The following is a 72089-nucleotide window of genomic DNA, read 5'->3' as shown; positions in this document are numbered from 1 at the left end:
ACTTTAACTAGGTTTAAGTCACATTATTTAATAGAACAATAATGTAAACTATTAAATGAATAAAATAAATAAAATAAAATAAAAATGTATTACTTTAATCGAGAATATATAAAAACATAGAATAATGCAAACACTGGGGTAATAGTAAAAAAAACTTTCTAAATTATATTCCATCCCATCCCATCTCATCTCATCCCATCGTATCTCATATAATCCATGTCCATAGAGGTATGTTTTATCGCTATATCGAGGCTGGTAAGATCTCGTTTAACAAATGACTACTAATACTCTATGATCGCCTGGTATGAAAAATGAAATGAAATGAAAATGAAAACATTTATTTGCCTATTTGGTTTAGAAATGGGTTCCTGGCTCCCAAACTAGGATACCCTGTGCTATGGGTAGCCAGGCATCCTTCGTATACTCAGATGACGACAACAAGTAGTTAGGAACTATTTAAAATTTATAATTTACGTACATAATAAGTTAATATTTAAGAAAAAAAATATTCTGTAGGTAGTTAGCAAGTAGGTACGTACATAACACAAGTAAGTATAACTTGTTTATAGCAATCAGTTAACTAGTAGGTTTTACAAATTATATTTATAGTGAGTTACTTATGATTAAGTTTAAACAACAAAAAATTTAGGGTAGGTAGTGAAATACTTGAATATTACGATCGATATGATAAGTGTTCAAGCAGCTAATGAATAAGGAACATTTTATGTGTTCCGTATCCTCATTACAATAAAGACCATTATTGAAGCAAACATCGTATGACTGTGGGTTAGGGTCGTGAAGTATATTTGTTACAAGTGATCATGTCCAAGCTGTGAGAGTGTGCGTGATGGGTAAATGTATACAGTATATGTGGTGATTGCAGATTAATTTATGCTGTGATAGTTAGGTAAATTATGTTCTGATAGGAAAGCAGTGTATTTCAGTAAGTGTTATGATTTGGAGTTTAGATAGGTATTGATTGGTGTTTAGTGTTTGAGTTGTACTTTTTGTTTTTTTATTTGTTTGAAATTTAGGTAAGTTGTTAAATTTGGTATTTAATTATATATATTTTTATTTGGAATTTAGGTAAGCAGGTTTTAGTAGTTTAGTTGTAATTTTTATTTTATTTTTTAAATTTTGGTAAGTAAGTAGGGTAAAACTGCCAGTTATTGGCCATCGTTAGTTACTGGCCACTATAAACTTAAAAATCATAAAATAAGGAATGAGGCATCACCTGCCATCTGTGTTTTTCAATAGAACTTTGTTATCTAACTGACTTTGATTTTAGTACAATTTTTTGCCACTATGAAAAAAAGCGCCATACTATGCCGCCTTTTTCTGACAGTTGGCGGTTGGACTTCCGCGTGTACGCTTCAGAGTAACGTATTTCTTAATGAAACACATTTCTTCAAAATTGACATTATTGGTGATTGAACGCAATTTAAGTGATTTCTTTAGCATATTTATATCGTGTTAATGGTAAGTTTTATTAATATATTATAGTTTCATGCAATTACCTTTGGGAAGGTGAGTTTTTGGAGGTGGCCAATAATTGAATCAATATATTGAAAATTTTCTGTTACTGGCCGCCTATGCCAATAACTAAATAAAAATGCAGGTACTCTATTTAGATGAAAATCGACTGTTTTCACAATATTTATAAGTTGTAGTATCGTGTGGCAAAATATCACGCACTTTTATCAATTAAATTCAGTTACTGGCATAGGTGGCCAGTATTTAGTGGTGAAGTGGCCAATATCCGACCGATGTATTTTGTTACAGTGCGCAAACCATCATCAACGGGATGCCACCTAAACGAAGGCAGTATTTTTCAGATGGCTTAAATAAAGCCTTCAAATTCATAAAAGACAAGACAAGACATAAGACAATAGAAAATAGTTTTCAGAAATTCAACAATATTGTATTGAAGGATATCGATCGACGAACCGTCTTGCCTAAAAGCTCGACGAGTTTCAGCCCCCAGAGCAAGCTGGGTTTCGAAAAGACTTTAGTACAATAGATCTACACAGTAAGGCAGATTATACAGAAGACCGAAGAGTATAATAAGCCTCTGTTTCTAGCCTTTGAAGACTATGAGAAAGCCTTCGTCTCCAGCATCGAGACGGGCAGTTTTGGACTCCTTGGAGAGATGCTAAATCGACTGTCGCTATATCGGGGTGTTGAGGTGTCTATACAATGCTGCTACTATGACTGTCCAAGTACAGGACCACAAGAAAAGACATATCCAAAGGCAACGAGGAGTGAGACAGGGAGATGTGATATCTCAGAAACTGAAGACCGATGCATTAGAAGATGTCTTTAAGACGTTGGACTAGAACGGACACATGTCACACCTCCGCTGCGCAGACGACATCGTCAATATGGCAGAATGTCTGCCGGAACTCAGCTGGATGCTAAGTGGCCTAAATTCTGCTTCCCAACCTGTAGGCATCCCTCAAAGCCTGAAGACAAAAGTCTAGTCAACCACTGCACCCTGCACAGTGAATCGTATGGTGCAGACTGGTGCACCGATTTAAAGTGCACATGCTATGGAGAGAGCTATATGCTTGGGGTTGCTCTGATAGATCGTATCAGAAATAGGGTTATCTGTCAAAGAAGAAGGTTACCGACATATAGCTGACAAAATGTGTTTAGATAAAATGGCAGTCATATCTCCCGATTCTGCCGACGAACCGATAACCGTTGGGTTAGACGAGCTCTCGTATAGAGACCACGAACAGGCAAAAGCAACGTGGGACGCCCTCCTGCCCGCTGGACCGACGATCTTAGGTGGGTAGCTGGTAGTGGCTGGATGAAGAAGGCCGAGGACGAGGACCTATGTGCAGCAGTGGATGAGTATTGGCTGATGATGATTCTATGACGATGAATAAAATACGCACGTACAGCGTCGGTAGATCTTGATTTGCTTCATTGGTTGTATGTAAAGTACGCAAGAACGGTGTTTATTAAGTAATTATATAATTATGTATACAAAAAACATGTAATTGAAAATGTTATATTCCTAGTATTTTATTCTTAGAAAGTTGATTGTTTTTTAGGGTTCCGTAGCCAAAATGGCAAAAACGGAACCCTTATAGTTTCGTCATGTCCGTCTGTCCGTCTGTCCGTCTGTCCGTCTGTCACAGCCGATTTACTCGGAAACTATAAGTACTACAGTGATGAAATTTGATGGGAATATGTGTTGTATGAACCGCTACAAAAATATGACACTAAATAGTAAAAAAAAGAATTGGGGGTGGGGCCCCCCATACATGTAACTGAGGGATGAAATTTTTTTTTTCGATGTACATACCCGTGTGGGGTATCAATGGAAAGGTCTTTTAAAATGATATAAAGTTTTCTAAAAAACATTTTTCTTAAAGTGAACGGTTTTTGAGATATCAGCTCTCAAAGTCGTAAAAAGTATGTCCCCCCCCCTCTATTTTTATAACTACGGGGTATAAAATTCTAAAAAAAATAGAGGTGATGCATGCTAATTAACTCTTTCAACAATTTTTGGTTTGATCAAAGTATCTCTTATAGTTTTTGAGATAGGTTGATTTAACTGTAATATTATATTTGCTGCTACGGAACCCTTTGTGCGCGAGCCCGACTCGCACTTGGCTGGTTTTTTTTTTGTTTTTGAAGTTTAGCCGTGGTTAATATTACTCTGCAACTGATTTTAATAAAGTTTTTATTAAAGGAGACAACATTAATTTCTATTTTTTAGAGGTTTAAAGCTTTTTTATAAAATTATTTCCTGTGGCCAATAACCAGCCTATGGATGGCCGGTAAGTGATTTTTTTGGCCAATAACTGCAATTTTACACAGGTTTGCAATAACATATTTTTTTTTATCGGTTATAGTTTTCTAAATAAATTATTGATTTACTGCGAGGCAAAAGTAGCTTTTCTAGATTACATTCATACACCATCTGTAAATTTTGGTTTAATCTGTATGAAATAATTCAGCTTTGAAGTGGCCAATCCGCTTAGTTGGCCAATAACTGGCAGTTTTACCCTATTTGATAGTATTGTTTTAATTTTAAGTTTTATTTATTTAGTATTCCTTATAGAATGTCTTCGGTGTCATCGTAGTTCATTTGAAGTAGCCATTCAGTTAAGATTTTTTTACATTTATAGGAATTTAAGTTGACAAAGTTAAGTATTTTGTTAATTTTAGTATACAAGATGGGCCCTTTGAAATTGTAAAAATGACTTGCAAACTTTGTCTTAATTACAGGTACGTGCCAGCGGTCATACCTCGTGGGCCGAATAGGTACTATGCGGGTTACTACTGAGTTTTTATGGAATCTTAAGATAGTTTTTAGTATGTAAATTTGCCTAATTGTGAGTACCTTACTTTCTTGATAAAGTTCATTTGTAGAGAAACGATAGGGCTTGGAGTGAAGAACTTTTAGCGCTGCTCTCTGTGCGCGTTCGAGTTTGATTAGTGTCGTTTTGTGAGTTCCCCCCCACACCACAATGCAGTAGCTGATTATTGACTGACACAGAGCGTAGTATACCGATTTCAAAACATTTTTATTAGCCGCGTTACGGAGTCGTTTAAATATGTGAAGTAGCTTTCTGACTCTTGGCACTAATGCAGCTATTTGGTAAGACCAGTTTAATTTTTCATCAATAATGACACCCAGGTACCTTATATTTGATGTGCGTTCAATGTGACTGCATGAACAGAGTTGATTAGGGTGAGGGTTATTACAAGAGTGAATTTTGATCATGAAGTCTTCAGGTTTAGTTGCGTCAGTTATATGAAAACATAAAAATTTGGTTTTAGTGGTGTTTAATGTCAAAAGATTTAACTGTAGCCATTGTGAAACCTGCATTAGGCCTTCTTCAGCTTTAGCTTTGACATTTTCCCACGTGTCTCCCCTAAAGAGTAAGGCCGTGTCATCAGCAAAAGCCAGTACCTGAGCCGACACTGCTTCCATCCTACATATGTCGTTTATGTAAGCTAAAAACAGCGTCGGCCCAAGCACACTTCCCTGCGGGACTCCAAAAAGTGTATACATCGTGTCGCTTTTTGAGTTGTTTAGTTTAACATACTGTTGCCTTGTTGTCAGATAGCTAGTAAACCATGCGAGAGCAGTTCCAGTCACTCCAAGTGCCTCTAGCTTTTTTAGGAGAAGGGGAATTGACACTGTGTCAAATGCTTTTTTAATGCTTTTTTATGGTAGAAAGTAATCAAAGATTATAAAGATTCCAGTCTTTAGATCAAATTGTATGGGTAAAGAAAACCGGATGACTTTAATACGATACAAACATTTGTAATCAGTAATTTACGTTCATATTATACGGTATTAAGTGGAAGCTATTATAGGTTTATTGGTAATCTGGTTCACCTAGTTAGATTGAAGGAATGATATAAAACTTTTTAGTATGACAAGGTTTTCGTAGATAACATTAACCATTTGTATTAGCAATAAAATATTTGAAATATTCGCCATATACAAACGTTTATCTGCAAAAGTGTATATAGAATACATTCACGAATAAGGAAATAAGAAGAATGTGGTATGCCAGGACTTTCTCGCGGCCTTGGCCCACAGCCATACATGTAGCCATACACGTCATACAACATACAGCCACACACGGTACACACTTGTGCGAGCCGCGTTCCATTACACTCAGCGTTGTATGACTGGTGATGCCAGTTTGCATGAAGAAGCTGAATTTTGACAATATTCAGAATTTTTCTGTTAGGTCTGTTACCCGGAGTGTAAGTAGAGATAATTGAAAATTAAAAAATTAAAACATGTTTTATTTAACCAAAAAATTAACACAGGTTATCTTATTTGTTCAAATGGAAGTTTTAGACTGTTCTACTGTCTGTAACTAGCCCCGCTGCTATATAGAGTGTTACCCCCCGTTTCGGCTTATGCCACTATTGAAACACCTGTAGGTACTTTACTTATATTATTATTATTATTATTATTCAAGTTACTTCCGTCATCACATTAGTAAAAATATATTAACTTTCTTTGTAATAAATACAACGATACGTTTGTTACTAATAGGCAATCTCTTGGTCTTTGATTAATGATATCATGATCACATAATTAACACCCTATTTATAGGCACATTCATTGTATGAGCTCTGGCAACACTGTCATGTAGATGTATGTGCTATGTATGGGTGCGCCGGAATGTCGAGAGGATGACAGGGAAAGAGAAAACGTTCTTGATGTGATTTTTGAGTATAGATTAGTGTTCCGGGGCGGCTCTTGTAAATCGTGTGTCCGGGAAGCTAAAGTCCGTCACGGTCCACTGCTGAATAAAGGCAGCTTGGAAGATATTACTCTTAGTAATAAGTTCGCCCATTGTACCGTCTATGTTGTGCATTTCTGTTCATAATTTCTGTTTTGTGTGCAATGATGTTATCGTATCCGGAACGAAGTAATCCGACAGAGAATTAAAGTCACCGACATAGCTCACCGAATTAGTAAGCTTAAGTGGCAGTGGGCAGGTCACATTTGTCGAAGAACCGATGACCGATGGGGTAAACGTGTTCTGAAGTGGAGGCCGCGACTAGGCAAACGTAGTGTGGGACGCCCTCCGGCTAGATGGGGTGACGACTTGCGAAAGGCGGCTGGTTATGATTGGATGCGGAAAGCTAAAGATCGCATCGCATCGCAGTGGACTGCTATAGGCTGATGATGATGATGATGATGATGTTATCTATATATCTATATAGGCATCACAACACTCTGTCCTCGGCATTCCACATCGTGCCACTGTCTGTCTTAGGTCACTAGTTGGTCATCCTATTCAAGAACTCTTCTAAACAGTATATGGACGGCCCACTGCCACTTCAGCTTGGACATTTTAATATCTATGTCGGTTTTTAGAGTTTACTTATGAAATTGCCTCATTTGTAAGATGGTCCTTCAGAGATACGTACCTACAACCTACACCAATATGTATCAAGTCAGATCGTGCCACACCTATGTACCTATGACTTCAAATACTTAAATAGTGAATGGTATATACACCATCAAATCAGTTTAGAAAGGATCACCCACTGCAACACACTGGTGTGTTGTAAACGTCAGTCTCTATAACATTTTACAACGTTTGATGGTGTTAAATGTTATATTGTAGACCATTGGTACTCAACCTTTTTTATATAGGGCCACAAACATGTTTAAGTCATGGTGTCGCGGGCATTTTTTTTTAAAAACTATTTTAAAGCGATGTAAAATATCGAATCGAACTCTGTGTAAAAAGTATCGGGATTAGATCAATAAAACCAAAAAATCATTTTTATTCATCCAAAATTTATTTTATCACCTTCAAAGTATGCTCCTTCAGAAACGATACACATACGCCAACGAATTATCCAATCATCACAACATTTTTATAAACGCTTTTTTCAGAGTTGTGTTTAGTACTCGCGGCGATTTTTCCTTATTTCCTTGTATCGATTGAAAACAGTGCCTCGAAATGGTAATTTTAGTTTAGGAAAAAAGAAGCTAGAGCCGTGAGCTGCAGCCATATCTGGTTAATATGGTGGATGCTCGATGGTATTTGTTGAGTGTTTGCTTAAAAATTCATTCACAATGATGATCCTTGTGCGAAAGGCGCGATATAATGGTGCAAAATCTTTTCTCGAACTTTTTCAACACATCTTCGTCGAATTTACTGTATAAATTCTACATAAGTATCCCCCAAATAATATTATTTTCCTACCGTTTGACTTTCTGGCAAGAATTCCGAGTGCACAACACCACGATAGTCAAAGAAAACAGTCAACATGACTTTAACTAACAATCGATAGAAGACAAACAACTAAAAAGTCCTGAAAATGGAAGTGGATTATAACTAATTGTTTAAGACCGTATTTAATCGATCCATTATATTTATTTAAGGACAAATCCGTTAAAAAGCCATTATGTAAATGTAAATAAATAACTGAAAATGATAAAAGGTCTTAGCAAAATCGCACTCTTTATTGTCAGGACTTTTTAGTTGCACTGTATGGGTATCGTTTCTGTAGGAGCAAACTTTGAAGGTGATAAAATAAATTTGGATGAATAACAATCATTTTTTGTTTTATGGATGTAATCCCGATACTTTTTACACAGAATGTATATTCTCTATTATCTCTCATGGCACGCGGGCCACTGATAAAGGCCCGGCGGGCCACATGCGGCCCGCGAGCTGCAGTTTGAGTATAGCTGTTGTAGACGAAACTAAAGTACTTAAAAGGATTCAGCTAGACCTGAGCGAAAGCTTTGTCACGGTAAAAATTGGATATGAATAGTAAATGAACTCTTTTACAATCAGTGGCTAAAATATTTTCACCATATTTTGTAAAGGGTTAACGCCTACACTGATAGGGATTTACCAGATACCCTATGTATAAGTTCCTGTTTCATAATGAATATCCATTAAAAGAACATCCACGACCGATATCATAATACACTCACGGGCAATGAAAAAGTTCCACTCAGAAAATGCCGACACCAAACGACCATAATTTTTACAAACATTTAATTTAAAATTTTAACAAAATATAACCGTTTTTAGTTGGTTATATCCTGATGCTCGTTTAAATGTACTCCAATGTTGCAGAAGGCCGTTTTAACCTAGGCTTTTGCGTTTAGGAGTAATTTGGTGTTTTTCTCAGTGGAACCTTTTCATTGCCCGTGAGTATATATTTGTGAATGCCTATATCTGCCATATGAAACCCTTCTAGTTAGAGAAGTACATACTTTACGTTATTACTTGATGAGGGTATACAAACTTTGTTTCACAAACTGGCCATAAAAGTAATCAAGATACGTCCGAAAACCAAGATGGAGACGTTCTAATTTAGATTTTGAAATATGTAATAGGTATGTTTAGCACGTCAATGGGCAGATGGTTAAAATGCAACCGTCCGGCGACTGTTGGACCAACGTTGCGCAACGTCGGATGCAATCCGCTCAGCTCCTCCTTTCACTAACATGTAGGTACTGCATAAGTACATACTGTATGTGTTTTTAGGCTTTGGGGGATTTAGTGATAATAATAGTACTTAATTTAATGTTTGGGTTGTACACTCAGATAATTTACAATACAATTATAAAAATATCTTCGCTATTATAAGAGCAAATAATTTCAATTTAGGGCTGATTTTCTAACGTGGGATTTCACCAAACGTAAACCAAATACGTTTTAAAAACCAAACTAAATACGTTTAGGTACTTAGTAAGTAGCCTGTCAAACGTCTGTTACAAAATGCATTTTAAATTTTTATTTAAATACTTACGTTTAGCGTTTGGTAAAACTGACCCTATAGTCAAATATACTGTAATGTTCCCTGAGGAATAAAATGATTGCTGTCACTGTCTAATACACACTTTTAGACGTGACAGCATAAGAATAATAACTATTCCCCAGATAGGTACATTTTATCTAACTATAGTAAAATCAGGCCTGAGATGATATGTTGCTAGTTTTTTATCCGCGAGTTTTACCCAATGATTTTTACAGCGCCAAATTCTGTATTTGAAGTACCTACTCATTTACCCTAAACTGGCAGGGAAGTTTACAAAATACGGTCATCATTTTGTTTACCGCAATTCAACTATGGCTGCGACTTTACAAAGGGATTGTGTTGAAGATGGCATCAGGTAAAGTTTATTTATGTGTTTGCTCTTTACACTGGTCTCCCGGACTGTACGCAACCTGTTTCACAATGCGACGCCGCCTCGACTCCGCCTCGACTCTACAGTGAGAGAAAATTATAATAATAATATTGCCGTGGGTTGCTCGCAAAAATTATTAGAGGTAAATACATCCTGTGTGAAATAGAATAAAAATATGGGATCAACAATGATTGACCAATTTGGTGACATACTTACAAGTCATATAAAATTGATGTGTTTGTATAATATTTTTGAAGCTACATACAACCTATGTAATATACCGCCTACCTAGAAACCGTGGTATCAACGTCGTGTTACTGCATTCTGATCCTTGCGTCACTCGAGTTTAGAGTTTCTACAGTGATAGTTTCTGTCCCTGATTGTACTCACATGATCGCGTTTCCATTGGAAGTAATATTATTACAAAATATCATAAATTGTCTGTTTCCTTCATTATTTCATAACAAGCTGAGATGTTCTGCCTTGCGATGTAACATACATTTTAAGATTATCAAATTATATAGATAGTTAGGCACATGACGTATTAAGTGCATTGAAGGTGAGTTCACTTTGCCTTGCTCTGTAACATGTCTGAAAATAGGCCACATTATTAAATATACTGGTATAAATAGAGATATATTTTATTAATAGTATTTGGTTAATCTTTTTTTATCGTGCAGACTGCATTAAGTTATTAGTAAGTCTGTATTACATTATTTATACGGAATTATCATACTGTATTATTACTTACTACATCTATGTACGGTGGCCTGCGCTTAAAAGTATACAGGCGGAGTTTTTAAAAAAGCGATCAAAAGCTCACATGCTGCTCAAGCACATCCACATAAACACCACTGCTACACACATCACACACAACACGTCCCCGGATTTATAACAGATGTAGCTGGTCCCTTCATCATCAGGGATCGCTATTTTAAAACTCCGCCTGTATACTTTTAGGCGCAGGCCACCGTACATGAAATCGTGTAAAAAAATATGTATTTCAAGATCTCCTGAAAGTTTAAGAAATTATTGTCAAGCAAATCGTTTACCATGTATAGCTTAAGTAATCACCTTTGTTATAATAACATCGTACATACCTACCTACACACTTCAACGGAAATCCGTTGACCAAAGTTTGCTCAAGTGAAACCAAATATAGTGAGCATTACTCATGTTTACTGAAGAAATTGAGAGTTTACGTAATTGGACGGGCGGAGACGTGTCACACAAAAGTGAAAATTAATGTACTATTGAGGAATCGGCCGATCTTCTTCTTAGTGTCTCGGTGACAATCACGTGACACTAGATCTTGTCTAGGGTTTGTCACTGTGGTGAAAGGTAAATAAAATATAGCTATAGCTATGATAGAAACATAATAATTATATTATCTATAAGATTTTTCTAAGGAAGCACTGACATGTCATCCTGAGGATGGAAGATAAAGACTCGGCAGACCACGAGATACATGGCAGCGCTCTGCCAGAAAGAAGATGGGCGGATGTCCTGTGCTAGCTCAAGATCATAAAGAATGGCGGCGCTTCACTTCGATCCTTCGCTCCCCATCGGAGTTTGGGAATAAGTAAGCATGTAACTACGTATAACAATAATAGTATATTAGTTAATGTATTTATCGTTATTAAAATTTAAAGATAAATTGAGGATAACACCTTAAAATTGCAAGACTTGCTACCTTCAGCGAGCCCCAATTTCCTTGACATATTTTTCATACTAAAGACATCAACGGGCGCACTGAACTTATTTTTTCAAAGTTATTCTTAAATTATGTTTTATCTGCATCATTGCTGATTAATTTATATGCTATGCCCTTTAAATAAAATTTACTTAAGTAGTTCTTGTCAGTTCAAATACTACTGATTATGGATTTTAACAGACTTTAATAAATACCTATAACAGATCGATTAAATACGATCTTAAACGATTAGTTAGGATCCACTTCCGTTTTCACGACTTTGTAGTTGGACTGTAAGTAATAATAAGTATTTAGAATTTTAAGTTCTCATTTTGAGTGAATGTTTTTTATAATGTTCTTATGAGAAATAAAGTACCTTAAACCTTTTAAGTATATTTTATTAATTACAGCTCTCAAAAGCTTTTACTTAAAAAAAAAAACACAAAAAAAAAACACGCACTCACGCCTTGTACTAATGTACTCCCTTGCGGGGTAGGCAGAGGTGCATTGCTGCACCCACTTTTCGCCAGAGTGTTATGTTAGTCCCAATGTAATAGGGGGCGGGCCTATTGCCATTTTACGGGCACATCCAAGACCCGAGAACAAATATCTGTGTTTAAACAAATATCTGCCCCAGCCGGGAATCGAACCCGGGACCATCGGCTCAGTAGTCAGGGTCACTAACCACTACGCCATTCGGTCGTCCACGTTTTACTTAAATGAAAGGCATATCGATATGAATAAAAGTGTGCCTTATGCCGTGAGAAGACAATCTTTTTCTAATTATTCAATTGGTTGGGCGGTACATCACTTGTACAATACGTAATATATTTTATATCACTATTTTACTTAGTGAAGTTTGATAAAACTATTATTACATAAAAAAATAATGATATTTAAGTAGTACTTATAGCGGTTAGTTATAGTAGTAATAATATTTAAGTAGTTATTGGAGCGGTGGCAGCTCAGTCGGGTAAGCGCCCGCTTCTCAGCCAAGAGGTGCGGGTTCGAATCCCGGCGCTGACATGTACCAATGAGTTCTTTTAACTTAAGTACAATGTATACCATCGCTCTTACGGTAAAGGAAAACATCGTGAGGAAACCTGCATATATCTAGATTTAGCACATCTAGATATGTGAACCCACCAACCCGCAGTGGACCAGCGTGGTGGGAAATGGTCCAAGCTTAGGAAGGCAGTTTAGACCTTGGGGACATGCACAAAGGTTCCACTCGAGAAAGCCAGGTGCAGGTACTTACACCCCCACAGAGAATAGAATAGAAAAGTAGTACTTATATTAAGTAGCTTCCTCGTAGGTTTCGCATACAGTAATTAATGAATAATCATTAACTTAATCAATTATTTTCTAAGTTAAAATAATAAAAAATGCGATAAGTATTATCAGGCAATAAACGGTGAACGTTTGTCTAGTCTAGAATAAATCTACCTATAAAATAATAATAATATAATATGTGGGGACCTTTGTCCATAGAAACTTTTTTACTATTATAGTAGGAAGCACATTTTTATTTTACACGAAATTCTTATTAGTCACAGAACTAAAGTTTTTCTGTATAATACTCTAGGTGCACACCCTGTATAAATAAAAAAATGTAAAAAGCTGTCTGAACTTGGATATTCCATTGTAAGTTCATTTACTAAAACAACATTACCCCATCACTAGCACAAGTAGAATGGACGACATTACAACGAGAAGAAGATTTGTTTCTTTTATTTATTATTACGTTTGAGTTACGTAACCAGAGTGATGGGTACAACTCTACTGAGTGATAGGTGTGAAGTTAAAAAGTACAAGACAACCGTTAAAGCTGGAGTTCCGTGGTTCATTTCTTTCGCTATTTCTTCTCCTCAGTGACTGAGCCTTTGTCAAATGGTAATAAACTTACCCTGTAATTCATAAAAAAGTTACTGAACGCTTTAGCTTTGGAACTGTTTTGTTACTCTCTGTTTTCAAACAAATTGTTCTTTGTTAACAGGGTTAAAATTTAACATACAAGCCCCATGGAATCCATCGGAATCGTACCTTAACTAGAATCATCTCAAAACCTCTTTCTATAAAAAGTTAAAAAGCTCATCATCATTTATTTTTTACCGAAACGTTTGTACTCTGATTGAGATATCACGCTACTTTGAAGCGTTTCGATATGGTTTTTCTTCATGAAATATTGTTTATTTGCTATTTTACTTTTTATACTTCCCTTTTACAGTATGAGTATGCTAAAAATAGTATTTTTTTAATCAACTTACGGTTTACTTAGATATACTAAAATTTACAATGGGTAGAATTTTGTCAATGACCCTAGGGTATGTTCGTATTAAAATTATCGAATCTTTTTGTTGCCTTTGTGATATTTGTGAAAATATAAATTTATGTAGGATATTGCAAAATTGGTATTGTTTAAGTTGTAAGCCGAAAGAGGGTGACTCAGGGACTCATTCTTAACAACGCAAGCATAATAATATTATTTCCTCACATTTATGAACTCATTCAATTCATTCTGAATGAGATTGAAAGTACGAGTATGTGGTCAGCAGGCCAGTACTAACTCCAAGCGTCTGATCCTAAAGTCACGCCTCCTTACTGAGTAAGTATTAGCTAGTTACTAGTTATTATTCTGTGGTATTAGGAACAATGCTCGTATAGATTATGTAAATAGATTGTTTGCGAGTGACCGGTTCTTCACGAGTTGTATGGAGTTGAGTTCTTTCACTGCTGGAGAAAGGCATTTACTCATAACAGTCCTGAGCTTCCTCATGAAACCACAAACCACTGGATACCAGGTACTTAATACTCAATCGTTTATTGCATCCATAAGTTTACAGATGTTAAATACATTAAATTACAGTCGTCGAAATATAACAGGCCCGTTTTGACATCTCGAAAATGTATGGGATGACAGCTGGTGTCAAATCTAAATCATAAAAAATCTAAACAATAAGTTCTTTTTTCTTTCAGCCGTTGTAAAATAAGCCAGATTATGTGTCATTTTATGTATTTCATCAAGTAAATCAAGAGTAAATAGCAAATTTGCGTAGCTGTCCAAACGGGCCTATTATATTTCGACGACTGTAGGAACACATGGTCACTGTCAGGCACAGCAAATTAGAACTAAATTAAATAAAAGGTTCAGTTACTCAAAAATTTCCTCAAAGGTATGTTACTTCATGATGAAGCTAGTTTCTAGGTATTTCTTTAGGTACACCAATAATGCGAGTAACAATTAGGTCATACTTAATTAACTCTATCTTCGTAAACACACGGCTTTATAAATCTATTGCCAATTCACCTTGCACTATTTCACTTCATTAGCAAAGTTTCAATTCTTGTAACGTTCACATAAAATCCTATTTTTAATTAACAAGCGGTTAAAGATAAAAGATATCTCGTTTAACAAATTATTATTTTCAAGTCCCACGCTATAGTTTGCACAACCGTTTTAATTTGTTATTTTTTTAATTGGATGTCTTGATCTAGTACTAAATGTATGTTGTTATCTACTTCCAAGATTTTATAAACAAGCGTGGAAAAGTCTCGTGGATTTTCTGTTTTTTCACATAGGGGTGCAGCCTCCCGAGTGACATCCAATCATCAATAATTATTAATGTAACTAGTAATAAGTACTTAATGTAGGTCCGGCACATCTTGGTCAATCAGCGGCTGTCTGGCTGATCTTTTTAACTCGTGTCGTGTGTCATCGACACGCTATGAGGATGTTTTCACAACCTTACATATTGTGTCTCATGTCATGTCTAAACTCAGTAGGTAGGTGCACCTATCAATGGTAAGGTGACCGAACAGAAAAAAGGAAAGACAGACAGGGTGTAAAACTTATAAAACCTCCATATGGTTAAATAGGAAAGTACATAGGTATAGGTAGAGACTCGAATGCATTTAATCTAAACCTAGAGCCTAGTGATGCAAATGATTTCAAAATGGAACTGCCCGCAACATTGTATTGTATTGTTCTGTTGAATTATTGTCTATGGAGCAGTCCATTGTAACTTGCATAAGTTAATTAATAGTTACCACCACTTAGCTCTAATACGGTGCATGATGCAGACTAGAAAATGTATGTGGGACCGGGCCAGCCGTTGAAACAAAGTAAACACAAAGAAATAGGTGCTTCACTGTATAATTTCCTTGTTTCGCAAAACTTTGTCAAAGGAGCGATTGTAAAAAAAGGAAGAGGCTTTAAAACGTTCCGTTGGAGTTTTTAATAATTTAGTTGAATACTTTACACAACCACATAAGACTATCAAAAGTTTTTTTTTGTTTTCCAGCAATGCAACTACTGATCTGAAATACCTAATGAAGGTTGAACTAACAGGTACCTTAAAAGATAAATAATAAGTTAGGGTTTTTATTGTTCAATGTTCAAAGTGGGCGGAGATTAAAGAATAACAGCTCTTTGAAAATTGCACTATAAAACAATATGGCAACAATATGAATTGTGTTACAAAATTCACCCGTATTTAGCAGTAGGCGTGCTTTGATTCGGCCTTTAGCTAAAATATGTATGGCCCAAAGTTAAATAACTACCTCAGATTCTGAGACTGTCATGGCCAAGAACCAAGCGTAAGACACTTAACTCCAGCCTGAGGCATCAACTGAATAGAAAATAAAAACTTTATTCGACACAAAAACATCAACATGATACTGGTTACTACAGAAATAGGCAGAGACTATGGATCTCCACGTGCCACGATCATACCTGACATACTTCTTTCGCTTCCTTCTCATTCATAATTCTCTTCATACATGCACGTCGGTTTCGGATACTCCTAGTTAGACTCTTCTTGAGTAAGTATATCGCCTATGGGATCCTATCCTACGTCCTGACTACCGATATTTCATGATCATGATCCCTCGCAACGCAACCGTTTTTAACTTGAACCACGCACGGACGATAATAAACGTCACTACTAATAAATAAAAGGATGGAGTAATCGGTAATGTGTGAAACATGGCGTTCTGTCGCTATATTTAGTTTAATTCATTTGTTTCATTGCACATTTACGGGTCCACGCTAAATGGAGATGTCGAAATTCAACTTGAACGGATCTTATTTGATTATCAGATTTACTTAGCATTGTTTGAATTATACAGTCTGGTAAATTCAAAAGATAAGAGTAACGACATTCAAGGTGCCGAATAAAATAAGGCGTTAGCGGAAACTATTAGTCAAAAACCTCCATCATCATCATCATCAGCCTTCTAGCCCACTGTTTGGTATAGGCCGCCTTATTTGTACGCCAATTCTTCCAAAACTCCCATAATCCCAATGAATACCTCAGAAGAAAGTAAGGAATATCATTATTTTTTGACGACGAGGCCGAGGTAAGTAAGGTAATATTCGAAGCGCAAACATGAGCGTTCTACTGGTAGGGTAAAAAAGGTACAACAGTTAACGTCAGTCAAGAAGGCTAATAGTTTTACATCTCGCTCACTTACATCGCGCAGCCTCAAAAGCGAGCGCGTCGGAGAACTTTTGCGACGTCTTAAATGCGCCACGTACTAGACTTCAGAAGGGCTAGTACGGAGCGCATTTAAGACGTGACAAGAGTTTTGCATCGCACAGCCTCAAGAGCGAGCGCGACGGAGAACTTTTGTCACGTCTTAAATGCGCCCCGTACTAGACTTCAGGAGGTGACTATAGCCTATGACAACTGAACGAACGGAAGTTGTTTCCCAATCGGTACGTTTCAGAGATCGTTCATGGTTAGTGCAGCGGCGCACGTAAACTTAGTTTTTCAAAAGCTTCCGATAGCTAGAACCAAGACTTTATCTCGTTGTAAAGCGTACCGATTGCACGAAAACTAGAAGACACTAACGCTTAACCTGATGCAAGTCTGATGAGATTCTTAGGTCTTAGGTATACAGAAATCTAGATCAAATGGACAACAAAATGTATTGTGGCAACTTGAATCTTAATCTTGCTTTTGTACCCTACGGTGAATGTAGTGTTATGTCATTGGTCCGATTTTGTATGTCATCATTATGTTATGGCTATTGTTCTTCAGTGAAGTCGTTTTCCGGGGTTTGTATTGATATTTTACAGGTTTATTTATTTAAATGTAGATACGTATAGATTATAAAACACCAAGGAAAGAGTTTTCTCTTTTTCTCGTGAAAAACTATTTTTTTACCCATGGTGCAAAAATATGGGTAAGAAGGTATTATTTGGTATATTACGATAAACTACCCTTTAAAGGAAACCTTTACCACAACACTAATTAAGATTTTGCTTAAAAAATAATTAAAGTCACGTGCCTAGGTACAGCAACTGCTGCTAATGAAATGTAACATTTTCAGTTAATTTGCGGTTTTTATCGTGAATAAGTTAATTTGTAAGCCGACTTCCGTCAAACACGTTGACTGTTGCAAAAACCTTTTAAATAAGTAATACAATATAAATCTAGATAACTATTTCCTCTGCCTTTTTGTATATCTTGTATGTATGTATTTAAGTATTTATTATAAAAATTGTGAATGTTTACTATATTTGTACACCTTCCCACCTTATTCTCCACCCAAAGGTTCATACTCATTCCTCCACCCAAAGGTTGCCTGGAAGAGATCGCTTTTAGCGATAAGGCCGCCTATTGCTTTAACTCCACTGTATAAATTGTTATTTGTGTTATTTTTAGTCAATAAAGCCTAGTATTCTATTCTATTCTACAATTTAATAGATAAATACAATAAATACCTTGACTCAAGGTCCTTGATTTATCCAGGCTGGCACGATGACGAGGGGCCGCCTTGTAGACAAATCTTCATGATCACTCGTTTTGTTCTTGAAATAGTTGTAGGTATAATAATATGCACAATTTTAATGCCTATAAGCTGGGTAGCGATTCATTACAAAACCTACAAACATGTACCTACATTGAACACGAACACAGTAGGTACATTATTACGAATTATCAATGAAAGCGTTTATGAGATAAATTAAGGTAACTCAAATGAAAAACTCATAAATATCACAATAAAAAATTTATTCTCTATAATCATAACGCCTGACCATAACAGTTGAAGGGAACGACTGTATAATACATTGTATAATAAGTATATAGGCTATACATTATATATGGCGATTGCCATAACTTGATACCTGATGTTTCATGGCATAAAACAACTACTAGATCAAGGGGCCAAGTTTATACACGGACATAATATTATGGTCAACACATAAACCTTTTAGGTATTAGGCACGCTCTAGTCTAGACTATAGATAGCACTTTTTCAAATCCGTATTTTGGCTATTAGTTTCATAGAAATTGGCCCCTAGTGCATTGAAACTTAAAACCTAAAGTCAAACAGTTTCGCGCCATCTGATCAATCAATTTTAAACATTTTGGTCGAATGAAATACGTGGGAAATACAATAACATCTAGCAGATATAGATTTGAAGAAGATAAGTACCTAAATATATTTATAGGATTACAGACATAACAAGAATAATCAGATGGCACGTTACCAAATAAACTAATAATTTAAGAGTTAAAATAACATGGGTTAGATTGTAAAACATACGGCCCACACATCACCTTCAAATCTTACCAAAATAAGCAATGACCGTTCATTGTGCGATGACATTCAATAATAAATGGACTCAACCACATGAGAAGTATACGAAAATATATTTATCTCACTACAAATTGTAGAAACAATAATATTATGGCGCAAAAGCCAAAGAGGACGTAACGATTAACAAGCAATTTTATATCGGGACAAATAATACCTACAATTGAACATACACAACTTTTGAAAGATTTATGTAGCATTTAAGATTCACCCTGGCGCTTCGCACCACGCATAATATGGACTCTATAACTATGTCGAAACAGTGATGTCTATCTAATGCAGTTAACTAAAATAAAACGTATTTATACCTAGCGTTTGAGTTAAATCAAGAAACTTTATGGTACATCTAATAACTAGCGACTAAAGCTTTGAGGATTAATCACTATTTTTTTAGTAAACCAATGTATCAGCTCTCAATTTGATACAGCTTTTACACTTTAGCGCCTATTACATAAGAATGTAGCGGTTTTCGGTCTTGTCATTTTACCAAATGGTCTAAAACAACCCTACTTAACTAAGTACAATGTGTTAAATAGAGTCATATTGAGCATTAGTGATTGAAAACCCCGCATTACTTAAAAAAACTAGTCAAAACATTCTAGAATAAGGTTTTAACTGTTTTGACGACAAAGGTTTTATTTTAATAAGCAAGGGAGGGTTATCTTAACAAAGTTGCAACGGTCTAATTTTAGTTGCGTTGCCTGTTTCACGTAAAAATGCATTAGAAACCAACCAATCAGTACATAATACGACAGCCAAAAATACGTACAGACGTATTGAGACCTCTTAATTTTTCCGAAGTTGGTTAAATGTTAACGTTATCACCGATTCCGATCATTTCCGCTAGAGGCGCTGGCTGGTTGGTTTTTGAAAACTTAATTTTTCTGTTGTTGTAATGTGCATTCTTACATAGAGCAGGGTATGTGAGAGCGGCCACGTCAGGTATCGGCCGGGTGCTTATGTACAATTGTACATAGGTACATAATGTACAAACATGGCGGAGTGATTACATAAAGTCGTCGTAGTCGTCGTGGGCGTACGCGTCGCCGTACGCGTCGTATTGGTTGATGGCCTGTAAACAAATATTTTGAGATATATAATTTTCAAGTACTGGCAAATAAAAATATAGCAGGATTCAGGAATGAGACTTTTCCAGGTAATAGCTTGTAACAGTCGCAAGTTTTTAGTCAAAAAATTTCAAATTTTAGGTCTAGAGTTGCCATAAGCAGCTTATAACAGTAGCTTTGCCGGCTTTGCGTGACTGATATATTGACGCGAAAATTAGTAAGCGTATTTTTTAATGGATATATCTACCTAAAATTTTATAATTAATGAATAACGAACATATCGCTGCTTTCAGTCAATCCATCTGCATGAATAAATCCAACGTGGCGTTTACGAAAGCATCCACTTTATTCGTATTTTTTTTGTTAATCTTCCGTGCATTCTTTCATTCTTGAGTATAATAATATCTTCATCTATTACATCAGTAATATACCGACATTTCTATGAACTATCAAGAATACAAAGTGTTCAACTTACATTGTCCCCCTCCACTTTTAATTTTGCCTTGCCCTTTCCTTTGTTGGGTTTCTTGGATTTGTCGTTCTTTTCAGCTTTCTGTTTCTCGATGTAGAGGTTGTCCACTGTCAGTTTGACTTTCTTTATGTCTGCAGAGTGCACTAGAAATACAAAAATACATGTTAGCGTATGCATTTATATAACGAACTGAATCGTAACGGCCCGTTAGATAGTGTGCGAATCACACATACAAATTCCAGTGACCCGCCTATCAAATTATATTGACTAAAGTCGACAATATTCGTGATACGCACAGTGTCTGGATAGTACATAATTATTAAAACAATGATTCAATAACGAATATCCGCAGCAAAGCAGTATGTGAGGCAATAATCATCCAATAAAATTGCACGAGCTCAGTTTTTACGCAATTTCATTGGACAGGCAGCCTAATTACTTTATTACTTATTTAAATTCAGAGAAAACATATGAAAGCAGCCTAATAAAGGAGACACTCACTCTGCACAAGGATATTCCGCACCAGGTCGTCCACGAAGCCGGGGAACTCCTCGCGTGACTTGAAGAAAGACAGCTTCTTGTTGAGAGCTTCCGCAAACTCCGTAAACTCCTCCTTGGTGGTCGGGTTGAAGCTGTCCAGTTTACCTGTCGCGTTGTCTGTGATGCCTGGAAGCGGGAGAAAGAGGAATTTTAAATTGTAGTTACTGTAACTTGCGAGGGGTCTTGACACTCTTGAGTGACTAAGCAGTTGTTTGGTGTGTGTTTGTGGCGTTTTAGGCACTCTCTCCCATCGTTGGGTTGCCTTCTTATTCAACTGGTCCGAAACTGTCCCAAATCTGCTCTAATATCCTCCTAATATTATAAAGGCGAAAGTTTGTGAGTGTGTGTGTATTTGTGTGTATGTTTGTTACTTCTTCACGTCAAAATGGCTCAACCGATTGAAATAAAATTTGGTATGGAGTTAGCCGACACCTGGATACTTTTTATCGCGGAATTCCCACGGGAAAACCTTTTAAGACGAAGCTCGCGTGAAAAGCAAGTAGAATGTAACTTTATTGAACACCACACAAATTACACATACAAAAACATACTTATAGACTAGAAAAAATGCACAATAGGCGTCCTTATGGCTGAGAGGGATCTGTTACAGTAATTAAGTCTGATAATGAATGGTATATACGAAGAGCCTTCAAAAGAGTGAGCCATACCACCCTGTGCTTAGGATGGATGACTGTGGGGAAATTGTTATTGGAACCTGGTGGCGTGTTTTGAAACTATACAAGGCCAGAACGCACCCATAGTGTACTAGCACTGTATAGTTTCAAGTGAAAAAAAATAAAATTTTACTTGAAAATATACACGATTTGTGCGTACTAATCGCGTATACTTTCAAGTTGGGATTTACTGAATCGTTCTTGAAAATATACATTGCAATTACGCACATTACTTGATTGGCGTACTTGTCGCATATAATTTATACCTACATGCTGATTTTGATTTACTTAACTATTTCGGTAAATGTACATGACTACAATTTACTTGTTCTGCCTGTCATACCTATAAAATGTTAATAAATAAAGATGAACAAGCTCTAATTTGATTGATAAATTGATATTTATAGCATATCATACTTGCAAGTAAGAATACTAAAATATACATATTATTATTTATATGAATTAAGAGTAATACCTACTACACTCACGAGCAATGAAAAAGTTCCAGTGACGATAGCTCCCGAACGGAAAAGAGTAGCTTAAAGGATGACGCCGTCGGCAATATTAAAGTACAAAACATTTAACAGCGCATCAAAATATTATTATAACCAACTAAAAACGTAAATTTTAAACAACTTTTAAATTAAATGTTTTAAAAAATTCGGGTAATTTGGTGTTGACTTTTTGCTACATGGACTTATTCATTCCTCGTGAGTGTAGTAATAAGTAGGTACTCCTATTACAGACATATTTTTCATCAAGTTTTGAATTCACCGTATTATTTTGTTATGAATTGTTCGACACCCTCTTCTGAGATATTCTATTCTATTCTATTCTCTGTGGGGGTGTAAGTACCTGCACCTGGCTCTCTCGAATGGAACCTTTGTGCATATCCCCAAGGTCTAAACTGCCTTCCTAAGCTTGGACCTTTCCTACCACACTGGTCCACGGGGGGTTGGTGGGTTGAAATTGTAGCTCATTTGCTTACCAAATGTTTCCATGGCGAGCCGCAAGTCTGACTCTTCCTGCAGTTTCTGCCTGCGCAGTTTCTCGGCCAGCTTCTCCTCGGGGGTCATGTCCTCCAGGGCTCGCTCTGCCGCCATCCTTTCAGCTTTTTCTCGTTGTAGCCGCTGTAAATATTATACCAGTATGTTTATTCTTTAGTTTAGTTTCAATACAGACTGTAGTTTGTACTCATTATATTACATGTTTAATCATACTGGACTGGCTTCAATAAATGACGATTTTACAAAAAATATAATATTTTAGGCTGTATATGGTAAAAAAAATACTTTCATGGGACTATTACCACATCAAGAAATTATGGTTGTGTTGGTTTTATCCTCCTGACCCCGAGAGGTATAAATGTAAATGTATACATTGTTAATAAATTTTTAAAAAATTAAAAAAAATACTACTGAACTGTTTTGTCGCTTTGTCAAAGAACAAATTGTTTTAGGGATAGGTACTTTATAAAACTTTAAAGGAATAACAGGGATACTCCATAAAACTTTTAATATAGGTATTTTTAAACTATATTTTATATTTTTTTTCAATGTCCTACTCATAGCAGCCAGGTGTCAGGAGGTTAGGATTCCAATAATATAATCAAATAAGTTTATAATAATGGGTTATTTTTATTGATTTATTCTATGGATCTAATGAAATGGGAACCACCATCCTAGACAATGGGCAAAATATTAATGCAAACAGAATGGTATAACATTTGAATGGAAAATATAATTTTAATTATGTATAAAAGGTATAAGTACTTTTCTTAGCTAGTCTCTAATGGTTTAAGAAGATTGCTATCTAGAACATTCCATTGCATTCACTGACCTACACAGATAATATTGTGTATATACTCAACACACTGGCCAAGACCTAGATAATCTAATTTAATTTCATTTGCAATGTCATTATCATTAACTGGTTATCAGAAAGGCCAAGACAACTGTCTCAAACTGACCAATATGTTACAACTGTATGCTAATGAGTTCAAAAATACAAACCTCTTTCTCAGCAATTTTGTCTTGGATCTTTTTCTTGGGCTTGGGCGCGGCAGGGGGCAGGTCTTTTTTCTCCTCATCTTTCTTTTCTTCTTCATCCTCCCAACTTTCCTGAAACAGATGTGTGACGTCAACACGTATGCAGAGTTGAGGTTATGTCAAGTGCACCAAAGTAACTCTGAAGGCCGCGATAGACACGTCCGTAACTAAAGTAATTTGGCAAACGCCCCGGCGGGTTACCTTCACTTCTTCTTCCTCATCTTCGCCGTCCCATTTGCTCGAGTTGGTCAACGTGGTCGGAAGTTTAGGCACGAAATCGTCCGCATCTACAAAAAGTTAACACTCACTTATTTAATTCTGTCGCAGTATTACTGATCAATACTTGGCAACAGCACAAATATGCACTTACCCCATGACTCGTCATCCATGGTTGCCAAACTTTTTAGCACCACTGATATTCACGTGAAAGACGAAAATTCGCACAGCGAGTGACTTCTTGACTGCGCGCAATATGCTTTTCTATCACAAGATGTCTCCAGGATCGACACCGTATTTATTATGAGCACAAACCTCAAGCGGATTTTGTCAAACGTCTGAGGATTTTATGGAATGAACACGGCGACATTGAAAAGCGTGAGACAACTGACATGTTTTTGGTAAAATTTTCACGGAGATATCAAAATAACACGATAAGATAAACTTCGACTCCATTGCAGAAACAATTTTATATTTTATTTACTAAAAATTTCAAGATGGCCGCTACAGCCAGTGTTGCTATTTTAAATAGTAATAGTAATATAGTAATATATTTATTGCAACTATGTAAGTTTTACATTGGTCTTAAAATTATGTACACATGGTCCTTAACATAGTACCCTGTAGGGCATAGCAAGTTTAATTCTTATATCTAGGTAATAATATTCTAAGTAATACAAAGTAACAAATTTTAAGGTATTTGCTTACATAATAACATAATAAAGATAATAGAGATAAAATCTACATTAAATTTTAACATTTATAATATTATAATCTTTAACATAAAAGTAGGAACTTAATTATTATTATTATTGTAGGTACTAATAACAGAATTATTGAAATATTTTGTTCATAATTAATAAAGATATAGGTATTTATAGTTAGTTATTTCAGTTTTCAAGTAGGTATTCATTTACTGAGTAATAGCATTTCTTTGTTAGTCTTAGTAGAGTTTTTAATTTGGAAATGAATTTACTATAGTTAAATCAATGTCTATGATTATTTCTAGGAATAATAACTTGTTTTTTTTTTGGTTCTTTTTATTATTTTGCTGTTAGATTATTTTGAAAGAATGCATTTTAATCATAGACTAGAATATTATAAATTTTAATTAAGTAAAAATAGCTGTAGGTTTTATATATTTTACAAATTTCAGTTTGGTAAATGTTTTGTAACTAAAATGCGTAAATTAAATAGAAGTGTTTCAATTTTAAAATGTGTACGGAGATTCACGATGCTTATAATACCAATTTTACCGATGTATTCTTTAGCTTTGTTGGTCCTTTACGCCCATACAAAGGTAAGCTCACTGTGGTTTATTATCAATGATATTCTAATAGGTAACTACTTATATTTTATCACTGGATATTATTTTCTTAACCTACATAGCGCCGCGCACCTATTAGGTAACTAGGTAACTAGTTACCTACCTATTTAAAATTTGATAGCGCTAGGAACTATTTAATGAGACCTTGTCGCGTAGGTACCCCTTGTTCATTTTGCAGCAATGCTGCCGCTGTCGCACAGTTCGTAGATGCTCGATAGTATCGTTACTAAACTATCAAATCAACCAAGCCAATCGAATGCATAGCTGTAATGTGATTTAGGTACCTAGTTATATAGCGACAAAGGCTTTTGCAATTTTTGCATCACAACACAACTGAATTGTGGTTGTTTATTTGTGGGCAAAGGGACACAGCTAGCGACCGCATTGCTAAAATTGCAACTGTTCAACACATAAAGTCGCCGAGGACAATAATTAAGTAAGGGCCTAAGGCATCTCATACCTTCATACTTAGTTATTGCCACCTAGGTACTAAAAACTAGCTTTTTTTCTTGTCAGGATAATCCCCATTTAAGAGACTCCGGATTGGAACCGGGTAAAATCGATGTCAGAGACTCTCATCAGCCCATGATAGAACAAATTGTGCACAGCTGGTTGAGCAGACTGGGCAGACTTAAATTGCTGATGCCTGTTAAATATTCGCTGGAAGACTTGGAAGCACAAATGATTTGGTTTTATTAAATTATAACAAGGTTAGGGGACTTAATCAACTATGTACCTAGGTACTTACTTCATTTCATTATTTATTGAACTTTAGATTCATTCCTGAAATAGCATAACTATTAAGCTAAATAGTGTAATAACTAACTAGCTACCTTACCTTTAACTACCTACTTAATAAAGTCAAAATACTGAATTTGTTAAATAATGCCTTTGCTTTCATTAGTTTCTTACTCGATTTACAGATTCAAGTCGAGTTAGGTGCATAGCTGTGGGATCATTCTAGCATTAAAAAATCAGTCCCGAAATACGAACACAAAGAAATTACAAAACTCAGAATATGAACTCTCAATTATTTTATTGTGGTTTTATTTTTAAAAATGGCAATACCAGTCCTTGACTAAAGCGCCATCTATTGATTTAAAACTAAACTTTCTGTGGCAGTGCCATCTATGCACTCAAAGTGGTACTTTTTGTGTTTCCCTGTCTGTAAAATCCTCATCCCACGGGTAACCCTCAGCATATCCCACGGGAAACATGGCGGCGCACTCATCTTCCCCTGATTCCGTGTCGCGACTGACGTACTCTGGAAATAGGTCCATGAGCTGAAGAACTGGCACGTCTTTAACTGCTGACAGCATAAATGCTATGTGCATATCCCTGGAAAATTCGAACCAGTGTATTTATTTTAAAGAAACAGGGAGCTAAAACCGCTTAGTTATGCGGAATATTATGAAGTAGACTATTGAAGATTGTAATTGTCATTGATTTTTTAAGTAGAGTCGGCGCCACTTCTGAAATCCGATAGCCGCACGCAGCACTGGGCCTATAGAACTAAAATAACAGATTGTATTGTTTTTAGTTCCCGTTTTTGCCGTAAGACTTCAGTGGTGGCGGAGGGAACCTAACTACAAAACTTACGATTTAACAACTAAGTTCATAGAGTCGAATTGTTTTACGGTGAAGGCAATGTGTTTTGCCTCATACGGAGTGGTGCCACGAAAAATTCCCATCTGCAAGCATAATAGGTACTTAGATGTACTTAAATAATGAGGATAATTAATTAAGTAGGTATGGTATCATATAAGTACCTCGGAAAAATTCATTGCTATTTATGATATGTACATTCGTAGGTATTTGGTAGGTAGAGGTACCGACCGACAAGGTAGAATACATTATAGACAGTGATGATTTAATATAGACAAAGACAACATCTACCCACACTTCATAATATAACTGTTAGGCTGTTAGGGCCTGTTTCACAATGTCTGGATAATGGCTACCTGTGGGATATCATGGATTGACTGCCACTCTCTGTAATTAAGTTTTAGACAGTGACATCACGTTTTTTATCCAACGGGTAGCCATTATCCAGACATTTTGAGACAGGACCTTATATCCAATTCCACGGGGAATGACATCTGACAATACCCTTATTACGTTCGAATAAGGGTAGTTTTTGTTTGTATCGGATGTCTTTCCCCGCGGAATGGGATATAGTCTCACATGTATGACGTCACTCCTGCGGCTCGCCAGTGCGTCCACCGCCCTGTGTCTCTTGGAGGCCTGCAGCATCACCAGCACGTGAGGTGGAAGAACCTCGGGAGGCGGTGTGACTCGCTCTTGAACTAGCTGGAAGGAAGCCATCTTGAATTATCTGTCAAAAGTTGCAGGCAGTGTCCGCTAGAGGCGCCACTTTGTATGCGGAGAAAGATACATGTTGTAGTTTTTGTCCAAAGGATCCAGGTGCTAATGATCTACAGCTGTTCATTTATTATCAGCTGTATGTGTAGGGAGGGGCCCTAAGCAATGCCACAAATCTGAAACCTCAGCTTTTATTCTCATTCAACCATTACGGTACCGGCCACCATCAAAGATCTTCGTTCCAGCAGGCTGGTTTTGCGAAATAACCCTGGATAAGTACTCTCACACGATAGAAATAAAATAAAATATTTATTTATGGTATGTAGGTACATTGAACTATTATTCCCTACTAGCGTATTAGTTCAATGGGTAGGTAGGCACATTATTATACCATGGGTAGGCACTATCTATAGGTACATAGCTACAAACAAGGCAAAGACGCGCTGACACAGCGGTAAGGAATGTGAAACTAAATCCGTCTTGTTTATCAAATACAATAAATTAAAAATAATGTTGATACTTCGGTGCATTGGTATCTGCTTCTTATTTTGTTGTGTTACGTTAATTACCTACCTTCTGTTTATACAAGGTGTATTGTTGATAAGGAGATCAGATCAGATCAAACAAATAAGGAGATTCTTTGGTACCCTACGTATGATGAATATATATATAAGAACCTTAACTTAACTAACCTTTGGGAACAATATCGCTAGTCCGTTAGCCTTGGCCACTTCGCTGCGAGGCGCGTAGAACGCAGGCACCAACAGTCCTGGAGGTGGAAAATATTCACTCTCGTCTTCTTCTTCATCTAATATTTCAGTGCTTTCTTCTTCTAGCTCCTGAAAGTGCCAGCTTTAGTATTCTAGGTATTTTATCACACACACACGCACTCACGCCTTGTACTAATGTACTCCCTTGCGGGGTAGGCAGAGGTGCATTGCTGCACCCACTTTTCGTATTTAGGTATTTTATCGACGGTGATAAAAGGGAGGGGTTGTAAGTTAGATGAGCGTGTGGTCGTGTCTGTGCGTCATGTTATGTAGCTTACTGAGATTTTATCATGGAAGTAATAAGTACTGTTGTACGTAAGTACTTATTATTTCTATGGATTTTATTGATTTGGCTGTTCAATAAAGTCATTGTAACTACTTGAGTTAAGTACTTATAATACTGATGAATAATGTTATTTTGATAATTACCGGTTCGTTTGGTATGTCGATATCGACCTCTTCATCGTCAGACTCATCTTGAAGTTTATGTAGAGCATCAAGATCCTGTAATACCATAGAAGTAATAAACTAATGTAAAATATAGAACAACGCGGACTCGGGATATTCAATGCTGTAACATAATATCTAATAGCTCGGTGCAATAGAGTTGCTACAAAAAATACAGTATTTTATGAAGTAGAGACCAGGCTATGTAGCACGGTGCGCATTTAAAACGTGACAAAAGTTCTCCGTCGCGCTCGCTCTTGAAGCTGCGCGATGTGAGTGAGTGCGATGCAAAACTTATGTCACGTCTTAATTGCGCCCATGCTAGCCCTTAAGATTTATCATATTTATTACTCACACCAGTTTTCAGAAGTTGCATCTTTCTTTCTTCTTTCTCTTGTTTCTTCAGGAGTAAAGCCTCTTCCTTTGCGAGTCTCGCCATACGCCGCATTTCTGATAACCTCCTCGCCCTCTGCTCTATTTGTTCTTCCTGAAAAACCGTTCATCCTTCATTGTATTAAACCTTGTTTCTGTGTTCACCAAAAAACTCATTTTTTTTGCAGTGGCACCACTACAATTAAACAGTAGAGATTTACAGGTCACCAACAGAGCTACATTAATTTATAGCTGTCATAACTAAATGCGTATACGGGAGTAAGGGTGCTTACATAGAGAATCGGGTTCCCTGTAGGTGAAAGCGCTCACTCACGGAGCATTTCCCGGATTTTTAAATGTCATGAGCGCTTTCGCATAATCAGGTTACCGGTACAGGTAGATACTGAGAAAAAAGAACCATCTAAAAGAGCCATCCGCTCTATATACAAACTTGGTTCCAGGGATTCATTGAGAGAACTATTTAAAGAAATTAACATCCTTACAGTTCCATGTCAGTTCATTTTTTCCAATTTAATGTATGTACGAAAGAATATTTCAACTTTTGATACAATTGGCAGTAATCATGACATTAATACTAGGAACAAGCATAAGCTGGCTTTTCCAGCGATGCGTCTGGCGAAAGTTAATAAATCGTTTTTAGGGTACTGTATTAGATTTTATAATAAGCTTCCAGCAGAAGTTGCTCAAATGCCAGAGAATAAGTTTAAGTGTTACATTAAAGAGAAACTCAGTAAAAAAGCTTATTATAAAATTGATGATTACTTAGAGGACGTTAATGCATGGCTGTGATAAGTAGTTAGCTCTGCTCATATTATTATAATAATAATTATTAAGCTTATATGTATTGTATACCAACTAGTTTTAAGTCTTTTTTTGAAAAGATGGCTCAGGAGTTTCTTGCCTCCGTTCTTCTCCTTAGACAGAAAGAGCCCCCCCTTATCCGAACGGAGAGTAATTTGTAAAAATTGACGTTCATCAGAAAATTTTATATTTGTACGATGAATAAAAAAATTTGAGTTTGAGTTTGAGTTTTTACTGGGAACCCGATTCTCTGTGTAAGACCTTAATTCGGGAATCCAATACAAACCATTGGCACCTTAGATCTTGCGACAGTTGCAACCAACCCATTAAAATTCAGCCACTGACAAATCTGGCTAGCCAATCCTTTCACCACAGTGATAAACCTTAATCCAGCTTTAGTGCCCCAACACGGAAAAAAATATAAGTAGGTGTGTACGTAGTTTATTAATTTTACAGTGTTTATTGTTTATCCTAATCCTAACTTCCTAACTAATATTATAAATGCGAAAGTAACTGTGTCTGTCTGTCTGTCTGTTACTCTTTCACGCCAAAACTACTGAACGGATTTAAATGAAATTTGGTATACATATGGTCTAGACCCTGAGAATGAACATAGGCTACTTTTTATCCCGCAATTTACACGGGAAAACTTTTTAAGGCGAAGCGAAGCTCGCGGTAACAGCTAGTTATGTATAAATTATGTATGAAATATTAGATTATAATTTACATTAAGTGGCCAGCACAGAAACATGATATTGCTACTGAGAGGGGGTCAGCTCACTTTGCAGTCCACTGTACGAGTAAGTAAGTACCTTCTTCTTAATATTCTCTTCACGTCTCTGCCTGAGCACTTCCTCTCGACTTGGACTGAATGACTTGTAGCGGTCGAAGGCAGACTTCTGGATTTTCTGGTCGCTCGTTGACTTTCTGTCTTCCACGGCCGGTGCATCGTACAGGATTGAGCGGACGAGACCTGGTGATGACATGTAACATGTAACTGTTGATGTGCCTTAAATAAATAAATGATGAATGGGACCGATACACCGATTACTTTGTTTTTATTGTTTATTATGTATAAAATCTTAAATGTTAATAATGCACTTTTGTAGCCAGAGTGTTCACCTCGCTTGTAATAATATCAAACACGGCCATCCGAAGATAGATACCTACATATTTATACCTACATAATGAACACCCCACGATCCAAGTACAAATATCAGTCTTAAAACAAATATCTGTCGGCTGGGAAAGGCTAGAAACCTACATATTTATACCTACATAAATTTATTTTATTTTTATTTTATTTATTAACAAACACATATTGGTACATATAATTAACAGTATACAACACCACATAAGCCTTCAAAGGTTTGTGTGTGATGCGATTTTATCTACCATACAAGTTATTTTTAAGTAATGATTAACGTAGTCAAATGAACACCCCAAGATCCAAGTACAAATATCAGTCTTTAAACACATATCTGTCGGCTGGGAAACGAACCCGGGACCTTCAGCAGCCAGTCTCACTAACCACTACACCATTCGGTCGTCAACACCTACCAACGAAGTCCTTTTCCTCGTCCAGTATCCTGAAGCAGATGGCCAGCGCCGGAGACGAGGTCAGCGCGTGGATGGAAGCCTCATTCAGTAGCTCCGCTTCACCGTCATAGAGGATATCTTCAGCTACCTCCTTGGTCAACTGGATGTCTTCACGGCCCACCATTATTATGTCTGGAAAACGATAAGCGGATTTAAAGGTTCGATAGAAAGAAACAGGTGTTTCAGGATTCATTTGTATCAGTGTAATTACACTCGCAAGCAATGAAAAAGATCCAGTGACATAGCACCATATTACTCCTAAACGGAAAAGACTAGCTAAGACGCTGTCTGCAATATTGAAGTTGGTACATTTAAAAGCGCATGAGGACCACCACCAACTAAAAAAGTAAATATTATGATCAAATACTAAAGAAATTCTTTATTATTTATAAGTATTATATTAAGTATTATATGTTTATAGATAAGCAACCTACTATGCGTATCCCACCGCTCATACAGCTCCGGATGGGCGTGCTTAGCGTGAGGCCAAAAGAGGACGAAGTTTAGCATCTTCAAGTGTGGTGCCATGAGCGATGCGCGGTAGCGTTTCCGCTCCGCTTGTCGCTTCGCCCGCACCGCTTGCTTAAACGCAATTACTCGGGCATTCTCGGTGTTTCTCTCCTGGAGCCATAGCTGGAATTGAAGAGTTCTGCGGTGGATTTGGTCAAATACGGTCGGTCAGAAGAAAGGCAACCTTTTTATCCTTATCACAAGCCATCATGTCCCCATGACTGGGGCACGGGTCTCCTTCCAATAAAGGGAGGGTTTTAGGCCTAGTCCAACACGCGGGCACAGTGCGGATTGGTGCTTTTTCTCCTATCACTGGCCAAAAGTGGAGGTACTAAAACCTCAAATATACCTTTCATAGTCTTTTTTCTCCCTTAAGTGAGTACCTAGGAACTACATAATTATCTCTTTTACTCTTGGCTAAACCAGACAACAGTAAAATATACTAACTTCTTCTTCTGGAGTGAACTGGTCCAGGTCATAGGTGGGTCGGTCTAGATCCAGAGCATCCTGGTGTTTGTGGAAATGGTCTAATTCCTGTCGAGCCACTTCCAGAAGCCTGATGCTGTCCATGCCGCGGAATATTCGAGTTATTTTCTTGTTCTGGAAACGTTTATTTAAATAATAATAAATATGTGGGCACATCTCACACACAGCCATCCGACCCTTAGCTAGGCAGGGCCTGTGATATGGGTATCAGATAATTCATTGAATTAAATATGTATGCTATTAACGTAAGGTTTTATATTTAAAATAATTATTGAACTTACTTTAATAAACAGAAAAAGTGGCTCACTTTGGTTTTTAAAACGTTCGAAAATACTAATTTCGTCGACTAATACCTGCAATATGTAAGATTATAAGAGTACTACTATAAGATTACGCGAGTGAATATAAAATATCTTTGTAAGTATGTACCTACCCCACGTATAAATAATATAACAACAACAACACGTTATAGGTAAATTCAATATAAGATCCATCGAAGTACTTAGAAAAAAAGGAAGAAAATCATGTGCACTAATGTGTAATAAACTTCACTGATAGACAAATCAGAAAAAGTTATACTAAACTCTTAACATGAGTATTTCTCCATCGCTCCACTGGAGCTTGATGATGGCTAGTGTCCGGTCCAGGGCAGTGCAGGGCCCAAAGCATGATGAATATATTTCAGCACCTTCACAGAAAAATATCCTACTAGTATTATAAAAGCGAAACTTTTGTGTAAAAGTACTGATCGTTTTTTTATGGAATTTGGTATGCACTAAGCTTAAACTCTGGTTTAAAATATTACAATTTTATCCCAGAATTTCCCAAAAAAAAGGAAAGGGAAAAGCTAGTTATAAATAATTATGATGGTTGAGTTCAATGTCTTTTGGTCTGGATCTACAATTATCAGGAATCTGCGGCTATTTCTCCAAACTTATACATCTTCTACCAATATAGGGGAAAAACTTACAAATGAGTATGTTTTTATTATGATTCAAAATGAGCTCTAACTCCCACTCATTGCTGACATCTTTAACTATTTCTATTTTATTTTTGGCCATTATCTTTGCTTTCCTGTTGCTAAATTTGTCGTTTTGTAACTGGGTCACTAAATCAGTAGGGCCATGTCCCATGAAATAAAGATAAAGGTAGGTACTATTTTAGATAACATTTTATTCCGCATTGTAATTAAACAAAAAAGTCTCATTATTATGATTTAATCACAGATGAATTTTACAAATTATAATTACTCACACACTTGCTTATACCTATAATTTACGTGTAGTTTAGTTCTTAAATTCAGATAAAGAGGTTAAACTAAACTATGTGTTAGGATAATAAATCACTATTAAATTCAGAGCCGTTTAGTTCAACCGAACCTCTTAGTTGGGCTCTAGATTCGCCTCTTACATTCCCTCTGTTGAAAGAATCGAATCTTTTAGTATAGAATAATACAAATGCCCCTCCAAAGAAAGCCGATGCAGCTATACAAAACAAAATGAAAAATATATTCCCAGTAGAAAACGAACTATCTGTTGTATCTACGAAGTCATCGTCTGAAGCGACTGTTTCATTCAGATCACCACATCGAATGCCGTTCACATTGTCTTCATGAAATATCTTATGTATTGATGTAACATCAACCTGTCTGAATATTATCGTTTGATTGAAATTCTTAATGTTCTTTACTATTTCTTTACAAGATAATGGATTACCCCCCAAACTGATGGTCGTGAGTTTAGGCAGAATAGACACCAATCCCTCAACGTCAAATCGATCTAGCCTGTTATAATCAATAATTAATCTTTTTAATTCGTTACATTCGTGAAATATATTGACGTCTAGTTCTTGAATATAATTATTGGATATATCTATACTTTCAGCATTATGAAGCCCACGAAAACTTCCGTATCTTAGTTGATTTACATGATTGTTAGATAGGTTTAGTGCTTTTAATGCTTTGGCATTGAGAAATGTACCTGGAATTATTTTAGAGATATGATTTTGACTTATATCTAATGCTTGTAAGTTTTGTAGACCTAAAAAGAATGTACTGTTAATAGAAGTAAAGCTATTATTGCTGACATTTATTTCTACGATGTCTTTAAAATATTGTAAATTAATACTGTTCAATTGATTAGCTGATAAGTCTAGTTTGACTAACTTTGTTAATGTGTTCGTTCTAGGACTATTGAAAACTTTAAGCTGGTTGTGAGATATGATAATAACTTTAACATTAGGAAAGTCTTCAAATGATATTTTAGATACATCAACAAAGTTATTGTAGGCAACATCTAAGTAGATGACCTGTGAAATATTATGGAACGGGTGATCAAGGCAATTAAGTTTATTGTTAGAAAGGTAAAGTGCCTTCAAACTACTTAAACTGCTATTAGGAAACGACAGTTGTGATATTGAATTATAAGATAAATCTAAGCTAAACATATTGTTCATATCCAAAAAATTATTAGATTCAAATACTTCTATGTTATTACTAGATAAATTTAATCTAGCCAAAAGCGGTAGATCTACAAAACTATTATTTTCAACTTTCGTTACAAAGAAGTCACTTAAATCTAAATACCTAAGATATTTTGCTGGACTAAACATACCTTTTTTAATTGGACCTTTAAGACTATTTCCTCTAAGATAAAGATACTGGAGCTTATTTAATGGCAACGAATACTGTGCTACGGTAAAAATATTATTATCTGATAAATTTAAAGTTTTAACTGAAGTTTGGTTTATGAAGGTTTTAGGGGGTATTGTTGTAATGTTATTTTTACTCAAATTAATGACGGTCACATTTTCCAAGGTATCTGTGAAAAAACAAACATTTGATATAAAATTGTTCGATAAATCAATTACTTGCAGATTGTGTAAATTTGCGAATGATGAACAACCGATATCTTTTATCTTGTTTCTGCTTATTTTTAATGTTTGTAATATTTCCATATCTTTAAAGGCAAAATCTTGAAGGGCAGTAATGTTTTGGTTGTAAATATTTAACTCTGTTATGTTTTTTATCCCGCTGAAAGTATTACCTGTAATAGATCCACTTATGTTGTTGTTTTCTAGATTCAAGTATTCAAGTTTATTATGCGCAAATGCTTTGTCGTGGATATTTGATATAGAGTTATTGTAAAAATTTAGTTGTTTTAGATCTTTATTGTTAAAAAACATGAAATTTTCAATGCTAGACGTTATTTTATTGTAACTTAAATCAATATTTTCAAGTGAAAAAGCTTGGTTAAAACAATTGCCTTCAACAATTTCTATGTCACTATGCGATATATTTACAGTTTTTAGAAATGTAAGCCTATTTAGTTCATAGCCAGAGATCTTAGTGAATGCATTGTAGGAAATATCTAAATAAGAAATACTCGACGCATCCAGCAGAGTCAGGTTTAGGGATTGTAATGAGTTATATTGCAGATACAACGATTTCAGAGACTTCAAACCATTAAAACTATGCTCCGACATGACAGAGATAAGATTGTCGTGCAAGTACAAATACTCTAATTTCAACATACGAATAAAAGTATCAGCATTTAAAGTAGCTATCCTATTAAAACTTAAATCTAATGAGAGCAACTCGGGATCTTTAGTGTCCCCCATGAACATATTATCGGAATTTATGTCTTCAATGACATTATGAGACAAATTCAAAGTGTAAAGATTCACATAATCTTTGAAGACATGGCCCTCTATAATATGAATTTCATTGTATGACAAGTCCAAGTATAGTGTTTTGGTGTAATATCTGAAGGCATTAGGTTCTATATGACGCCAGGAGTTGTTCACAGCCTTCATGTCCCTGACTCTTGAGTCAAAGTTTGTGGAGCCGAAGAAAGCTGAAGTGAGTCGTTCAGAGGTGGTGTTCTGTATGATGAACTTGACGTAGGGGTCACTGTGACAGTTGGGGTTGTTGATGCTGCCGGAGTGGAGCTTGCACCTGACAGAGTAGGTGCAGCCGGAGATCATGTCCTCGATGCTACACAAGCCTTCCACCAGGCTGTATTGTGTGATCAGACAAATGACGGAGACGTCTGCAATGCCGAAAAGGTTTCTATTGAATAGGAAATTGGGGAAAAGCAGATGTTCACGGGATTTTCTAGGTCCAGTTTAGAGACCAGCGAGTTTAATTCTGTTTTTTTACAAAATAATTATAAAAGGGTTCGTTGAATGTATGACGTAGAGTACGTAGAGGATACATTTCAAGCAAACCTAGGATCATCATCATCAGCCAATAATCATCCACTGCTGGACATAGGCACAACACTCGGTCCTCGGCCTTCCTCATCCAACCACTACCCGCCACCCGCCTAAGGTCGTCAGTCCAGCGGGCAGGAGGGCGTCCTACGCTGCGTTTGCCTGTTCGTGGTCTCCACTCGAGAACTCGTCTACCCCAACGGTTATCGGTTCTCCGGCAGATATGACCAGCCCACTGCCACTTCAGCTTGCATATTTTGACAGCTATGTCGGTAACCTTAGTCCTCTGACGGATAATCTCATTTCTGATATGATCCGTCAGAAAAACCCCAAGCATAGCTCTCTGCATAGCACGCTGAGCGACTTTAAATCGGTGGACCAGTCCTACCGTCAGTGTCCACGTCTCTGCAGTTGCACCATACGTCATCACTGGCAGGACGCACTGGTTGAAGACTTTTGTCTTCAGGCTCTGAACCTAAGGTACTCATATTATTATGAAGGTACTTACACAAGTATCCGACGCCCATTTTGTTTATTGGCCGTGTGATTTTGTTAATATAAATGCAGTGCATTTATTTATCGACTGGTAACCGCACTTCCATTACTTACAGTTTACACCAAAGATAACGTTAACACTGAGTAAAATTAAACTTGCATTGTGTATAGTATCTAACTCAGATACGGAATTGTTAATACAGAACTTTGTACTAAGTGATTATATGTTTATTGTTATAATTACAAAGAGACAAAAGAAAAAATCTGGTCTATACGAGCGCTGATAAACAAATTATGCGTACGGATCCTTTACACACTGACTTTAGGACAGAAAATACTATAGAGCTACCTAATTGTATGATAAACAATATATATGTCGCAGTAAGATAGTTATAGCCGTATTATAGTTATATCCCTAGGGATATGATTATATACCGGAACATAGTTATACGAAAGCGATTCATTACTATCTCACTAGGGATATAGTTATAAAACGGACCAAGTTTAGTGATTATAGTTATATTACTAGATTAAGTTCAGTGTTATAAATATATTACTTGATTAAACTTAGTGAAATAGAAATGTACCACATAGAATTAAATAAAATGATAGTATATTGGTTTTATCTTTATAAAAAAATCTGCTTTGTGATTCTGCAGTTAGTTACTTTGTGTCATTAACACGTATTAAAGAAATTTAAATTATAATTAAAACAATCATATTTTTTGGAATGCAAGCATTAACAATAAAATCAAAACTAAACAAAATTTTAAAAGTCTTTTAAAGTAAATCAACAGTTTTGAGATATCTTTATATCTTATTAATTATCAACTAAGGTAAGATCATGGTTTCATTAAAAATATTTTAAATTTTTTGTTCGGACAAGTAGAGGAATAGTGACATCTAGAATAACATAGCACTGGATGCTTCTTACAGGCACATCTTTTAGTAGAACACCTATTCGTTATATTACAGGAACATTTTCAATAAACTTGGCATCAAAGCCAAAATGTTTTATCTTTATTCATTAAAAAATCTACATTATTTATGTAGGTATAGGTATCCTGCAGTTACAATACTTTGTAATATGAAATTAAAGTAATTGAAATTATGGTTAAAACGATCATATTTTTGGAATTTAAGGCATTAACAATAAGTACAATTAAAACTAATCAAACAAATCTTTTTAAACTAATCAACAGTTTTGAGATATCTTTATTTCTTATCAAGTAAGGTGAGATCTTGGTTTCACTCAAATAGCTATTTCACTAAACTTAATCTAGTAATATAACTATATCACTAAACTTGGTCCGTTTTATAACTATATTCCTAGTGAGATAGTAATGAATCGCTTTCGTATAACTATATTCCGGTATATAATCATATCCCTAGGGATATAACTATATTACGGCTATAACTATCTTACTGCGACATATATAAACATTCGACTGCATAATTTATTTATTTATTTATTTACACATCATACATAACATTACAGGCTAGAGACCTATGGCGTTACATATGGTTATTTCTTAAAACACAAACTACAAATTGTAAACTTATCATTATACTTATATCTTAACATCATTTACTATACCTAACTATATTACTTAAGTACGTTTACATAATGGACGAACCTTTCATTCCGATCGATCTCTGCCATACTTTTACACGCTCTCAACACGGTGTTGAGTGAGTCGGCAAACAAGTCGACACCGGGCTGAGCGGCGAGCAGCCGGGCTAGCAGGCGCCGGCCGCGCGGCACCGGAGACTCCCGGTACAAGTTGGTGTGCGAGGGTGCCTCTGCCAAAAGCATGTGTCTCCTAGCTCTCATAAAATTGTTAGGTACAAAAAGCACTAGTGCCGTTATAAGTTTAACGTGTCAGTTTACCTATCAAGAACTTGTTTGACAATGATTTTGGTTGGGTGTCTTGTCTATGTCTCGTAGCGACTAAACAAAGTTCTCAGGCAGATAACTAGCTCGTATTTAAGTAGGTATATCATAAGAATCACTTTTATAAATTTCAAAAACTAAATAATACTTAATAAGCAGTACTTATTAAAACTACTACTTGATGTAAATGCACTTAAATTTCATAGATAAAAATTTACAATGTTTACACTCCACAGTTTTCGCATTCTCCCCGGAAGTACTTATCTACAGTTGGAGCCACCAACTACGCTATCCACCAACCATTGATAGTTATACTCGTACAAATACTGGCTGTTCCCGCGAGCTTCGCTTCGCCTTAAAAGGTTGTCCCGTGGGAATTCTGCGATAAAAAGTAGCCTATGTATTAATCCAGGGTGTCATCTGACTCCACAGGTACTTACCAAATTTCATCAAAATCGGTTCAGCCGTTTTGCCGTGAAGAAGTAACAAACACACATACTCACAGACTTTCTCCTTTATATAGTATTAGTAGGATACAAAATATACACTCATGCATACATTGCTTTATTCTTTGGGAATAAACCTAAGTATTTTGTATACAATAAGATAGGTTACCTAGTGACTATGGATATTTGAATTTAATCACACCACACAGCCACAAAATATAATCCATGAGTATGTTGATCATATACAGACGAAAATTGCAGAGAGATTCTCATCTACTCAATCAAAATATAATAATAATATAGCCTTTATTCCCAAAACAAAGTAAAAATAATAATATTAAAGTTGCAATAATTATTAACATTAGTTTACAAATTCATAAACATTTTATTAATTAACAAATAAGATTTCATTTGATTAACAATTTATAAAATCGGATAATTGTATTTTAGGTGAATAATTGAATTAATAGTATATGATAAGGTTATAATTGATATGATTAATTGTCTAACCTAACAAAATAGTCATTTATTAAATAAAATTTATACTGTAGAATGTCAGACAATTGTATTTTAAATTAATAAATTGAATTAATAGTGTAGGATAAAATGAATATGATAATTAATTGACTAACTAACAAAATCAACATACATTTATAATCTAGAGTTAATATTTGGGCACCCGTGCTTGGGTAAAGGCCTCCTCCATATATTTCCAGGTCTTTCTCTCTTGGGCCGTTCTCGTCCAGGTGTGTCCGGCAACCTCGACTATGTCATCGCACCAGCGTTGTTTGGGCCTTCCCACTGGTCTGCGGCCATCTCTGGGGGCCAGTGCAGGACACGTTCGCTCCATCGTCCATCTGTAGCTCTAGCGATATGACCGGCCCATTTCCACTTAAGTTCACAGACTGTGGAAGCTGCATCAACTATTCTTGTGGTAGCTCTTATGTCCAGATTTCTGATTTCTGATTCTGTCTTTAATCAAAATATCGACGGTGGAAAGGCAAAATGGTTTAAGCGCCATGACATAAAATGTTCACCAGAGCGATTTAAAGTTTGAAATTTTCGAAAAAAAATCATATCTCTGTAATTATTCTAGCTATGGCTTTGAAAATTAAAATACGTTAAATTGAAATAGTTTTCTATGTTATTCTGTATATAAAATGAATGTACATATTCTATTTACTGAAATAAGGGACATAAGACATAGGCATCTGAAATCTCAGTCAGGTAAAATTGGCTTAAACGACATTAACATTTTAATAAAATACAAGTAAAAACAATTTAAACACCAAGGAGATTTAACCATCACACCAGGATAATGTTTTATAATAATTTATGTTACTTTAAACATTCCATAAGAATGAATTAACCGCCAGACTAAGGCAATTTATATCTAAGATGAATGACTTAAAGAATAAATGAACTTATAATTGGACCTCAGAACTCGAGAACGGTTGAACCGATTTTGGTCTAGAAACATTTGTGGAAGTCCAGGGAAGGTATAAAAGGTAAGTAGGGTAGGGTAGGGTAGGGTAGGGTAGGGTAGGGTAGGGTAGGGTAGGGTAGGGTAGGGTAGGGTAGAGTAGGGTAGGGTAGGGTAGGGTAAGAAGCGATACCTGCGGGCCAGCTAGATTGAAAACAAAAAATTCATAATATCTCACCAAGTCGAGCAAAGAAGCGGCATGGCCGTACCTTTTCTCGAAGCATTATTTTATTACCTATAAACTTTATTAACATATTGTTCACCGCGAAATCACTTTGAGATTGAGATCCAAGTGATCAGCAGGTTTACTTATTCATTAATTAATAATCATAATCCAACCGACATTTCTTCGTCCGTCTCTATGCCACCATTCTGTCACCGCCTTTGTCCACCTTCCGTCCTGCCTTCGAGCCAAGTTTCCTGCCGACTCCCATTTCAGTTCCGTGACCTGCATACCGACGTCGAAGACTTTTGTCTTTTGGTGATTTACCACGCTGGGAATACGGTCTGTAAGCGAAATTCTTAACATGGATCGCTCCATAGCTCTCTGTGCAACTCTGATTCGGTGCACAGTTTCCTTGGTCAGCGTCCATGTATCGGCACCGTATGTTAGTGTGGGCAAGACACATAAGCAATTATCAATCCATAAGCAGCGTCGCTCGCTTTAAACTATCTGTCAGATTCATACAAGATACGCTAGATTTGATAAGCAAGCGACGATGCTTTAGGATTGTTAATGGCTAAGTTTTAGTGGTGGTAACCCCAAAGGACTATCACAATGTGAGTTGGGTCTCACCCGACAGCCGGACCGAGAACCAAATCGACCGACGATTAGTCGAAAATGGAGACACTTCTGGATGTTAGGAATAAGAGGGTTGCTGATGTCAATAGTGATCACCACTTAGTCGATGGAAAAATGTGCTTGAAGATAGCGGGAGTTTAGGAGCAGGCCACAAGATCTGCCAAAGGTGTCGTGTAAATAAGCTGCAGGACCCACAAGTTAGAAGAAAACTTAGTATCCAGATCGGCAACAACTGGCATCAAAGACGTGTTGTTAAAAATTTGCGAAGAAATAATAAGGCACAAGGAACACTTAAAGAATGAATGGATGTCTAAAGAAACATGGGATATGATCAACCATCAAGGAAGACTTAACGTCGAACTAGACGACCATTCTAAAGAAGCACTTGCGTACGAGTATTTTCTTTGTGAACTTAATATCAAACGAAATTTATAAAAGGACAAACGCTGCTAGGGGTAACCCTATATCCAGCGATGGTCTCATCGGCTGCCATAGGAAACATGAAGGATATACTATACAAAGCATCTTGAAGAACATTGCAACAAAACCCAGGATATCTCCTTGTTACTATGAAAGATTGACTTTCAAGATGGTATGGCCACATTGCCGAAGATTTTTATTGATCCTAACCACCACCTGGGGAGTTGGATGCAGATGCAAATATACCAGGAGCATCTTGTATCTTGATGCATAATCGTAATCATTATGATTAATAAAATCGGCAGGTCTTACAGGCTAGTCAGAGGCCTTCGGGTGGCTTGAAAACGTCTGAGAGTTGGGTAGCCCACTTACCCGAAAACTCTCTCAGCACAAGATTGCTTGTGTTGGGGCCCAATAACCCGCGCTAGGCCAACGTGGTAGACTAGGCCTAAACCATTCCTTCATTGGAAGGAGACCCGTGCCCCAGGAGTGGGGACGTAATGGTTCGTGATGAGATTTATGACTATCCTGCATCTTGACAGAAATTTAAATATCCAACCCCCGAATAAGACGAATTGATACGGACCATACGATCGCTGAAGAGCGGCAAAGTACCAGGGAACGATGGATTTCCTACGGTGGCATAAAAACCAGGATAGATGGAATATACCAGATATTGCACTCTTCAGCGATGGAGGATGATGAAGTGAAGTTAGAGAAAAGTTAATTTAATTCATGTCCAACTTTTTCCTATAAGGTTTGCTTTTCGTTGAAATACTTTATTCTGAAAATTATGGGATACAAACAGGTCGTGGTACTCGTGGTCACTGGTCTTCTATTTCGTATAATTACCTAACAATTATCAAAATCGGTTAAGTTGATCCAGAGAGTTGCGCTTGGGAACACATTTTCGGTTAGATTTTTATATAGATAAGAAATCCTGTTTCTGACTAGATTTCGATATAAATTATTTATGAATAAGTTTATTTATGATATATAATTATTATTTTGTATAAAAAGTAATGTCATGTTAATACAATACAAATATTTTACATTAAGAACCATATTGTCATAGAAAAAATATTTTATAAAAAATAAATATTTGGTTGGATCCTTTTAGAGAAACGTTAAAATTCCCTACTTGCATAGAAACACAATTTAGGCGAAAGGATCCAAGTGCATATTTATAACTCAATAAATATTAATTATAGCAACACTATTATTTAGAACCTGTGTAAAGAGTAATATAATAGATATCATAATTTAATGTAGTTATCGGTGATATAATCAAAAAATATTTACAGTTTTATACTGGCGAACGAATCTGAGTTTGTACCTACGTAATTACGCTGCGCACGCGGCGCCAACTGTCGCATAGACGCACGTCCTCTCCCAATGAACGTCCCGGCGGGGTGCTGAAGCGACACCTTTCCAACCGGTCCTATTTATATTATTGGCGTTTTCACACAATATCCTTCTGGATATAACAGCTTAAACACCATAGACCGCTTCATTGCGATTCTTTTGAATTGTTTTATATCACTTATATCAATTATCTACAAATCGCAAAAAACTGCTTAAGTGCCAATTGTACCACTAAACAGATTTAGGTAAAGTTGTATTAACCGCCAAACGCCGCGAGTAAGGCTGACTGGTAAAATGGTTTAAGTGCCAGTATGGCTTCAAATTACAAAATTGTAAAATGTATTAAGTGATTTTATGTTATTTTTGACCAGAAGGCATTTTGTTTTATATCAATTACGCAATCAGGTAGGTCGCTTAAGTAACTAATGATACAAATTCACGTTAGTTCAAAATGAATTAAGTCACAATGTTTTACTGTTTTAGTGAGGGTACAATGTTTTATATAACTTTAGTTTTGATCAAGTATGTTTGAACATACAAATGACAAAAAAAGTGGCTCTTAATACAAGAAAAAAGTATTAAGATTTCCAAAATCACCGTTGTCTTAAGCGCCAAAAAGTGCTCAGATCGAAACGAGACCCGCACCATTCGAAAGAGAAAAACCAGGCGATTCCAACGGTATATATAACTCATATTCGCCAAAAGTGGCGGATAATACATTTTGCCTTTCCACCGTCGATATAAGAAATTTAAAAATAAATAAATTTGGAAACGTTGCTCTTAAATAAGTAGACGTTTTTTAAACTATTTCCAATTTTTTTTTACTCCTTTTTATGACTACGCTTGTATCTATATTATATCTGTTATATCATCATCATCATCATCAGTCTATAGCAAGTCCACTGCTGGACGTAGGCCTGTCCCAAAGCACGCCACTGGATGCGATCTTTAGCTTTCCGCATCCAATCATAACCAGCCACACCAGATCTTTACTTATAAAAAAAATTACTATTTATAAAAAGTCCCCAAAAAATTATCCCAAGAAAAAGAAGAGCAACCCCTAAGTATTCATAGTAAATTATTATCATCATAATCATCAGAACGTAATCGTCGTAGCTTAAAAAATGTCGATACCAAAATAAAATGGCCCCAATTTTTTTTTAATTCTTAATAAAGATTCAATAAAATATTTTCATTTTTAGGTAATGTTGGCACCTCTGCCTACCTCGCAAGGGAGTTCATTAAGTACAAGGTGTGAGTGTTTGTTGTTGTGTTTGGTAATCTTCTTATGCGCTGTTGAAGGTAACTTTAAAACGACTGTTCCATTTAGGAATAATTTGGGGCTTTTGTCACTGGAACTATTTAATTGCTCGCGAGTGTAGGTATTTTAAAATATTATGATAAATAAATAATAATAAATATGTGGGGACATCTCACACACGGCCATCCGACCCCAAGCTAGGCAGAACCTGTGTTATGGGTGTCGGACAGCTGATATATCTACACAAATACATAGATAGATAGATACTAAATATAAATATCAACACCCAAGACCCGAGTACAAATATCTGTCTTTAAACAAATATCTGCCCCAGCCGGGAATCGAACCCGGGACCATCGGCTCAGTAGTCAGGTCACTAACCACTACGCCATTCGGTCGTCATAAGGCATCGGCAATCGATAGGTACAGTCTGGGCCAGGGAAACCTGACCCCTCTCAGTAGCCTTGTTACTCCGAGAGTCGCTCAGGTTTCTCTACTCTAGACTGTACTCTATTTAGCTTATGCGATACTAGATGATGGTAAAGGATTATGCTTTGAACAGTTACAGGAGAGCTCTTGCTTGACGAAATACGAATTCTCATGCAATCGGTAGGTACAATTACTATATGAAAAACAAACAGCACAAAAAATCATAAATTACATAACATAGTAATAGTACGCGGGATAATTGCTAAAAAGCGATCTCTTCCAGGCACCCTTTGGGTAAATTTTTGGAATCATATACAGAGTGTTGCAAAAAGGGTATACTAAGCCGAAACCTACAGTCATGTGCAGCATGGTACAAAGCCCGAAAATAAAATTAGAATTTCAAAATTGGCGAAAAAAAATTACATGGTCCATAGAAACTATGTTGGTCACGTGACTTTTTTACCATGGAGAATGACTTTTTTTTCGCGGATTTTGAAATTATGAATACATTATCGGGCTTAGATATACCTACCATGCTGCACATGTAGGTTTCGGCATAGTATACCCTTTTTGCAACATCCTATATAAATGAAGAGGTGTGAATACGTGTATTGTATTTTAAAAAGTACTAGAGATATTTTTCTGTTTTTTTAGTAAGTTTATTAATTTTACGATACGGTAGAGAGTCGTCGTATCGTTAGCGTAGTAGCCTACTGAAATACCTATCGACATCGTGAAGCTAGAGTGACTTTTCAGGGTTAAAGTTAGCCGATAGTACCTTCGTCGCCAGTTATTCGAACTGTCTTATTCAAGACTTAGCTAATCTATACGACTGTTTGTATAAACAGACAGCCCGGTCCCATTTCTACGCGTAAGCAAAAATACCAACAGTACATTTAGACCACAGTGCTATTGTTTCATTTGAATTGTGAACTCTATGGCGCTAGTAATAACAGCTTCGTCCCAGCATGTTATGTCTTCAAGTCTGAATGCTGAGGAAGGAATGTTACGGTGCCATGTACCTAGAAATGAGCCATTTGGACTTTGACTGTCACTTTGTTAACAGTGAAATTATAATCTATACTATAGTGAAGTGAATCAGGTAAGATATTTTAAGATTTTATTAATTTTACAATGTGTAGAAATATTATACCGACCTAGGTTACCTATCAATATCATCAGCCCGTAGTCGTCCACTGCTGGACATAGGTCTCTCCCAAGCAGCGCCACAACACTCTGTCCTCGGCCCTCCTCATCTAGCTACCACCAGCCACCTGTCTAAGGTCTTCGGTCCAGCAGCCGGAGGGCGTCCCACGCTACCCTTGGGAAGTCTCCACTCTAGTAGGTTCACATATGAAAGTTTATTTATAGCTTAATTTAACATAAATTTGTAAAAAAACGCGATAGTGAAAACGTTGTGGTTATTAGTGGGCTACTTAGTAATTTACTATGAAAGTACAGGATTTGTTTTCCATATTCGTAATTATTTTACCCGCTAAATCATGATTTAGTTTTCAGACTCATTTTAGAATAAATAATAATAAAAATACATATTTTGTTTCAGACTGAATTTATCACCTGGGCAAGCGGTCTTCTATGAAACAACGCAGTTTTAAGCTCCAATATGCTTATTTATAAAGGTGTGTATAGAATAGAATAGAATATTGCTTTATTGAACACCACATAAATCAGACATACAAAACACACATAAGTACTTATTTTCTGTGAATTTATAACACAACTAAGACAAGAAAGCACATTCTCAAAATTCTCTAAAATATATTATACTAGCTGTTCCCGCGCGCTTCGCTTCGCCTAAAAAGTTTTCCCGCGGGAATTCCGGGATTAAAAGTAGCCTATGTTCTTTCCCAGGGTCTAGACCGTATGTATACCAAATTTCGTTCAAATCCGTTCAGTAGTTTTGGCGTGAAAGAGTAACAGACAGACAGACAGACAGAAAGACACAGTTACTTTCGCATTTATAATATTAGTTAGGATAAGAATTAGGATTTTAATAAATCCTGTAATTTCTTACTTTTTTATGTTAGTTATAAGTAACTGTAATACACTTTTTTTTTAAGTTACATAAACAGACTTAGCGAGTCTAGTTTTGCCTTTGTCTATGGCTATTTTTGTCATTTTTGGTGGGTGAGGCTCTACTTGCTGAAATACAGGTTTTTACCTAGTTCGGCAGTGGAGGCTAAACTATAACTTTTATGAGACATCTACTTTAGCCTAGTATAGTTTAGTTTAGTAACTGTGTAATGTGTTTTACTTAATAAAGATATTTATTATTATTATTATTATAGACTAGAACTAATGTACAATAGGCGGCTTTATCGCTGAGAGCGATCTCTTACAGGCAACCTTATATATTTCGGAATCAAAGTGAAAAATAAGAGGGATATTCCTAATCTGCCATTTCTGTGTTTCATTGACCTACCAAGTACCTAGCTGTAAAAATGTAGTTTTTTTTTTTCTATAAGTACCCAAGTATGTAAATATACCTACTTAACATACATAACATAACATTAACATTGTAGGTACACTTGACCACTCATTAAATCATTCGTTCTGTCGAATATTCCTTGAGCATTTTTAAGATAAATTAGGAGTACCCTTGAGTATGTTGGGGGAGGGGGGTGAACGAATCTTATGAACGTGAAGAGTGCAAAGTGAGTGAGTTTATTGTACGAGTTGAAAAGACAAGTATCCACAATCAGTAACAAAATACTGCTGTTTGATCCTGCCCTGTGGGCATGCCCATGAAAAAACCCCATCCCATGAGCGTGATAAAATGTCTTCACCTAGCTCCCTATCTGACCCATAGTGTAATATGGTATGGATTCGGCTCGCTTTATACTCATAATTCAATCATTATTTCCAGGTTTACTTCTGACCATCGCGCTGTCATCGGTCACTCTCGTCTCGGCCTACTGCCCCGTGGACCGTATCGAGAAGCTCGGCTACTGCATCTTCAGAGTGCACTGCCGCGGCACCGTCAACAACATCACGCTGCCCGCACACTGCCAGGGATCCCCCAACCACCCCGTCAGGGTCGACCTCACCATCACCGAAGCCGTCGACAGGTTCGACGACAACCTTGTCAACACAGACTTTCTTGACGCTATCACCACCCTCAGGATCTCCGGAACGTGGCCTACCACCACCGTGGAGATCCCGCTCCTACAGTACACGAGCAACGTCGAAAATCTATACCTCATCGGCAATAACTTCGAACAGATATCTGGAAACTCCTTTTCGGAATTAGGACGCCTGGAAAATTTAGACCTTTCTCACAATCGGTTGACTACTGTTGAGGGACTTTTCCAGTTTGACTCGAATCCTATGCTTAAACGTCTGTCATTGGCTTATAACTCCATCAGCGATTTACCAAGTGATACTTTCGACGAACTCACGTCACTGGTGGAACTTGATTTGTCTCATAACAACATACAGGACCTTACTCAGGAGCCGTTTTCTAATCTTACAAATTTGGAAATTCTTCGCCTAAACAACAACACAATCAGAGATTTAAATGGGGCTGTCAATAACTTGACTAGTTTGAAACATTTGTTCGTCCGGGGCAATCAGCTACAGAACATTGATGCTGAATCACTTCAAGTTATTTATCATTTGGAAACCTTTGACGTTTCTTGCAATGACCTAGATACTTTAAAGCCAGCTATTTTTTGGAGGCACTGGATGCATTTTGAAGGCCAGTCCACCTGCAAAATACTACTTTCAGATAATCGTATTACTTCCTTACCTAATGCAACTTTTAAAGAAATGACAGATCGCTTTACTAGAGACGCGTATGACGAGCACAATATTGAGGTCTCGACTGAATTATATTTGTCTAACAATGAAATATCTAATATAGAATATAACGCGTTCCAGACAATAGTTCAGCTGTCTTATCTTGATCTGTCCCGCAACAAACTGAAAGAATTTATTGTAAATCCTGATGACTTGGCAAATGTGCGATTCTTGAACTTGAGCAGTAACGTGATAACTCATATTTATTTTCAGAGCTTTTCCGCTTTAAATAATCTTTACAACTTAGATCTTTCGCGCAATCAGCTAGATGATATCCCTGAACGATCGTTTATCAACAATTTCAATTTAAAAAATGTTAATCTAACTCACAATAACTTCAAAGATGTTACTAATTTACGTATTAGAATTTTCCATCCAAGTGGTGGAATGTTAGATTTGTCTAACAACGGATTGTCTAAACTTCGAATTCAATACGGAGAAGCTTTACGTTTGACCATGCTGGTCTTAGACTCCAACAACATTACCGACCTAGCCCTTGTATATCTCCGTGAGCAAAACGATTTAAAAAGCTTAATTTTAACTAACAATCAAATATCGCATTTGCACAAGAACTCATTATATCTGCCAATCGCATTAATGTTCTTAGATTTGAGTTTCAATCAGATCAGCGTTATAGGGCCGTCGAGCTTCTCGCGCGTGAGTCACCTCCAGACCCTTAGACTGTCTCACAACAACATAACTGCCATATCATACGGCACCTTCAATGGTCTGAAAGAGTTGAGGAATTTAGATTTATCGTTTAACAAGATAACTTTCCTGGATTCTAAAGTATTGATGGAGATGAAGCTTCTGCAGTTTCTGTCGATTCGGCACAATGGGATGGACTATTTGAATGACAAGAGTTGGCTCGGACACAAGCTGGACCTGCAAGTGTGTGTGGACGGAAACAACTTCACTTGTGGCTGGCTCAGTACTGCGTTGGCCAACTTTGACAATGGTTTTTCGAAAATGCGTCCAGTAGCTTTTGAGAGGGCCCTATCAGGCACCACGCTGGAAGGTATAAGTTGTATTGAAGATGAAGAAGTCAGCCAACCCTTGGTTGACCTGAATTCTTACTCGGATATAGATGAAAGGCTTCTAGTGACAAGTCAGAAGATTTTAGAGGCGATTAGAGAGCAAACGGTGTATCTTAAGAAAATGGTCTGGCATTCAGTGCAGACTATGCCGAAAAGTAGACTGAAGGAAACATAAAGATTTTTTCTATATACTTACCTTAAATTTTTCATGTTTAATACTTTTATCAATTGTACGTAAGGGCAATGCCGATATAGTCATTATCGTTTGTTCTTTGATAAAACAGTACTTATCTTATATTGTAATTATTGCTAGTTAAGTATATAACTAAGTAACAGTACTTATACTCAGTACATATTTACGAAATACGCAACTTAAAAATTATTATTGAAATTTTAAATGAAATTATCATTTAGGCCCTGTTTCACAATATCTGCATAATGGCTACCTGTGGGATAAAATACATGCTGTCACTGTCTAAAACATAATTACAGAGAGTGAAAGCACGTCTTTTATCACTCCGGTAGCCACTATCCAGACATTGTGCAGCAGGCCCTTAGTATTAAATCATTCAAGTAGCTACCAGTCACACTTAAGCATTTTTTAAATAATATATTTTATATTAGGTACTTATCTAAGTATCAGTTACGAGTACATACTATACATTTAAGTACCTAAATGTTATTATTAGGTAGGTATAAGTTTTTGTTTCGCTATTGCATTTTTTTCAGTTTACTAATTTACTATAGTCGAAATCGCTTTTAAAATGAAACAATGTCATTATTGACGACTCTTAATTCGTAATGTGTAAAACGCCCGTGAATAAAGAAACAGTATTATATTAAAATGGCGGACGGACTTAATATACTATCTCACTCTAATCGGTAGCTATGTTTATGTACGGTCAGCTGCATAAGTAGCTATACACTTCTGTACCTTATCAAAGAGACGAACCGTCAATGTTTCAATGAATGGATAGGCGATTTCAGATTGACAAGGTACAAAAGTGTACAGCTACTTAAGCAGCTGACTGTACCATTTTACTTTAATTTATGAAACAGTCCCCATTTTTACATTATTTCTTATGCACGGTTCACGTTACAAGCTTATTAGAAAGTAAGCCTCCTATTTAACTAAGATAATCTCTGATAGGTTAGGTACTATAGATACTTTGTAAGACTACTATGAAAGATGTTTCAATCTTTTTATATTAAAATTATAAAATGCTTTTGTAAAGAGAAAAAATAAATGGAGTCTTTTGTAAGTTTTGTTTTTTAGTTGTGTTCCCTAACACCTGCATAGTATAATATTCTGTAAATAATAGTCATCCTATTTTCGTCAATGAATGTGAATGTCAAATTTAATTATTTTGTTCAACAATACTGAGGAATATTGAGGTTATCCGTCAGAGGACTAAGGTTACCGACATAGCTGTCAAAATATGCAAGCTGAAGTGGCAGTGGGCTGGTCATATCTGCCGAAGAACCGATAACCGTTGGGGTAGACGAGTTCTCGAGTGGAGACCACGAACAGGCAAACGCAGCGTGGGACGCCCTCCTGCCCGCTGGACTGACGACCTTAGGCGGGTGGCGGGTAGTGGTTGGATGAGGAAGGCCGAGGACCGAGTGTTGTGGCGCTCCTTGGGAGAGGCCTATGTCCAGCAGTGGATGACTATTGGCTGATGATGATGTTCAACAATACCATAAAAAATTGGTTCAGTCTTTGGGAGTTACGCTACCACAGACAGATTCCCAGACACGTTAAACTTATAATATTCATCTTTTCTCGTCGAGGGTTTATGAATGTAGATATTTTATAAAACTGCACTTCAGTAAGTATAAAAGGGGTGACACAGGGGCACATTCTCAAGGCCTAGCACAGGGAGCAAGACGCGCACGCCAACAAAAGTTTTGCGTCGCGCTTACTCACATCGCGCGGCATCGAGAGCAAGTGCGACGGAACTTTTGTCACGTCTTAACGTCTTACGCCCCGTGCAAGGCCTTCTGAACAACTTTGGAACATCAACTGCAGCTGTCATCGGATTTCCTCACCCAACCATTACCTACCACCGGCTTTCTGTGGGGTTACCACCACCGAACATAAGCAATTAACAATCCTTAAGCAGCGTCGCTCACTTGTCAAATCTGACGGCACTTGTATCATCATCATCATCATCATCATCATCATCAGCAGCCAATAATCATCCACTGCTGGACATAGGCCTCTCCCAAGGAGGTCATGTCTGCCGAAGAACCGATAACCGTTGGGGTAGAGGAGTTCTCGAGTGGAGACCACGGACAGGCAAACGCAGCGTGGGACGCCCTCCTGCCCGCTGGACTGACGACCTTAGGCGGGTGGCGGGTAGTGGTTGGATGAGGAAGGCCGAGGACCGAGTGTTGTGGCACTTGTATGATTTTGACAAATGTTTGATATGCGAGCGACGCAGCTAATGGATGTTAATTAATATAAAAAAAAAACTACCGTAAGTTGAAGGATCATCAACGCACCGGGCTGGAGGGCGTCCCACATTGCGAATCCCAGTTTATATTCATACCCGATCGGTAATACCCTCAATACTCAATACTCAATCTTTTATTGCATCCATAAGTTACCTGATTAAACCTCTGCCGTATACAGTGGCGAGGGAGTATCCTCGGCCGATCCTCAGCCAATGAACGGCTAGCAATTGAAAGAGTATACAGGGTGTTGCAAAATTGGTATACTAAGCCGAAACCTACATGTGCAGCATGGTATATCTTAGCCCGAATCTGAAATCAGAATTTGGAAATTCGCGAAAAAAAAATATATTTTCCCATAGTAAAAAGTCACGTGACCAACAAAGTTTCTATGGAAAATGAAAAAAAAAACGCGAATTTTCAAATTCTGATTTCAGTTTCAGGCTTAGATATACCATGCTGCACATGTAGGTTTCGGCTTAGTATACTCTTTTTGCAACACCCTGTAGAGCCGAGGATACTGTCTCGCCACTCTACTCAGTACCTAACCTACGTGTAATCAGGGTATTAGGGTATACGCCGCATACAGTCGTAAGGGGCAGAGAAACCTGACCTCTCTCGGAAGCATTGTTACTATGAGAGGGGGGTCAGGTTTCTCTACGCATGACGGTAAGTACTAGTAGTTTCTTGGGCAGACCACCTTTGTCGGCAGATACCTTAGTTTTTTATAGATGGCCAACACTGTCACGATGCTCCAGAGTAATATAAGTACTTACTTAGTATTTGTATAGCACTATTTACATTTTCAAATACAAAGAAAACATGATCTATTTACAAAAAATGTAAACAAAGCAGACATTGTGCTATATTATTTCTGTGAATTTTCAAAGTGATATAACTTGATATGGCCACTTCCGCCAGCAAGCAGATAAAGTGCTAAGCGCATATCGTGATTTTACAGTGATTTGGTTCTGTAGATATTGTAAGATTCAACAGTTTGTTCAAAGTACATTTCTTAATAAAAAGTAAGACGAATAAATTTAGTTTTCGTTAGAGAATCAAATCATAAAACTTCCCTGTGGAACTTTTTTATCAATTTATTTTCTATCTTGGACAACTGAATGGCGTAGTGGTTAGTGACCCTGACTACTGAGGCGAAGGTCCTGAGTTCGATTCCCGGCTGCGGCAGATATTTGTTTAAACACAGATTTTTGTATTTTTGTTCTCGGATCTTGGATGTACCCGTAAAATGGCAAAAGGCCCGCCCCCTATTACATTGGGACTAACATAACACTGGCGAAAAGTGGGTGCAGCAATGCACCTCTGCCTACCCCGCAAGGGAGTACATTACATTAATGTACAAGGTGTGAGTGTTTGTGTAGATATTGTAAATTTTATAATGTACAATTAGGTGGATGATGATGATGATGATTAATGTGCATTGGTAAGTTTTATAACCGAGACTGACAGCGACTTATTTGACTGGCCAATCCAACCATATTTGAATACAAACTAGATGGAGTGTCAGTGCAAACAAAACGGGTCGACAAATAACACCCCACTTTTACCACTTATCTTGTATTAGTTCAGTAAAAAGGTTGTTGACGTCATAATATATTCATTAGTACAATGTCATTTGTTCGCTTATTGTTAATCCAAGGGCCAATCCTATCACTACATGAGTTGTAGAAACAAACAGATGTACTAAATGAGTGATCTTCGAAACATCCAAAGATTAAAATACTTAACTCTATTGCAGACTGTACTAAATGTTTAAAAAAATGTCTCATACGCAAAAATATCACAATAATTAAATTTGATTACTCTGGAACTTACGGTTCTGTAGTTAGACGGTATTAGATAAATAAATAATTTACACTGGTCCTATCGTTTAAATATTTTTAATGTGGATCTCTAAAGTTAGTGCTAGGAACTAACTCGATAGTTTATTTTCGCATTTGCAATTTCTGCAGCCAATGTTTATAATGCTTTATTTTGTTTAAATTAATATAATTACAAAAACAAAGTATCTACCTATATCTCTGTTGATTGGCATTGGAGATCATTCATCGCGATATGTCAGGTGAGAATGAGATACTTACGTTAAATTAATTTACTATAATTAATGGCATTTTTCACAAAAGTCTAAATAAGTGTGAGCAGAGTGTGAGGCATTTAAGTACTTGCGATACGGCTCGCGACCTATCTCGTGAAATGTACAGCGAAAAGCGGGTGGCTGAGTTGCGAGTCACCTCTGACTACCCACTCGGGGATTACAGTCGTGAGCATATTTTATGTAAGTATGTAGGTATGTTATATTAAAAAGAACGCGAGCGGTAACCAGAAGTAAAGTACTCAAAAGTTATTAAACTACCGTAATATGAGAATAATGTTTCAAGGTGTCCAATTAAGTGACCATTTGGGTGATATTTAAATCTAACCATAACCAATTAATCCGTTCACGCATTGGCTCACATAACTACTGTAAAATCATTCAAATAAATAATAATGTTTAGTATTTTTTCAGGTATTTTGACCTTAATTGTTTTCCTATTTTCGTATGGAATTCATGGAAGTGCGGCTTGTGAAATCATAAATGAGCCAAACAGCTGCAGAATCAATGCAATATGCTTCGGTGACTTTTATTATAACCTTGGTCTTATGGCGAGAGATAATTACGAATGCCAAGGCTCAAACACATACATAAATAATGGTGGTGAACTACATGTTAAGTACAGAGGTTTCGACTATGCTAGTATACAACGGCTAGATTACGAACACTTATATTATATTGTTGAATTGAATTTTGACGATAATCTGATTAGTGAAATACCTGTATTTCCAGAAATGAATAACTTGAGAATACTTAGTTTTGAAAGAAGTGGATTAACAAATGCTAACTTATTTAATGAATTTGAACTGTTGTCTCTCACGGAAATAAACTATTCTCATAACACAATTAACAAAATTATTGACAATACAAATCAACATGCCTTTAGTAAGTTGCAAATTTTAAACATCTCAAATAACTATCTTGTTAATATACCGGATTCAATATTTGAAGCACTTACGTCTTTAGATAAGCTTGATCTGTCTTATAACTACATTGATGTTTTGAACTTTATGACTTTTGAAGGAATTAAGCATATAAAATACCTTAATTTGAACCACAATCGTATTTCTGGCTTAAATTTATCTTTACTAAGGTTTAGGGAACTTGAAGAACTATATCTGTCAAGTAATAAGATAAGCAACATTGCCGCAAAAGATTTCGAGCATTTTGACGGTTTAAAAGTATTAGACCTCAGTCAAAATTTAATTGCAAACATTGAACACAACGCTTTTCAAAATATGAAAGTTGTAGAAAATATAAACCTAAGCTATAACAAATTAGAAATAATTGATAAAGACACACTTAGAGACCTTAATTCGTTGGATATCTTTGACATTTCGATGAATAGCCTAAGAACAATACCTAAAGAGATATTTAAAGACAATTCTATATCATCGCTTGTAATAACAGGTAACAATTTAGAAGGTATCTTAACTAAGTTTATGTTTCAGGGTTTGACAAAAGTAACAGACATTGATTTGAGTTTTCAATCCATAAAAACATTGGAGGATTATGCTTTTTATGGGCTGACTAACCTTCAGTCACTTATATTGAATAATAATGCTATAGAAACAATATCACCAAAGTCGTTTAGTTTACTTAATCAACTAATTCAGTTAGATTTATCTAAGAATTATATTGTGTCTCTTAGTTTTGAAAAGACAGATTTACTTCGTTTGAAATCATTAGGTTTAGCTAACAATATAATAAATCATATTCGGCAAAGCGATTTAAGCTATTTAAATGCGCTGATACATTTGGATTTGTCAAATAATTATATTTCTCATTTTGATATTGACTCATTCAAGAGTCTTAGTAATTTAATCAACTTAAAAATTTCGGAAAATCCTATTAATGGTTCTCTAGAGGCAAACACATTCTTTGGTTTAAATTTGCTGCCTAGCCTGGATATATCACAAACAAATTTGACTACTTTGAGAAACGCCTCGTTCAGTGGGATGAATCATTTAAAAGACTTGAATATTTCAAATAGTCAAATCAATGAAATTCAATATAATTCTTTTATTTATACGGAATGTATTGAAATACTCGATTTGTCGTTTAATAAAATAATGCAATTTAATGTTAACACGAGCCATCTAATACATTTAAAACAACTTATTTTAAACAACAATCGCTTAACTTATTTCTATTCAGAAACATTAAGAGGCTTGTTTGCACTTACTGATTTAATGATGTCTGAGAATCAAATAAAACATATATCTGAAGATGCATTTGATAGTCAAAACGATCTCAGAAGTTTAGACTTATCATACAACCCAACTTTAAATTTAAATATGAGTATGAGTATAATACAGAGTTTACGTAGTCTTTACAAATTATTCTTATCAGGAGCAAATAACCAAATAAATTTTAGCCTTCTTCAAAATAGTAAAATAACAAAATTAGTTCTTTCGCATGGTGCTGTAACTAATATTACTGCTATAACGTTGAAAAACCTTAATTTTTTAAATGAAATTGACGTTAGTTTCAATAACATTACAGAAATAAAGGCTACTGATTTAATTGGTTTGACAGAATTAAGAGAAATTGATATAAGCTATAACCAAATACACTGCATTCAACCGGGTTCCTTCAGAGAGAATACCTTACTTTTAACCATGAATATTTCTCACAATTATTTAAAAGTTATAACTTACGGTACCTTCACTGGATTAAATTATTTAAAAACGATTGACTTGTCTTACAATGAAATTAAAAGTTTAAAAAGTGATCACTTTTACGAACTCCATGGACTTACAAATCTGATCGCAGATCATAATAATATTGATTATGTTGGCATAGAAGAATTTTCTGGTACAAATCTTGCAATCTTGAGTATTGGAGATAACCCATTACCGTGTGACATATTAATAAGACTTAAAAAAGGAATGGAGACTAGTTTTACTGTAACTGCAATAAAAATAGATCATCATTCTGAAAACGTTGATGGTGTTACTTGCAATAATAGACACGAAAAAATGCCTTTAGAAAACGATGACATTCAGATAAATAAAACACAAGATACTATGCTAAAAGCTATTTTAACAAACACACCGATTATGTTTCAAGAAGCAAAAGTCTTACATGATATTCGCGACATTTTGAGAAATGCTTCCATAATAAATGAAAATAAGCAAATATCCACATATAATCACACCAGTGATAACCAAAACGAAGGTGTCCTTGTTAATCTTACTTTGTCAATCCAACGGGCCAATGAAATTATGGATGAAATTAAAATTACAGATTCGTACAGTCGTACAGAACGCAACGAAACCAATGAACTTTTAAAAAAAATACTGCAAGTTATAAATAATACTAAACCGGTATATCCAAAAAGCAATATTCCTGCAACGCAGAAAACAGCAACTGAAACTCGTGAAAAAACGCAAACAGTTAATAAAGTTTCTGACGAAATCCTAACACATATGAACAACAAATTTAGTGAGATAGAAAACAAAATAAGAGATCTTAATTATCGAATTAACAAAGATAGAATTGACACATTTCCTGTGACTACCGTAAGACCGAAGAATGAAAGACTAACTGGTTCAGGTACTAGTTACAACAGTAGCTCCGAGAATCTAGGATCCTCCTCAATGTTCACAGATATTTGTGTGGCTCTCATACTTTTAATACTAGTAAGTTTTGTTTTGTATAAAATTTATAAATCAAAGCGGTTCATTCCATCTCGTAGGTCCATGAGTACTAGAGAGATTGTAAACTCTATGGAAAGCTCTAATTTGTAAGATTTTTAAAGATAAACTTGATTGCATAAATACATAAATAAACTTGTTTAAATACAATATTTGTTGGTTTGATTTACTTCCTGATGCTACCGCACATTAACAATCCACAATCTCAGCATTTTTCTGTAAAAATATTTATACCTATTTGACAGATAAAGATAAAATATAGAAGTGGAGAAGAAGCCAACGGTTCTATGTAGTCCTTTTTATTTTGTTTACTTACTTATTTTTTATTGAATATTAGTATTATGATACCAACTGTCCACCAACTCACACTAGGCCAGCGTGGTGTACTAAGCCGGAAACGGCCTAAAAAGGAGCAAGTTGAAATGGCCCACATATTCAAGATCATAAAATATGGCGCAGAACCTATGACCTTGGCGGCCAACTGGTGTAGTGGTTAGTGACCCTGACGGGTTCGATTCCCGGCTGAGGCAGGTATTTGTAAAGACAAATGTTTTTACTCGGGTCTTGGGTGTTGATATTTATATTAATATGTTTCTATCTATGTATTTGTGTAGATAACACATCAGCTCTCTGATACCCATAACACAGGCTAAGCCTAGCTTGGGGTCGGATGGCCGTGTGTGAGATGTCTCCACATATTATTATTATAATGACCGGCGCTGGGGTACAAACTTACATGAGTTGTTGATCACGATTAGTAAGTTTATAGCGTGGGACCACCCCCGCTGCCACCTGGCCTACGCCCAGCATTGCGATTCTATAAAGCTAATTGTCAAAACTCGATTCTGAATCCGGAGTGAGTTTTCAAATTGGCATTCTGTAATTTCCGTAGAACAGCGAATTCGAGATTTTGACAAATAATGTATGAGATGACATATAATGTCATTACTGTTCGAACGTGAAGTGAAAGGTGAAGGGAGAGTGAGGATCGAAGTGAGATGCGAAGTGAGATGCGAAGTGAAGTCTGATTTTACAGAATCGCAATGCTGCTCACCCGGGCCGACAACTACAACGTAGTGACGACCGAATGGTGTAGTGGTTAGTAACCCTGACTGCTACGCCGACGGTCCCAGGTTCGATCCCTAGCCGGAGCAGATATTTGTTGCAAGATACTCCGCTCTTGGATGTTAATACACACGAGCAATGAAAAATTTCCAGTGAGAAAAGCACCAATATTGAAGGACATTTATATCTTATATTTCCAACCAAAAACCTAAATATTTTAATCTTAGGAGGACCAGACAGAATGGTCCAAGAACCAATGACGACATTAAATATTATGTTAATAGAAAGGTACGTACTTATTAATATATACTTACTACAATAGTTACTATTATTATATACTACAGGAGCTCATCCCAAATCCCTGTAAGAAGCAAGGTATGACGATATCGTTATAGGTTCTTGGACCAGCCTCCATCTAGATATTTCCTCCTATAAATTAATCGCCTTATTTATAGAAAAGTTATAGAATATTTTAGCTATTGAACTGTTTTGTCCCCCTCTGTCAACAAAACAAATTGTTCTTTGTAAATTTGAAAATTGTGGATAAATAGGGGTCATATAAATTTTTAAGGTCGATATGTATGTTTGTATGCAAACGGCGCGGGGCGTCATTAAGCTAAGTATCTAGTTTTTGCCGTTTAGGAATATCTTAGGGCTTTGTGACTGTTTTTTTTTGAAATTATGTGCGAGTTTATTTATTTATGCGTATGTCTAAGTGGGCAGTCAGTCACTGATGCTAATCTGACTGACCAATCTTTTCATCACTTTGACCAAACATGCCACCACCAACACATTAGCAATTATAAGTCCATTATGTGGCGTCACCCGCCTGTTAAACCTCTGTCAAATCCATGCAATTTACGTCATATTTGATAAGCAAGCGACGCTGCTGAAGGACTGTTAATTGCTAATGTTAGGTGGTGGTAAACTCCACTGGACCGGCTCTAGAGACCGTTTCACCTAAAAATACATCTGTCAAGACCCTTAATAAATTGCAATGATGTTAGTTTTTGTGTATGTGGGTCCCGGTTGCTGCTTCGGCAGCAGTCGTTACGCCTAGTCAGAGGCATTCGGGCAGCTTGAAAACACCTGACAGCCGGGTTGCCCACTTACCCGACAACTCTCTTAGCACAAGCTTGCTTGTGTTGGGGTCCACCAACTCGACCGTGGTGGACTATGCCTATACCCTTCCTTCATTGGAAGGAGACCCGTGCCCCAGCAGTGGAGACGTGATGGGTCGTGATGATGATTAGGTATGATGAGTGTTTGTCACCGCCAACAAGAAGAGAAATATAATGAATATGAATACGTAGAAATAAATATTACAATATAGGTACAGTCAGTTAAAGACTATATACATTAGCCACCCCAGCGCAAACGCTTTAATTTTATTATCCACTAACGACATGAAATTACCTTATATATTATATAATAGTTGGTATACATCCATATTATAATATTATTTGATTCGCCTATCTTCCACCCATTACTCGCAAAATCAAACTGTTTGTCCTGGGGTGGCACACATATATATTTTTCTGACTACATTTGCTTAATGCAACAATGATACTCCTGATAAGTAATATTTTTCAATGTTACTTATTGGTAATTGCTGAGTTAGATAACGACATAATATGAGTAGGTCGATCCAATATGTCCACATGTTGTGATAAATATGACGACCACGCATTTCTGTTTATATATCGGGGAATCACCCGATACTGAGTTGCCAGTGCAAATAATTGTACGTTAAAATTTATAAAGCTGTGCAATTAATATTATAATCATAACTTTTATTCCTTTCCTGAAATAAGGAGATCATTTTGTACAAGCTGTATTTATACAGGGTGTTACAAAAAGGGTATACTAAGCCGAAACCAGCATGTGCAGCATGTTATATCTAAGCCCGAATCTGAAATCAGAATTTCAGACTTCGCGAAAAAAAAAAAACGTTTACTCCATAGTAAAAAGTCACGTGACCAACTAAGTTTCAATGGAAAATGATTTTTTGCTGCACATGCTGGTTCCGGCTTAATATACCCTTTTTGCAACATCCTGTATAAAAAGTTGGAATGTATGCAATTTTAAAGTTTACATTTACTTAAACATTTCGGTAAGAATATATTATTATGACTATTTAGGTGGTTATTTGTATGCTTATATTATAGCCACTTTGGACAATAGTAAACAACTCAGTGGTCCAATGTACGGAGGAAATTATCAAAATATATAGGCTTACCAAAATCGTATTCTTAAAGATACAACATAGAAAAAAAGCAAAGTAACTACAAGGTTATATAATTATATACACTTATTCATAATCATATTTTCATCTGAATTTATGAAGTACTTATACACAATACACCTTTTAAACAAATAGGTACCTACCTATGTTCAGCATTGCGATTCTGTAAAATCAGACATCTCACTTCGATCTTCATTCTCCCTTCTCCTTTCACTGTGTATATGTCATCTCATACATTATTTGTCAAAATCTCGAAATTCGATGTGTCAGATCGATTCAGAATAGATTTTTGACAATTAGCTTTACAGAATCGCAATGGAGGCTCTATTTTAGGGGTTCCAGTTAACGAAAAGCTTTTACCCATTGCAAAGTTATTATTTTTATATGGCATGGACTCCTAAATGCGGGTGAATTGGAACCTTGTACAGTCATCAAAAGAGATTAGTGCCACCCCCCGCGCAAAGACTTTAAAGATATTTAAAGTCACAAGTGAAAGATAGTGGCAATTGGCATTCTGTTTTTCACTCGTCACTATAATATGGAGTTAGCTGTCACCCTGGATTAACACATAGGCTACTTTTTATCGCAATATTCCCACGGGATTTTTTTAAGGCTAAGCGAAGCTTGCGGGAACTGTTAGTAGAATTGTAACTGTTTGCGCTGAGGGTGGATACGCATCTCTTTTGTGACTATACAATTTGTACAATGTACATATTATTGTTCATAGATAACAATATTATATCCTGTGCCTCGGTCCCTAATCTTCGATTGTTTATTGTTCGTCAGACACCTCAAACATTATATAGACAGCCTCAGATAGAGACGGTTGATTCAAATATAATGATGAAAAGTCTGAACTTTAATAAGTGAATAACCTGTTTTTTATGTCCTTTACGGTTACTTACTGAAATGGTAGAAGAACAGTGAAATTATAATATATGCGTATTTTATGGTAAGTAGCTAAATATACATATGTATATTTTAAGAATGTTATTATAAAATTATACCTCCTCACTCAATAGGGATGGATAAATAGATAACCTACTATTTGGACTTACTTTTGGAGAAAGACACCCTAAGGGGCTTTTTTCCATTCGATAGAGCCTAGTGCAGGTATTTATACAGAGAATAGACTAGGATACGTACCTACAGTCTCGGAGAAGGAAATCTCATCCTTGTCAAAATTATTTTAACCATCTTTTTCTTATTATTTCGGTGATAAACACTAAGGGGTTTGGGTGTAGGATTTGTCACCACGGTGAAAGGATCAACCTCTGAAGAATAGAGTCAGGAGTAGTCAAGACGTCAGCTGATGGCCCAAGTGCACAGGGGTCACTCCATATGACGAAAAACTAAGTTTATCTAAACTAAGTCTGCACGACGGCTCTCGTTCGTTCGTTTTTCGTCAGTATAGAGTAACCCTTCAGGGTGTGCCGAATATAAAGTAAAGTTGATACGTCACTCGAGGTTGATACGTCAGTTCAGTCATTTAGGGCGACTTGCACAAAAATATGAAGGGCCTCGATCTCTTAGGGCCACTTGCACAAACGTTTAAATCTAGATTTAGTGTCAAAGGATTCTATAGGAATAGATTTCGATTTCCATGTAATAAAAATATGTGATACAATTTTTATTTACAAAATCTAGTTAGTTAGTTAATATTTAATTTTATCTATGTAGTTATAAGTTTTTCTAGCACCTGTTACATTTTACATAGTCGTGATTTACAATAATAATAATATGTGGGCATAATATGTGGGGACATCTTCACACACGGCCATCCGACCCCAAGCTAGGCAGAGCCTGGAAAACTTAATTTACAAAATGATCATATTGTTTCAGTTAAATTGTTATCGATCCCAAAACCTAATGGAATAAAGCTGGCGACTTCGCCGACTGCGACAATGAGAACGAAAAGTGAGTTATACTTATCATCATCATCATCATCAGCCAATAATCATCCACTGCTGGACATAGGCCTCTCCCAAGGAGCGCCACAACACTCGGTCCTCGGCCTTCCTCATGAGACCACTACCCGCTACCCGCCTAAGGTCGTCAGTCCAGCGGGCAGGAGGGTGTCCCACGCTGCGTTTGCCTGTTCGTGGTCTCCACTTGAGAACTCGTCTACCCCAACGGTTATCGGTTCTTCGGCAGATATGACCAGCCCACTGCCACTTCAACTTGCATATTTTGACAGCTATGTCGGTAACCTTAGTTATACATATACTATAGGCACACCTTTAACTTAATTTCTCCTGTACTTCCTGTGGGTTGACTGGTAGAAAATGCTTTTAGCATAAAGTCCACCCTTTGTACACTTATTTATATATTTGTGCAATAAAGGATTAAATAATAATAATAAATAACTGCACTCACGAGCAATGAAAAAGTTCCAGTGACAATCGTGTCTAATTACTCCTAAACGGAAAATACTAACTTAATGACGCCGTCTGCGATATTGAAGTACATTTAACAGCTATACAGTGCCACAAACTTATCTGTTCCGGTGAGAGCTGACGTAAATTTCTAATATTTTTAATGCTATAAGATTTTAAGTTTTCCAGTAGTGGTAATTAGCCCTTGCGGTTTTAATAAACCCATCTAATCTATATCAATATATCATTCATTAGAAAGTAATGAGATATCCTGGATCAATTTAGTTCGCTCTAACCGGAACAGATAAGTTTGTCGCACTGTACTTACACCCAAATAATGACAATAGACACTGATTATTAACTATTTTTTTCTTCTTTTTCAGCTTCTATATTTGTTATGGTCTGCTGGCTAAGTTTGGTGCCAATAGAAGCTTGTCAAGTAACTCAACTCGAGTGCAGAATAAATATGATTTGCACAGACGACATCACCTTTGGAGAGCCAAATAACAAACAATTGTGTCAACCATTCCAACACCGAGGTTATTATAATGGTTATGACTATGGCCAACGTGATTATGACGCATATAGAGGATTCTCTTATGACTTGAGTTATAACGGACCCAGCTCTAATTTACACCTACTAAACTCTAACCAATTAACTAAGATACAAAAGTTAAATTTACACGACAGCATGTATGATTCAATACCTGATATTATACTTAAAATGGAGAATTTAAAATACCTTATTTTAAATCGGAATGCGTTAACGCAAGCTGATTTTTCAAACTTAAGGAATCTAAATTATCTTGAAAAGCTTGACTTGTCTAACAATCTAATAGACAGTATTTCAGGCAGCTCAAAACTTGCTTTTAACAATTTGAAATTCTTAAATATGTCCTACAACTCGCTGAACAATTTGCCAAAAGATATGTTTCATGCATTTCCTGAGTTATTTTCTCTTGACCTATCATACAATGAAATAAATTCCCTCGATTTCATGTCTTTTAATGGTATAAAACATCTTAAGTACCTTAATTTGACGCACAATAAAATTTTCGACCTAAATTTATCTCTTTTAAGAATTGGTGACATTGAGGAACTTGATCTTTCATATAATAAAATGATTAACATAAACGCACATGAATTCAAAATGTTTGTAAATTTAAATGTTTTAGACCTTAGTCATAATTTAATAGTTAGTATCGATCCGGACGCCTTTAAAACAATGCACTCTCTGTCAAGCTTGGACTTAAGCTACAATAATATGGAGGCATTGGATAAATATCTATTTAAAAATCTATCCCTCTTACAAAAAGTTGATTTGTCTTATAATCAAATTACAGAAATTTATCCTAATACGTTCAAGGACAATAATATTTCTTTTATTTCTTTAACAAATAATAATTTGAATGGTTCTATTTTAAAATACACGTTTCAGGGCCTTTCAAAAATAACTGAATTAGACTTAAGTTTTCAAGGCTTAACAACTTTGGATGATTATGCATTTATTGGGTTAGATATTCTTCGTACACTTTTGTTAAATAATAATGAGTTGCAAAATCTACCTTCGAAATGTTTTCAAGGACTTGATAATTTAAACCAATTGGATTTATCTAATAATAAGTTAGTAAATATAAATTTTGAATCTTCGCTCTTAACGCAGTTATATTCTTTAGATTTATCAAATAATGATATTACACACATATCAACTGGTGATTTCACTAGTTTGACATCTCTAGAATATCTTAACTTATCAAATAACAGTGTTAGTAATCTCAAGTCTAACTCATTTGAAAATCTTTTTAACCTAGTTAATTTAAATATTTCTGGAAATCGACTAAATGGGTCTTTACACAAAAATACGTTCGTTGGTTTGAGTTCCCTGCCTAGTCTAGATATTTCAAAAAATATGTTAAAAAGTGTTGAAAACGGCTCGTTTAGTGGTATGGATCACTTAAATGATTTGAAATTATCGTATGGTAATATAAATGAAATTCAGTATAATGCATTTATTGATATTTATAATATAACGTATCTCGATTTGTCTTACAATCAAATTGAGGTTTTTGTTGTGAATACTACCAGCTTAGAAAATGTACAAGAATTTATTTTACATAATAATTTATTGACTGTTATCTCATTTGAAAGAATGTATGGACTGAAAAAGGTGATTTTATCTAACAATAAAATGAAAAATATGTCTATTAAAACATTCAAAGATCAAAAATATCTCCAACACTTAGATTTATCTCAGAATGGAAACCTTACATTTGATTTTCCTATAATACAAAATCAGAACCGTATTAATAAGTTGATTTTGTCAGGTATAATCAATAAATTAGTATTTACAGATTTTATAAATAATAACATCGAGCAGTTAGATTTTTCGAACAACAATTTATCTAATGTTACACTTATGGATTTTCAACATTTAGGACATTTAAAAACTCTAAATTTGACTCGGAATACGATAGAAACAATTCAATCTGGTGATTTTGTTGGGTTGAAAAAAATAAGAGATCTTGTTTTAAGCTACAATAAAATTGAATATATTCAACCAGGTTCATTTATAGATAATTCGTTAATGTTAATATTAGATATTTCTTATAATAATTTAAAAACTATAAACTATGGCGTTTTTTCTGGTTTAATAAATCTAAAAGTTATAAATTTATCATATAATAGAATAAATACATTAAAAAATTATCATTTTTCTGAACTTTCTGACTTAAATGAACTTATTGTTGATCATAACGAAATTGATTACGTTGGTTTAGAATATTTTAAAAGAACAAAATTAAAAATATTGAGTGTTGGAGATAATCCGATAACTTGTGACATTTTGTTCAGAATAAAAAAAAATCACGATAGAGATATAAACATAACTGCAATAAAATTTGATTATAACACTGAAAACGTGGATGGTATTACTTGTAATAGAAATCAATTTAATGGCATTAATTTTAATGAAATTGAAAATACTAACAAAACACAAGAGTTACTAAAAGCAATTTTACTAAATTTGCCATCGAAAAGTTCAGAAAGCAAGAGTCAAACAATATTACAGGATATAAGAGAAAGCATTAAAAATACATCATATTTAATGATTGAAACATTAAAAAGAATGTCTAATTTAACAATTTCTTCCGATAAGTTCGAATTAAAACAAAACGAACGCCTATTTGAGGCGACTTTAAATCAAACAACGTCAATTGAACACACTCAAAATAAAACAAATCAACTTCTTTATAAAATTATAGAAATAGCAAATACAATTAAACTACAGAACGCTGTTGAATTAAATCAAACACTCTATACATACTCTGTACGTACACCGAAAAATTTGAAACTTGATTTAGATGATAGTCTAACGGAAATTCAAGACAAAATTAATCAACTGGAAGATAAGATTCGAAATTTGAATTCAAGAATCAACAAAAACCTAACGGAAACATTTGCTGTGACAACTATGAAACCAAATAATGAAAAACTATCATCGGGTACTGAAAATCTGTCAGATAGATATAAGCCTTCGTCATTCTTATTTATAGAAACATGTGTGGCTTTAATATTATTAATACTTGTATGTTTTATTTTGTATAAATTTTACAATTCCAAATTATTTATGACTTCTCATAGGACTCTGAGTAGAAGAGACATGGTTGACTCCATGGAAAATACAAATTTATAAAAATTTTCATTTTACCTTTAAAGGGTCTTTGTCAAAATACTGATGATTTTATTGATGGCTTTCATCAGCTTGCATCAGTTTTAATGTATAAAATATTACCTATACTGTTTTTTTTCTTATTTTCATTGTTACAAGCATATAAAGTTTTTAGTTTTTTAGAAGGTACTTTTTTAATCCAAATCAAATTATAATAATATATATAAATTATAGGCGCACACGATCTAAGGGTTCCCATTACGCTGGCTGCGTTACCACGCTGTACAGCGAGGGAGATCCTCTGCATCAAGTACGCCCCAGAGAGGTTGTCATTGCCTCGCTCCCTATCCCTTCGTTTATTAGTTAGTTATGCTATTATTATGTACAAATGAATAAGAAGCACACCCTTATAAGGGTGACTTGCACCATACAGTATAAATATGATTTTTTGCTTTGACAGTATAGAGTGTCAGAGTAAGTACCAATTTCTCCATGGTCGGTCGGAGCATAACCAGAGAGTAGTGGTTGACTTTTGACACATCTGTCATGAATTTTATATGGAGATGACGTATAATTGATGAATGATAACCGGTCGGTTAGATAACCGACTATGGTGAAGTTGGCACTAAGGCTGCAAATTGCAATAGATATAAATAATACGTTTAAATATTTGGTTTAAGTCTAATTAGTAATGAATTTTAGGTATTTTATTACGGCAACTAGTTCTATAGTGTAGTTCTTTACGATCAATTAATGGTGCATAGCATAGGTACCTTGGTCTAGTCCATAAGTGATTTTTCTGTAAAATTAATCTTGTAGTCTAAATTTAAAATTGAATTGTAATAAGTAAATATAATTGTGTTTAATCTATAATATTGTTTCTTTAATACCACATACTACTATATCTAACCGAGTGCAAATTTAATATCTGTCTTTAAACAAATATCTGTCCCGGCCGGCAATCGAACCCGGGACCTTCCACATAGCAGTCAGAAGTCAGACAATTTAGTACCTGTTTAGCTATTTTCGACGCATAATTAAATTGGTTTCAAAATTACATTATTTCTAACTTTTGTTTTTAATTCTTTTATTTTTTTTCAACTAAAGACGCAACATTTAGGAAGTGAAAGTGACGAATTAAATAAGAAAATCATTTTTAATTATTGTCTTCGGGTCCGATTCTGTTTATCAAAATTGGTTCGCATTCTGGGCTTGATCATACACTGCTGCTTTAAAATAGTACATGCTTTAAAGTAAGTAAGTAGGTATTACATTATAAGGAAAAGTAAAGAATTAATGTAAAAATATTACCTATTATCATAAGTAATATTTTCTTACGCCAATTGGTACACTTACGACCAATGAAAAAGTTCCACTTTTAAAATATTGACACCAAATTGTAGCCCATATTAGAAAAAAAACATTTTTAGTAGTTTATTATCTGATTGAATGTTGTATGTTGCAGAGGGAATCATTAAGCTAGCCGTTTCCGTTTAGGAGAAAGGAGAATGGCAATTTCTCTATAGCGCCATGACCCAGAGCAGCCATTGATGAAACATACACTGATGTGTAGTCCGTGACTACAGTATAAAAATTAATACCAGTATTAATTTTATTATTATGAGGCATGGGAGAACGAAGATATAAGTGCCGAAAGATCAAGTCTTTCTACTGTACTAGATGTTACCCTTGAGCTAAAAATAGTTTTTAAAAGTGTTCCCGTGTGAATTCCTGGATAAAAAGTATTCTATGTTACTTCGGGATAACGGGAACATGAATAGAATGAAATAATTTTTGAAATTGATATCTTTATAAAAATAGGTTTCCGAGTGTGAAATGTGCAAAAATAATCTTGATATTATTTGCAGAAATAAAATCATGTACCTAATACATTTTGTGATGCACTATGTATTAGGAATCTCATGATTTAGATTATAAAACTTGTTTGTGCGTGTACTATTCATCAAAAACTTATTTAACGAAAAAAAATTATTAATTAATTTACTTTTGAACCCTAATATCTCAAGAACCCCATGATTTAGATTTTTTTAAATATTTTTCCCTGATAGTAGACATTTTTATCAATAACTTAAAATAGGTTTGGTTAGTGGCTGCAAACTTACGCAAAGCGGGTCAGGTTTCGCCATTCTTCTTTGGTACTATTGTGACTGGCTGACGACAGCTGACTGACTGGATTGACGTAAGTACCTTAGTTATTTCAATCACCGACGACGACCGAATGGCGTAGTGGTTAGTGACCCTGACTACTGAGCCGATGGTCCCGGGTTCGATTCCCGGCTGGGGCAGATATTTGTTTAAACGCAGATATTTGTTCTCGGGTCTTGGATGTGCCCGTAAAATGGCAATAGGCCCGCCCCCTATTACATTGGGACTAACATAACACTCTGGCGAAAAGTGGGTGCAGCAATGCACCTCTGCCTACCCCGCAAGGGGGTTTTTTTTATTTCAATCATTCATTCAGTTTGGAAACCATACAATCTCATTATCTCACACATCAAACCAACAATCCCTCTTTTCCATGAAAACTTTAGCCTTTTCATTGCTCGTGAGTGTACATGTACGCTCTGAGCCCAAACTGAGGTTTGAAAATTTACTAGAAATATAACAAAAAACTTTTTGATCTTAAAAACAGCTTATTATTTTAGGAAAATCTCGTTAAAAACTATGTTTTTACGTAAAGTACTTACTTTACTAGCATTCGTTCTTAAAGTTTTGGGCGTCAAAAGTTACGGAAACTCTCTGTGCAAGCGACGAGTAAAGGCGCGGCCTCATTGGTGCGTTGCGTCGTCGCTGCCATATATACATTTTTATGACCTTTCATTTGTGTTGACGTTACGCAACACAGCTCAATGCACCAATGGGCCCTGACCCTAAATATGGGGCCGAAAGCTTTCCAGATGTTCCTTGACTTACTAAGGGTAAACAATGTAAAGAACGATACACACTGCTGTATCGTAACATACAATGTAGGTACCTAACTCGCAATTAAAGAAATCTATTTTATTATTCTATTTTCTGTGAGGGTGTAAGTACCTGCACCTGGCTCTCTCGAGTGGAACCTTTGTGCATATCCCCAAGGTCTAAACTGCCTTCCTAAGCTTGGACCATTTCCCACCACGCTGGTCCACTGCGGGTTGGTGGGTTTACATTCTAGATGTGCTAAATCTAGATATGCAGTTTTCCTCACGATGTTTTCCTTCACCGTAAGAGCGACGGTATACATTGTACTTAAGTATCTTCTTTTTATTCATCTTTATTAAAGAAATCAAACCTCCGTATAATCCCTTAAAAAACATAATCAGGGTGTTACAAAGGTAATACTATAGCAATACATCCCAGTTTGACTTACTATTTTACACCCCGTATAATCTTTTCCTGTATAAGTTTATTTCAAAGAGTTCCTTATTCTAACAAAAAGTGTGGAGCTAAAAACGGACAGATATAAAGCTGGACCCTCACTGGGGGGGTAATTATCTCCTTAATGAAACAGACGGATTTCATCACAACTGCTGGCGAAATTTCTCCCGATCTAATGGAGCGTTGAGAGCTTTCCGAAAACAACGAAAGATTTTTTTTAATACAAAATGGATGAGGTATTTTTGTATATTTAATATTGTATATATTTAACAGATAGATTGATAGATAGATAGAATATTTTTTATTTGTACACTAGGTATTACACACAATAGGTATTACCAACTGACAACTTATTGTATAGGTATTGTATTCAAATATCAAATTATAAGTATGATTTTAAAAATTAGGGCCATTTGGTTTCGATTTTGTTTGGAACTTTTTCAATAATAAACTGAATAGCTTATTCAACATTATGTGAGTAAGTAAAATATAATTATATAGCTGTTCCCGCGAGCTTCGCTTCACCTTAAAAGGTTTTCCCGCGGGAATTCCGGGATAAAAAGTAGCCTATCTTTTTTCTCAGGGTCTAGAACATATGTATACCAAATTTCATTCAAATCCGTTCATTAGTTTTGGCGTGAAAGAGTAACAGACAGACAGACAGACAGACAGCCAGACACAGATACTTTCGCATTTATAATATTAGTTAGGATTAGTTAGGATACTAGACTAATTGAACTAATATTACTTGTGTACACTCTAGTATTATACTCGAATGACTAGACTGCACTCTTTGAAGGTTGCATGAAAGGAAAAATATTTATTTTACACATACTTATCAACTTTTT

At 35.8% G+C, this 72089-nt stretch overlaps 6 protein-coding genes and 1 long non-coding RNA gene across 9 annotated transcripts; 4 read left to right on the top strand and 3 right to left on the bottom strand.

Annotated features, from left to right (window-relative positions):
* Positions 1–18344: 18344 nt before the first annotated feature.
* Positions 18345–24438, bottom strand: LOC105390969 (eukaryotic translation initiation factor 3 subunit J). Its single transcript, XM_011562368.3, has 7 exons — positions 24122–24438; positions 23953–24038; positions 23716–23823; positions 22692–22833; positions 20991–21155; positions 20493–20632; positions 18345–20022 (listed from the first exon to the last, which is right to left on the bottom strand). Exons 1-7 carry the CDS (start codon positions 24138–24140, stop codon positions 19957–19959), a joined length of 726 nt encoding a protein of 241 aa, XP_011560670.1. The 5' UTR covers positions 24141–24438; the 3' UTR covers positions 18345–19956.
* Positions 24439–24998: 560 nt separating this feature from the next.
* LOC105390971 lies at positions 24999–26232 on the top strand. Of its 2 annotated transcripts, XR_007267374.1 has the most exons (3): positions 25055–25267; positions 25811–26034; positions 26218–26232. It is a non-coding gene; the product is annotated as an uncharacterized LOC105390971 (long non-coding RNA). The 2 variants fall into 2 exon arrangements; XR_005253626.2 differs by lacking the exon at positions 26218–26232 and having other exon boundaries at positions 24999–25267; positions 25811–26179.
* An 81-nt stretch (positions 26233–26313) lies between these two features.
* LOC105390970 lies at positions 26314–33755 on the bottom strand. 2 transcript variants are annotated; one of them, XM_011562369.3, is made up of 13 exons: positions 33593–33755; positions 33207–33310; positions 32904–32975; positions 32584–32736; positions 32061–32259; positions 31588–31758; positions 30840–31000; positions 29189–29320; positions 28816–28890; positions 28309–28455; positions 27479–27604; positions 26894–26985; positions 26314–26632 (listed from the first exon to the last, which is right to left on the bottom strand). In XM_011562369.3, the coding sequence occupies exons 1-13, from the start codon at positions 33753–33755 to the stop codon at positions 26431–26433; spliced, it is 1797 nt and encodes a 598-aa protein (XP_011560671.3). In that variant the 3' UTR covers positions 26314–26430. The 2 variants fall into 2 exon arrangements, with proteins under 2 accessions (XP_011560671.3, XP_048483709.1); XM_048627752.1 differs by having other exon boundaries at positions 26314–26558.
* A 68-nt stretch (positions 33756–33823) lies between these two features.
* Positions 33824–37640, bottom strand: LOC105390972 (toll-like receptor 6). Its single transcript, XM_011562371.3, has 2 exons — positions 37343–37640; positions 33824–36671 (listed from the first exon to the last, which is right to left on the bottom strand). The coding sequence occupies exons 1-2, from the start codon at positions 37404–37406 to the stop codon at positions 33952–33954; spliced, it is 2784 nt and encodes a 927-aa protein (XP_011560673.3). The 5' UTR covers positions 37407–37640; the 3' UTR covers positions 33824–33951.
* An 8830-nt stretch (positions 37641–46470) lies between these two features.
* On the top strand, positions 46471–51547 carry LOC105390973 (chaoptin-like). Its single transcript, XM_048627865.1, has 3 exons — positions 46471–46531; positions 46994–47069; positions 48317–51547. The coding sequence occupies exons 2-3, from the start codon at positions 47054–47056 to the stop codon at positions 50458–50460; spliced, it is 2160 nt and encodes a 719-aa protein (XP_048483822.1). The 5' UTR covers positions 46471–46531; positions 46994–47053; the 3' UTR covers positions 50461–51547.
* Positions 51548–54664: 3117 nt separating this feature from the next.
* Positions 54665–58663, top strand: LOC125489985 (chaoptin-like). The gene is made up of 2 exons (XM_048627864.1): positions 54665–54822; positions 55267–58663. Exons 1-2 carry the CDS (start codon positions 54816–54818, stop codon positions 58602–58604), a joined length of 3345 nt encoding a protein of 1114 aa, XP_048483821.1. The 5' UTR covers positions 54665–54815; the 3' UTR covers positions 58605–58663.
* Positions 58664–62587: 3924 nt separating this feature from the next.
* LOC105390974 (protein artichoke) lies at positions 62588–68736 on the top strand. The gene is made up of 3 exons (XM_048627721.1): positions 62588–62773; positions 63664–63738; positions 64580–68736. The coding sequence occupies exons 2-3, from the start codon at positions 63726–63728 to the stop codon at positions 67885–67887; spliced, it is 3321 nt and encodes a 1106-aa protein (XP_048483678.1). The 5' UTR covers positions 62588–62773; positions 63664–63725; the 3' UTR covers positions 67888–68736.
* Positions 68737–72089: the final 3353 nt, after the last annotated feature.

The sequence above is a fragment of the Plutella xylostella genome, chromosome 19, assembly GCF_932276165.1.
Source record: "Plutella xylostella chromosome 19, ilPluXylo3.1, whole genome shotgun sequence".
NCBI lineage: Eukaryota > Metazoa > Arthropoda > Insecta > Lepidoptera > Plutellidae > Plutella > Plutella xylostella.
Note: the sequence above shows the minus strand (reverse complement) of the source record. Positions and strands in the feature narration are given on the sequence as shown.

What these genes read in the sequence shown, in the direction of transcription:
- LOC105390969 (XM_011562368.3), bottom strand. An exon ending in ATGAGGAAGAAGAAGTGAAG is followed by an intron (nt 23,824 to 23,952) that starts GTAACCCGCCGG and finishes CATCTGTTTCAG; the next exon opens with GAAAGTTGGGAGGATGAAGA. An exon ending in GCGGAATATCCTTGTGCAGA is followed by an intron (nt 20,633 to 20,990) that starts GTGAGTGTCTCC and finishes TTGTATTTCTAG; the next exon opens with TGCACTCTGCAGACATAAAG.
- LOC105390970 (XM_011562369.3), bottom strand. Translation starts at nt 33,755, where the DNA reads ATGGGACATGGCCCTACTGATTTAGTGACCCAGTTACAAAACGACAAA. An exon ending in GAGAAATACTCATGTTAAGA is followed by an intron (nt 32,976 to 33,206) that starts GTTTAGTATAAC and finishes TACATATTGCAG; the next exon opens with GTATTAGTCGACGAAATTAG. An exon ending in AGTTCACTCCAGAAGAAGAA is followed by an intron (nt 32,260 to 32,583) that starts GTTAGTATATTT and finishes CTTCAATTCCAG; the next exon opens with CTATGGCTCCAGGAGAGAAA.
- LOC105390972 (XM_011562371.3), bottom strand. Translation starts at nt 37,406, where the DNA reads ATGCACTGCATTTATATTAACAAAATCACACGGCCAATAAACAAAATG. An exon ending in AATGGGCGTCGGATACTTGT is followed by an intron (nt 36,672 to 37,342) that starts GTAAGTACCTTC and finishes TCGGCATTGCAG; the next exon opens with ACGTCTCCGTCATTTGTCTG.